The sequence below is a fragment of the Salvelinus sp. IW2-2015 genome, linkage group LG31 (assembly GCF_002910315.2).
Source record: "Salvelinus sp. IW2-2015 linkage group LG31, ASM291031v2, whole genome shotgun sequence".
Taxonomy (NCBI): domain Eukaryota; kingdom Metazoa; phylum Chordata; class Actinopteri; order Salmoniformes; family Salmonidae; genus Salvelinus; species Salvelinus sp. IW2-2015.
Genome location: NC_036870.1, coordinates 16,296,475 through 16,368,563, shown reverse-complemented (window position 1 = coordinate 16,368,563; position 72,089 = coordinate 16,296,475). Strand labels below are relative to the sequence as shown.

The window sequence follows — 72,089 nt, the reverse complement described above, 5'->3', positions numbered from 1 at the left end:
GTCTGTTCATGGAGGAACATCTCTCCATTGTCCGTGAGAGAGGCTGCTCGGAAGCTACTCCTATTATGTCAAGACTCCTGTAGTTTGGCAGACTATGTGTCCGATTTCCGCACATTGGCCTTCGAGAGTGCCTGGAACCTGGAATCCCTGTTCGACACGTTTCTTCATGGATTATCGGAGGAGGTTAAATACGAGCTCGGGAGCTGCACATGGATCTCGACTCTCTCATCGCCTTGACCATACAGATCCTTTTAGTGACTACGGGAACGTAGGAGGGAGAGGAGGTCTGTTCCCAGTCATACTCTCTCGTCCAAGGATCCCACTTCGCCGCCGAGGAATCCCGGAAGTCCCCGGCATCTACATTACCGTGAGAATCCGAGGTTACCCGTTGCCGCCTGCACTGTGTGTGCTCAGAATAAGACTCCACGGCAAGCGCCGGCTGGCCTCCTTCAACCACTCCCTGTTCCTCACAACCCTGGTCCCATATATTCCTGGACTCCGTCACTGGTCTCCCTCCATCAGATGGCAACACCACTATTCTTACGATGGTGGATAGGTTTTCCAAAGCAGTCCATTTCATTCCCCTTCCCAAGTTACCCTCAGCCGAGGAATTGGCCCAGCTTATGTTGCAGCACGTCTTCCGGATCCATGGACTTCCGGTGGACATGGTCTCTGATCCTCAGGTCTCATCCCGGTTCTGGAAGGTATTTTGGACCATCATTGGGTCGTCGGCCAGCCTGTCCTCCGATTTTCACCCCAAGTCTAACGGCTAGTCGGAGCGGGCAAATCAGGACCTGGAGACGGCTCTTTGTTGCCTCGTCTCCAACAACCCCACCACCTGAAGCCAGCAACTCGTGTGGGTGGAATACGCCTGCAACACTCTTCCCTGCATGGCCACTGGTCGATCGCCCTTTGAGTGTTCCATGGGATATCAGCCACTGTTCTTCCCTGAGCAAGAGGTCAGCATTCCCTCAGCCCAGATGTTTCTCCGCTGCTGTCGCCGTACCTGGAAGAGAGCCCGGTCTGCTCTTCTCAAGACCGCCTCCAGGTATCGGTGACAGGCGGACCACCACCGGACCCCTGCTCCCCGCTATCGTCTCGGACAGAAGGTATGGCTGTCCACTCCGGATCTGCCCCTCCGGGTGGAGTCCCCTAAACTTTCCCCCCGTTATATCGGCCCTTTCCCCCTCTGTTGTTCATCTTCTGTTGCCCCGCACCCTACGTATACATTCCACTTTTCATCTGTCTAGGATTAAACCTATGTCTCACAGCCCTTTGAATCCTGATTTTAACTCTCTGCCTCCGGTGTCTGCATCTGGGTCTTATCCTGAGTCGTGTTAACCACCGCATTCTGCAGCGATATCCCATCTGGTTTGTGCTTAGTGGGACTATCATTTGTTTGTCAACAGGACAATGACCCTACACACCTCCAGGCTGTGTAAGGGCTATTTGACCAAGAAGGAGAGTGATGGAGTGCTGCATCAGATGACATGGCCTCCACAATCCCCTGACCTCAACCAAATTGAGATGGTTTGGGATGAGTTGGACCGCAGAGTGAAGGAAAAGCAGCCAACAAGTGCTCAGCATATGTGGGAACTCCTTCAAGACTGTTGGAAAAGCATTCCAGGTGAAGCTGGTTGAGAGAATGCCAAGAGTGCAAAGCTGTGGACAAAGGGTGGGTACTTTGAAGAATTTGTTTAACACTTTTTTGGTTACTACATGATTCCATATGTATTATTTATTAGTTTTGATGTCTTCACTATTATTCTACAATGTAGAAAATAGTACATATAAAGTAAAACCCTTGAATGAATAGGTGTGCCCAAACTTTTGACTGGTACTGTATCTCTCTCTATTATGCATAGGAATACTTTGGAACTGTTGTAGGTCAGGGTGTGACTAGGGGGGTGTTCTAGTTTTCCTATTTCTATGTTGGTGTACTTGGTATGGTTCCCAGCTGATTATCGTCGTCTCTAATTGGGGATCATACTTAAGTTCTCCATTGTTCCCACCTGGGTTGTGGGATATTGTTTTTTGAGTGAGTGCATGTAGCACTACGTTTGTTCACGGTCTGTGTTTGTATCTGGTTTTGTTTAAAGGTTTCACTAAAATAAAGATGTGGAACTCCAATCACGCTGCGCCTTGGTCCGTCTCTCCTCAGGAACAGATTTCAGATCACTTGGCGCTGATTTTCTGGTGTTTTTACAGTCTTATGTCCAACAATTAAAAAAAGTTTACTCGGGAGGCCAAATTCGGCCCGTGGGCCACCAGTTGAGGAACCCTGCCCTAGACCATCTCAGAGTCTCAGTGTCCCTAGATGACTGGGTGTGTGTCATCATCCCTATACAGGTGCAGAGTGTGTCATCTAAATAAGAGAGTGGAGCCCAGGATAGATGAATGAGGTCACAAACACAGTAGTAGCTATCCTACATTACTGGGATCTGCCTTCGTTGTCAAAACGGCCTGACAAGGGACTATGGGAAGGGACGGTGTGTATACTGTGCTAGCTGCTAGGGGAAATGATGTGTACAAAACCAACACAGCCATCTGAAGTTACTGTTTAATAAATTATGCTAGGGATTACTGCTTTCTCTATTTATAGTTTCCTCCTCATGCTCTTGATTATTGTTCCAGTGCCTCTTTTTCTTCCCTTTCTCCTCTCCTCCTCTCTGTGACTTATTATAAAGCTTAATGTGTTCTACTGGCTGCCATGGTAACTGCAGCGTTGCAATCAGCCTCTCCATATGATGGGAAGGTGGAAACACTAAGAGAAACAAAGAGGGAGAGAATGAGAGAGAGCGAGGGAAGGAAGGAGAGCGGGGGGAGAATGAAATATTGTCTGTTTGTTTACACTGACTGGTTGTCCATTGTTTCAGGGGATTCGTGCATGTCAGATTATTTTGACTGTCTGTTGGGTGAAGCCCAATCAATATTGCATCTTTCAAAAAAACAGTTTTCTCCAGTGCATTCACAGAAAGAGAGTTAGACAGATCCAGCGAGACAGCTCGATCACCCCCCCCAGGCTCACAAGTCCCAGTATACCTCTCTCTCTGTCTCCACTGATCCCCAGAACCTTTACACAGCAGCTCGCTCCTCTCATGTTTCATAAGCTAAGCGCTCAGACAAAGACACATCAGAGAAGACTTTCATTTGGTGGATCTCTCACCCGGGAGATCTTAAAAGCTGAACGTGACTGTTCTTCCAGCTACCTGGTTGTGAGCCACCTCTAGCTACAAGTTAACAAGTCAAATCAAAGTTTATTTGTCACGTGCGCCAAATACAACAGGTTTAGACCTTACAGTGAAATGCTTACTTACAGGCTCTAACCAATAGTGCAAAAAAGGTATGAGGTGAACAATAGGTAAGTAAAGAAATAAAACAACCGTAAAAAGACAGGCTATATACAGTAGCAAGGCTATAAAAGTAGCGAGGCTACATACAGACACCGGTTAGTCAGGCTGATTGAGGTAGTATGTAGATATGGTTAAAGTGACTATGCATATATGATGAACAGAGAGTAGCAATAGCGTAAAAGAGGGGTTGGCGAGTGGTGGGTGGCGGGACACAATGCAGATAGCCCGGTTAGCCAATGTGCGGGAGCACTGGTTGGTCGGCCCAATTGAGGTAGTATGTACATGAATGTATAGTTAAAGTGACTATGCATATACGATAAACATAGAATAGCATCAGCGTAAAAGAGGAGTTAGGGGGGGCACACAATGCAAATAGTCCGGGTAGCCATTTAATTACCTGTTCAGGAGTCTTATGGCTTGGGGTAAAAACTGTTGAGAAGCCTTTTTGTCCTAGACTTGGCACTCCGGTACCGCTTGCCATGCGGTAGTAGAGAGAACAGTCTATGACTGGGGTGGCTGGGGTCTTTGACAATTTTTAGGTCCTTCCTCTGACACTGCCTGGTGTAGAGGTCCTGGATGGCAGGCAGTTTAGCCCCAGTAATGCACTGGGCCGTACGCACTACCCTCTGTAGTGCCTTGCGGTCAGAGGCCGAGCAATTGCCGTACCAGGCAGTGATGTATCCAGTCAGGATGCTCTTGATGTTTCAGCTGTAGAACCTTTTGAGGGTCTGAGGACCCATGCCAAATCTTTCCTGAGGGGGAATAGGCGTTGTCATGCCCTCTTCACGACTGTCTTGGTGTGTTTGGACCATTCTAGTTTGTTGTTGATGTGGACACCAAGAAACTTGAAGCTCTCAACCTGCTCCACTTACAGCCCCGTCGATGAGAATGGGGGCATGCTCGGTCCTCCTTTTCCTGTAGTCCACAATCATCTCCTTAGTCTTGTTTACGTTGAGGGATCAGTTGTTATTTTGGCACCACATGGTCAGGTCTCTGACCTCCTCCCTATAGGCTGTTTCGTCGTTGGTGGTGATTAGGCCTAACACTGTTGTGTCGTCTGCAAACTTAATAATGGTGTTGGAGTCGTGCCTGGCAATGCAGTCGTGGGTGAACAGGCAGTACAGGAGGGAACAGAGCACGCACCCCTGGGGAGCTCCAGTGTTTAGGATCAGCGTGGCAGATGTGTTGCTACCTACCCTCACCACCTGGGGGCGGCCCGTCAGGAAGTCCAGGATCCAGTTGCAGAGGGAGGTGTTTAGTCCCAGGATCCTTAGCTTCGTGATGAGCTTTGAGGGTACTATGGTGTTGAACACTGAGCTGTAGTCAATGAATATCATTCTCACATAAGTGTTCCTTTTGTCCAGGTGTGAAAGGACAGTGTGGAGTGCAATAGAGATTGCATCATCTGTGGATCTGTTGGGGCAGTATGCAAATTGGAGTGGGTCTAGGGTTTCTGGGATAATGGTGTTGATGTGAGCCATGACAACCTTTCAAAGCACTTCATGGCTATGGACGTGAGTGCTATGGGTCTGTAGTCATTTAGGCAGGTTGCCTTTGTGTTATTGGGCACAGGGACTACGGTGGTCTGCTTGAAACATGTTGGTATTACAGAATCAATCAGGGACATGTTGAAAATGTCAGTGAAGACACCTGCCAGTTGGTCAGCGCATGCCCGGAGCACACGTCCTGGTAATCCGTCTGGCCCCGCAGCCTTGTGTATGTTGACCTGTTTAAAGGTCTTACTCACGTCGGCTACGGAGAGCGTGATCACACAGTCGTCCGGAACAGCTGATGCTCTCATGCATGCCTCGGTGTTGCTTGCCTCGAAGCGAGCATAGAAGTGATTTAGCTCGTCTGGTAGGCTCGTGTCACTGGGCAGCTCGCGGCTGTGCTTCCCTTTGTAGTCTGTAATAGTTTGCAAGCCCTGCCACATGAGACGAGCATCGGAGCCGGTGTAGTATGATTCAATCTTAGCCCTGTATCGACGCTTTGCCTGTTTGATGGTTCTTCGCAGGGCATAGCAGGATTTCTTGTAAGCTTCCGGGTTAGAGTCCCGCACTTTGAAAGCAGCAGCTCTACTCTTTAGCTCAGTGCGAATGTTGCCTGTAATCCATGGCTTCTGGTTGAGGTATGTACGTACAGTCACTGTGGGGACGATGTCCTCGATGCACTTATTGATAAAGCCAGTGACTGATGTGGTGTACTCCTCAATGCCATCGGAAGAATCCCGGAACACGTTCCAGTCTGTGATAGCAAAACAGTCCTGTAGTTTAGCATCTGCTTCATCTGACCACTTTTTTATAGACATCGTCACTGGTGTTTCCTGCTTTAATTTTTGCTTGTAAGCAGGAATCAGGAGTATAGAGTAGTGGTCGGATTTACCAAATGGAGGGTGAGCGAGAGCTTTGTACGCGTCTCTGTGTGTGGAGTACAAGTGATCTAGAATTTTTTCCCCTCTGGTTGCACATTTAACATGTTGATAGAAATTTGGTAGAACTAATTTAAGTTTCCCTGCATTAAAATCTCCGGCCACTACGAGCGCCGCCTCTGGGTGAGTGGTTTCCTGTTTGCTTATTTCCTTATACAGCTGACTGAGTGCGGTCTTAGCGCCAGCATCTGTCTGTGGTGGTAAATAAACAGCCACAAAAAGTATAGCTGAAAACTCTAGGCAAGTAGTGTGGCCTGCAATTTATCACAATATGCTCTACTTCAGGCGAGCAGAACCTAGAGACTTCCTTAGATTTCGTGCACCAGCTGTTGTTTACAAATATACACAGAACGCACCCCCTCGTCTTACCGGAGTGTGCTGTTCTATCTTGCCGGTGCAGCGTATATCCCGCTAGCTGAATATCCATGTCATCATTCAGCCACGATTCCGTGAAACATAGGATATTACAGTTTTTGATGTCCCTTTGGTAGGATATTAGTGATCGCACCTTGTCTAGTTTATTGTCCAATGATGCACGTTGGCGAGCAGTATTGACGGTAATGGCAGCTTTCCCACTCGCCTTCTCCGGGTCCTCACGAGGCATCCGGCTCTTTGTCCTCTGTACGTGCGTCGCTTCCTCTTGCAAATAACAGGGATGTCGGCCCTATCGGGTGTTTGGAGAATGTCCTGTGCGTCCTCCTTGTTGTAGAAAAAATCTTTGTCTAACCCGAGGTGAGTGATCGCTGTCCTGATATCCAGAAGCTGTTTTTTTGCCGTAAGATATGGTTGCAGAAACATTATGTACAAAATAAGTTACAAATAACCCAATTGGTTGGGCGCCTGTAAAACTGCTGCCATTTCTTCCGGCACCATTTTAGTGTGCCCTCAGAAAGGCGCTAAACTAAAGTGTCCACAATAAGAACAAGTAGTTTGGAGCGACAGAATCAATCTGCTACTCCTGTTCTTTATCCCACAATATCCAGGAGGAAAGACTGGTCATGAAACGTCATAATGACATAATTGTCAGGTTGTAACCTAATTTTTCTGGTTGAAGAGAAGTCAGACACCAGATAACAACCAGGTAAAGATGTAGTTTTGCATTGGACAGACCAGAGGTCTGTTATCTGGCAATCATCCCATGAACAACAGATGTTCTTGTAAACTCTGGTGATCAGCTTCAAAGAGGCACTTCTCATCTGAAATCATAACTTCTGACAGCTCTAAGAAGAAAGACTTTAACAATGATTAACTCTGGGGTCCAAAGTGTGTTCTAACCCATAAAAATAAACTGTCAAAAACATGAGTGAAGCAGAAAGAGAGAGGGTGTGTGTGCGTGGGAGCAGAGTGCCCTCTGTGTTTCATTGAGCGACTTCCTCGACGATGTGGCAAAGGTTGACATGGCTCACAGCCTCTTGTAAGAGTGGGTACAAGACAAGGCTGTCCCCTCCTCCACATTCCCCCATCTAAACAGACATGTTAACAGCGCTGCGCTGCGCTGTGCTGTGGGTCACATCTCTTCTCTCTGCTTAGCCTGCACGTGCTTCTCTCTCTCCTACTGGACAGGGCCATGCGCGCACGCACGCACGCACGCACGCACGCACGCACGCACGCACCACGCAGCGCACGCACGCACGCACGCACGCACGCACGCACGCACCCACGCAACGCACGGCACGCACGCACGCACGCACGCACGCACGCACGCACGCACCACGCACGACCACCACGCACGCACGCACGCACGCACGCACGCACGCACGCACGCACGCACGCACGCACGCAACGCACGCCAGCGCACGCACGCACGCACGCACGCACGCACGACCACCCACGCACTCACGCACGCACGCACGCGCACGCACGCACGCACGCACGCACGCACGCACGCACGCACGCACGCACGCACGCCGCACGCACGCACGACGCACGCACGCACGCACGCACGCACGCACGCACGCACAGCACGCACGCACGCACGCACGCACGCACGGCACGCACGCACCACGCACGCACGCACGCACGCACGCACGCCGCACGCACAGCACGCACGCACACGCACACACACACACACACACACACACACACACACAGAGAAGAAGAAATGGCCAGCGAGAGTGCTGGCAAGCATGATGGGCAGCAGGCACAAGTGTCAGCATATAAGTGCGCAGAACAGGCACCCACCACCTCTCTCCTCATTCTGATGGTATAACTACACCTGATCAGCACACTCGCAACTCTGCCCCGGCTGATGGTACTAAACTTACACTTAGACACACACAGCTCTTCCTCATCCTAATGGTAATACTACACTGTAGACACACACACCTCTTCTGTATCCTGATGGTATAACTACACTGTTAGACAATACACCTCTCATCTCTGCTGGTATAACTACACTGTAGACACACACACTCTTCCCTCATCCTGATGGTATAATACACTGTAGACACAAACACCTCTTCCCTATCGATGGTATTAACACACTGAACACACACACACCTCTTCCTCATCCTGATGGTATAACTACACTGTAGACACACACACCTCTTCCCTCATCATGATGGTAAACTACACTGTAACACAACACCTATTTGTATCCTGATGGTATTACACTACACTGTAGACACACACCTCTTCCTCACCTGATGTATAACTACCCACTTAGTCACTTATCACACATACCTCTTCCTTTGTCATCCATGATGTTATAACTACAACTGTAGACAACAACACCTTTCCCTCATCCTGATGTACTACACTACTACTGTAGACACACCACCTCTTCCCTCATCATGATGTATGGAACAACTTGTAACAACACACTCTTCTGTATCATTCCTGATGTATAATTACTACACTGTAGAAATACATACCCTCTTCCTCATCCTGATGGCTAAATAATACACTGTTAGACACACACACACCTCTTCTCTCATCCGATTGTATAACTATGCTAGACACACAACCCTTCCTCATCTGATGGTAGAACCACTGTACACACCGACACCTCTTCCCTCATCATGATGGTATATACCTAGACTGTGAGAAACACACACTCGTCCTCATCCTATTGTAGACTACACTGTCAGACACACACACCTCTTCTTCATCCTGATGTTTAACTACACGCTACACGTACACACACACACACACACACACACACCTCTTCCCTCATCCTGATGGTATAACTACACTGTAGACACACACACACACACACACACACACACACAACAATATCGCCGCACTCACCCTCTTACAGGACTATTACAAACATCACAGACAATTATATTGTTGTCCTGTTTTTGTCAGAGATTCAAGAGGGATCTTCAGTTCACTCAACGCGAGCCCTTATGAATAAAAGCCTAATTCATAGGAGCAATTGAAATCCAACTGAACCCATCATTGTGCCAGGGAGACCCTCTTTACAGACCCTCCATTAACCAATCTATGAAACGATCTCTTTAGAATAGATTATTGCTGCCTAGTAAACATAAACAATATATCTGTCTGACAAACTGTTCAGGAGAGTTACAGTACAGGTTACCACTGATCTAATAAGATCAGCTGTCGAGTCTCCATCCTTATAATGATCCTGGGAGATGGAGTACAAGGATTGTTCCAAATGGCACCCTACTCCCTAAATAGTGCGCTACTTTTATCAGAGCCCTATGGGCCCTGGTCAAAAGTAAAGGACTACATTGGGAATAGGGTGTTCATTTGACATGCATGGGTCTGAACATTCAGAATGTTAAAAGGATGAGTCTTATTGATCTGTGGATCATAGTACTTAGTGAATTTAAAAAAACTTTTGTCTTTCGAGGGAAGGACTCTCCTCTCATCCCGATGGTGTAACTACACTGTAGACACATACAGGAGACGGCTGCAGCAGGGGGATTGACATTGAGCAATCTCAGAGTGACAGGTGAGTCTGGAAGCCCTTCATTTGGAATTCCACGTAGGGAGTAATGAGTGTGTGTGCTTGTGTTTGTGCAGCCTGCTGTAAGTGGCGGCCTAGCGAGTTACAGCTGTGTGTGCAGCTGCTGTCTGTGCCCATCATCAGAGGCCTCACACACGCACACACACACACACACACGCACACACACGCTGGGGAGTGAAGGTCAGGGCAGCCTGCCACAGAGAGGAAAGCAGCCAACTCATCTTCTCCTCCGTGCTGTGGAGAGGCAGAGGACTCATGTTTTCTATAATCACTGTGTCCTCTACAGTGTACCCATCAAATAGAGGATAAATATTGGTCTGATGTGCTTGTGTGTGTGTGTGTGTGTGTGTGTGTGTGTGTGTGTGTGTGTGTGTGTGTGTGTGTGTGTGTGTGGTGTCGTGGTTGCGTTGGTTTGTTATACTCTCAGTGAAATCACAGGTTCCCTCGGGAGAATCTTTGATGACCATTTACCAGCGGGGAATGAAAACACTCCATTCTGAAACTCCATCCCTGCACATAGGTCACTGTAAAGGTCAACACCTTCAGCTTCAGCAATCACTGACTGGGTTGCCATTCTTAGGTCACTGGCCTGGTCAAATAAAAACAGAGGGTAATGAAATACTAGAATGTTTTTATCTGCTCACAGACACGAATATGCAACACACACACACACACACACACACACCACACACACACACACACACACACCACCACACACACACACCACACACACAACACACACACACACACACACAACACACACACCTGACAGTGGTATAGCAACCCAAGCTGACAAGCCGAGGGTCTCACATCAGTGTGAATTGAAATCACTGTACGGTGTTAACTACATAGTGACATCTGAACAACAGCATGTCATCTTGTTACAAGGACACTCCAAAACCTGTCTACCCCTCCATCCCTTCACATAGGCCTACATACAGTATCATCTTCCACTACAGCAACTATTGGTCTTCATAACCACCTCATATCAGACAACAGGAGGGTATAGGCATTAGGGATCATGTTGATGGAATGAGAGCTACAGCTCTCTCCCTCTCCTTTTCTCACACACACACACACACACACACACACACACACACACACACCACACACACCACACACCACACACACACACACACACACACACACACACACACACACACACACACACACACACACACACACAAAGTATCTTCCCGGCTGGCACTGCTGAGGCGAGGTAAGCAAACAGCTGAGGTAGAAAATAGGGAATCACACAGCGTGGGCATCTGCCTCCCTACATCAGCCTCCATCACATTACACAGGAGCTCACTGAGTTGTGTGTGTGTGTGTGTGTGTGTGTGTGGCCTCCATCACATTACACAGGAGCTCACTTAGTGGTGGAAACATCAGCTTGTTTTTTATAAAACCAGTCGACCACCACCGCAATGAAATCAGTTAGACGATCGAAAACCTTCGCTACCACTACCATTCTATCTACAGTGCAGTCGGAAAGTATTCACACCCCTTGACTTTTCCACATTTTGTTATGTTACAGCTTTATTAAAAAATGTATTCAACTTTTACCCTTAATCAATCTACACACAATACCCCATAATGACAAAGCAAAAACAGGTTTTTACACATTTTTCCATCTCTCTCTACAGGACCACCCACCTAGGGCCTAGGCAGAGTGAGAGGGGGAGGCGGTAACCCATTGCCAGTCTCTTTTATAAGGGACACTCTCTGTTAAAGGCTCAGTGCAGTCAACATTTTGTATCATATTCTACAACAGCTGATGAAACTAACACTGTAAAAGTGTCAAAACATTTGATCAGTGTTATTTCCTGATAGTTGCTGGTTGAAAAGAGAATCTACAGAGGACCGTCTAATCAGGAGTTTTGCATGGGCGTGAGTTTTGGCTTTCCATGGTGACATCAATATATGGTAAATTGGTTAATAGACCAATTTCAGATGTCCCCTCCCCACTCAGACCACTCACAGACAGTCCTAGCAAAACTATTATTGCTTGAGAAATAGTTTTTTTGCCAAAAAGCTATTTTTGCTAATTTTATGGAAATCTATTAGAGTAAGGTACTTAAATGTTACCCAGAAATGTTTAATATTGATAGAAAAACGGCAGCATTGGGCCTTTAAATGGAAGAAGACCTCCAGACGTGTTAAGAGGGCCAGATAGGCAGAGGGCTGGTGATACAGAGGAGGAGGAAGAAACGGGAGAGAGAAAGAAAGTGAGAAAGAGAGGAAGGAGGAGTTTAAGTGGTTGACAATAATAGCCTCTGTTCCGTTCTCTGAGATCCACAGAAGAGAAAAGATATATCTCAAGCTTTATCTTGCAACTGAAATGTCACCTGAGCCTGGATTGTCCTGAGAGGAGTGAGTGAGCGGTACTGTAACTGGTCAGAGGTCACTGATGAAGTAAGACAGTCAATCAGCCACTTCACTGATAAAGAACCAGCCAGAGTCATTTCACAAAGTGTGTCGCCTACTGTCCACATCTTTCATTCTATGTATATTATTCCAGTTGACCAGCTGGCCGTAATCGAACTGTTTACCAGGTGAGACATAGTGGTTGTTGAAAGGGCTACGCCTAAAAAAAAAAGGAATTTCAATGTTAGTCACTTCACTTCCTGTACTACAGGAGAGAGGTCATGTCACTATGGGGGAGATGGGGCTCTCTGTCATTGTCTGACAAACCCACTCACTAGACTGACAGCAGACTACGCAGACACAGTGACGTTGGTCTCCTGATTCATTGTCCCTCTAGTTCCAAGATCTCTTTTGTGATGGATAGAGGAACAGATGATGAAAGCACTCCAGATACAACCACATATGTAAACAGACTTAGAGAAGCACGCACACACACAGCCACACAGCAGAGGAACAGTAAATTGCTGTCTGGTCTCATTCCAAGCCAACAGCTTTACACAGAGCATGCTTATTTCCACCCTTCATAAGTGGAATTTTTATATTTTGTCACATGTTCATTTTCCCCTGCTGTCTGATGTTTGTCTGTCCCCAGCCTTGGGTATGTAGACCCCCTTTACTTTTGTGTTTCTGTTGCAATTCCGTGTTACAATTTAGCCAACTGGTGTCAGATTATGTCTATGTTGTCTGCTTCATTCCAAGCCATTGGCTTCAGACAGAGCAGGCTTGTATACAGATTACGTTTTTGATCCAGTTTTCTTTGTCAGACTTCAAGACATCAATTTGTTCAAGACATCAATTTGTCTGGCAGTTGTCTATCCCCAGCTTTGGGGGGGATTGAACTTTATAAAACCCCTATTTGTATTCCTTTGCATTTCTGTGTTACAGACATTGTCTAGGCCTTCTGTTAGAGCTATATGGGGAACTGAACTTGCTGAGCTGCTCAATTAAGCCATCATGGTGCCCCAGGCTAACTTTTCCTATCTTGACATTTGTGTCTCCCAGGTTGACGCGATAAACAAACAAGAGAGATCTGAGGCAGGCTAAACTCTAATAATTATGGGGCCCCACCGCAAAAATCCCTGCTCATAGCCCCCATGGAGATAGATGTCACAGAATGTTTTACATTCTGCCTTCTCGCTCTGAAATCCCGACAGAGAACCATGGAGAAGCGGACGCAAACCCGTTTGGAGTGCCTGAGGGAGCAAGTATTTAAGAAAACTACCAACTGGGTCTAAATATGTATAATTCTGTTGGAGGATATCAACAATTATAGAGCATTAGAATAGTCAGTTAGGCACAGTATGGTAGAACCCTGAGGCCAGTCCTGAGGTTGTTGGGACAATTGCACATCAGCCTGGTCTCATAAACTAGACGTAACATAGTAAACAAAGATCTGGTACATTAAAATTATACTGAACAAAAATATAAACGTAACATGCAACAATTTCAATGATTTTACTGAGTTACAGTTCATATAAAGGAAATCAGTCATTTGACATAAATTCATTAGTCCCTAATCTATGGATTTCACATGATGGGCAGAGGCACAGCCATGGTTGGGCCTGGAAGGGCATAGGCCCACCCAATTAGGAGCCAGGCCCGCCGACTGGGGAGCCAGGCCCAGCCAATCAGAATTCGTTTTTCCCCACAAAAGGGCTTTAATAAAGACAGAAATACTCCTCAGTTTCATTAGCTGGCTGGTCTCAAACGATCCCGCAGGTGAAGTAGCCAGATGTGTATGTCCTGGGCTGGTGTGGTTACACCTTTCAGGTGGATGGATTATCTTGGAAAATGAGAAATGCTCACTAAAAGGGATGTCAACAAATTTGTGCACAAACTTTGAGAGAAATAAGGTTTGTATGCCAATGGAAATTTATCGGATCTTTTATTTCAGCATTATGAAACATGGAACTAACACTTTACATGTTGCGTTTAAATTTTTGTTCAGTATAGTATGACATGTTACGTTTGGTATGGTTACATAACACAGAGGGTTACTTAAGGCAAAAACTAAAGGGGGGTGGGTGGGTGGGTGGATGGGCATATAACGCGAATGTCTAGCAACACAAAGGTTCCGTGTTCGAATCTCATCACAGACAACTTTAGCATTTTATTAACTTTTCAACTGCTTAGCTTGTTAGCTGACCCTTCCCCTAACCTTAATCGTTTTAGCTAACCCTTCCTCTAACCTTACCCTTTAACCGAACACTTAACCCCTAACTTCTACCCTAGCTAATGTTAGCAAGCTAGCTGACATTAGCATTAGCCACCTAGTCAAAGTTAGCCACAACAAATTGGAATTTGTAGCATATTGTACGTTTTTCAAATTCAGTGTACATTTTGCCATTTGGTAACATATCATACAAAATGTAATCATAACATATCATACACAATGGATGATGGACATCCACAAAGGAATGCATATGAAACAAAATGTAACATATCATACTAAATGGCGCCGAAGGAGATGGCTGCTGCTTTACGATCCTGGAACCAATTGTGCTATTGTGTATGTTTTTTCGCATTATTTGTATCTTATTTTGTACATAATGTTTCTGCCACCGTGTCTTATGACCAAAAAGAGCTTCTAGATATCAGGACAGCGATTACTCACCACGTACTGGAGGAATACTTTTTCTTCAACGAGACGGACGGGAAGGATTTACTTCAGACGCCCGACAAGGTCCTCATCCCCGCCATTTGCAGGAGAAAGAGAAGGAGTTTGCAGGAGAAAGAGAAGGAGATATCAAGGAAGAAGGTCCAGGTGCCTTGTAAGGATCCGTTGCCGAGAGGGTAATCTACCTTTACCATCGGTCCTATTAGCCAACGAACAATCAATCAATAACAAAATAGACAAACTACGATCACGTATATCCTACCAACGGGAAATAAAAAACTGTAATATCTTACTGTGCCTTGCAAAAGTAGTCATCCCCCTTGGCATTTTTCCTATTTCATTGCATTACAACCTGTAATTTAAATTGATTTTTATTTGGATTTCATGTAATGGACATACACAAAATAGTCCAAATTGGTAAAGTAAAATGAAAAAAATAACTTGTTTCAAAAAATTCTCTAAAATAAAAACAGAAAAGTGGTGCATGCATATGTATTGCTATGAAGCCCCTAAATAAGATCTGGTGCAACCTTCAGAAGTCACATAATTAGTTAAATAAAGTCCACCTGTGTGCAATCTAAGTGTCACATGATCTGTCACATGATCTCAGTATATATACAGTACACCTGTTCTGAAAGGCCCCAGAGTCTGCAACACCACTAAGCAAGGGGCACCACCAAGCAAGTGGCACCATGAAGACCAAGGAGCTCTCCATACACGTCAAGAACAAAGTTGTGGAGAAGTACAGGTCAGGGATTGGTTATAAAAAAATATCAGAAACTTTGAAAATCCCACGGAGCACCATTAAATCCATTATTAAAAAATGGAAAGAATATGGCACCACAACAAACCTGCCAAGAGAGGGCCGCCCACCAAAACTCACGGACCAGGCAAGGAGGGCATTAATCAGAGAGGCAACAAGGACAACATAACCCTGAAGGAGCTGCAAAGCTCCACAGCGGAGATTGGAGTAACTGTCCATATGACCATTTTAAGCCATACACTCCACAGAGCTGGGCTTTACGGAACAGTGGCCAGAAAAAAAGCCATTGCTTAAAGAAAAAAATAAGCAAATACATTTGGTGTTTGCCAAAAGGCATGTGGGAGACTCCCCAAACATATGGAAGAAGGTACTCTGGTCAGATGAGACTAAAATGTTGCTATATGGCCATCAAGGAAAACACTATGTCTGGCGCAAACCCAACACCTCTCATCACCCCGAGAACACCATCATGCTGTGGGGATGTTTTTCATCTGCAGGGACTTGGAAACTGGTCAGAATTGAAGGAATGATGGATGGCGCTAAATACAGGGAAATTCTTGAGGGAAACCTGTTTCAGTCTTCCAGAAATTTGAGACTGGGATGGAGTTTCACCATCCAGCAGGACAATGACCCTAAGCATATTGCTAAAGCAACACTCGAGTGGTTTAAGGGGAAACATTAAAATGTCTTGGAATGGCCTAGTCAAAGCCCAGACCTCAATCCAATTGAGAATCTGTATGACTTAAAGATTGCTGTACACCAGCGGAACCCAACCAACTTGAAGGAGCTGGAGCAGTTTTGCCTTGAAGAATGGGCAAAAACCCAGTGTCTAGATGTGCCAAGCTTATAGAGACATACCCCAAGAGACTTGCAGCTGTAGTTCTGTTTTTTTGTCTTATTTCTTGTTTGTTTCACAATAAAAAATATTTTGCATCTTCAAAGTGGTAGGAATGTGGTGTAAATCAAATGATACAAACCCCCCAAAAATCTATTTTAATTCCAGGTTGTAAGGCAACAAAATAGGAAAAATGCCAAGGGGGTGAATACTTTCGCAAGCCACTGTATGTTTCACCGAGTCGTGGCTGAATGACGACATGAATAACATACAGCTGGTTGTTTTTAAGCTTTCCTCCTGATTCCTGCTTACAAGCAAAAACTAAAGCAGGAAGCACCAGTGACTCAGGACTGTTTTGCTAGCACAGACTGGAATATGTTCTGGGATTCTTCCGATGGCATTGAAGAGTACACCACATCAGTCACTGGCTTCATCAATAATTGCATTGATGACGTCGTCCCCACAGTGACTGTACGTACATACCTCAACCAGGAGCCATGGATTACAGTCAACATCCTCACTGAGCTAAAGGCTAGAGCTGCCGCTTTCAAGGAGTGGGATTCTAGCCCGGAAGCTTGTAAGAAATCCCGCTATGTCCTCCGACGAACCATCAAACAAGCAAAGCTTCAATACAGGATTAAGATTGAATTGTACTACACTGGCTCTGACGCGCGTCGGATGTGGCAGGGCTTGCAAACTATTACAGACTACAAAGGGAAGCACAGCCGCAAGCTGCCCAGTGACATGAGCCTACCAGACAAGCTAAATTACTTCTATGCTCACCTCGAGGCAAATAACACTGAAGTATGAATGAGAGCATCAGCTGTTCTGGACGACTGTGTGATTACGCTCTACCTAGCCAATGTGAGTAAGACCTTTAAACAGGTCAACATTCACAAGGTCGCTGGGCCAGACGGATTATTAGGACGTGTACTTCAAGCATGCGCTGACCAACTGGCAAGTGTCTTCACTGACATTTTCAACCTGTCCCTGACTGAGTCTGTAATACCAACATGTTTCAAGCAGACCACCATAGTCCCTGTGCCCAAGAACACTAAGGAACCTGCCTAAATGACTACTGACCCGTAGCACTCACGTCTTTAGCCATGAAGTGCTTTGAAAGGCATGGCTCACATCAACACCATTATACCAGAAATCCTAGACTCAATTTGCATACCACCCCAACAGATCCACAGACGATGCAATCTCTATTGCACACAACACTGCCCTTTCCCACCTGGAGAAAAGGAACACTTATGTGAGAATGATATTCATTGACTACAGCTCAGTGTTCAACACCATAGTGCCCTCAAAGCTCATCACTAAGCTAAGGACCCTGGGACTAAACACCTCCCTCTGCAACTGGATCCTGGACTTCCTGACGGGCCGCCCCCAGGGGGTGAGGGTGGGTAACAACACATCCGCCACGCTCATCCTCAACACGGGGCCCCTCAGGGGTGCGTGCTCAGTCCCCTCCCTGTTCACTCATGGCTGCATGGCCAGGCATGACTCCAACACCATCATCAAGTTTGCCGATGACACAACAGTGTTAGGCCTGATCACCAACAACGATGAGACAGCCTACAGGGAGGAGGTCAGAGACCTGTCCGTGTGGTGCCAGGACAACAACCTCTCCCTCAACGTGATCAAGAAAAAGGAGATGATTGTACCGGTACCCCCTGTGTCACGTTCTGACCTTAGTTCCTTTTTTATGTCTTTATTTTAGGTTGGTCAGGGCGTGAGTTGGGGTGGGCATTCTATGTTTTTCTATGTTTTGTTCTGTACGTTATATTTCTATGTGTTTGGCCTAGTATGGTTCTCAATCAGAGGCAGGTGTCGATCGTTGTCTCTGATTGAGAATCCTACTTAGGTAGCCTGTTTTCCCACTATGGGTTGTGGGTAGTTGTTTTCCGTTTCAGTGTTTGCACCATTCGGGACTGTGTCGGTTTTCATTTGATTCTCTTGTTCTTTTTGTATTTTGTATTCATTCTCATTAAAAGTTATTATGGATACATTTACATTTACATTTAAGTCATTTAGCAGACGCTCTTATCCAGAGCGACTTACAAATTGGATACGTACCACGCTGCACATTGGTCCGATGTTTCCTACTCCTCCTCAGACGAAGAGGACGAAAGCCGTTACAGAACTACCCACCAACAAAGGACCAAGCAGCGTGGGAACACGGACTCCTGGACATGGGAGGAAATTCTGGATGGCAAAGGACCCTGGGCACAGCCGGGGGAGTATCGCCGTCCGAAAGAGGAGCTGGAGGCAGCTAGAGCGGAGCGGCGCCACTACGAGGAATTGGCGCGAGGTAACGGGCACGAGAGGCAGCCCCAGATTTTTTTGGGGGGGGGGACACGGGTAGATTGGCGGACTCAGGTAGGAGACCTGAGCCAACTTCCCGTGCTTACCGTGGTGAGAGAGTGACTGGGCAGGCACCGTGTTATGCAGAGAAGCGCAAGGTGTCCCCAGTGCGCACGCATAGCCCGGTGCGCTACATAGCAGCTCCTCGAATCGGCCGGGCTAGAGTGGCATCGAGCCAGGAGGGATGATGCCGGCTCAGCGCATCTAGTCTCCAGTGCGTCTCCTCGGCCCGGGGTATACTGCACCAGCCCTATGCACGGTGTCTCCAGTTCGTCAGCACAGCCCAGTGCGGCCTGTTCCAACTCCCCGCACTTGCCAGGCTGCAGGGGGATCCAGCCAGGACGAGTGGTGCTAGCTCTGCACTCGAGACCGCCAGTGCGCCTCCACGGTCCAGTGCATCCGGTGCCTCGGCCAAGGACAAGGCCTCCTGCATTCTCCCCAATCTGGTGAGTTCTGTGCCTGTGCTAAGCACTAACCCTCCTGCATGTCTCCCCAGCCTGGTGAGTCCTGTGCCTTCTCCCAGAGCGAAGCCTCCAGTGATGATCAATGGCAAGAAGCCTCCATCGATGATCCATGGCACGAAGCCTCCAGTGATGATCCATGGCACGAAGCCTCCAGTGAGGATCCATGGCACGAAGCGCTCCAGTGAGGAGTTATGGCACGAGGCTCCAACGAGGGACGTTAGTCCGGAACCTCCAGCAACGCCTTCTAGTCCGGAGGCCTCCAGCGTCTCCATCTAGTCCGGAAGCCTCCAGCGACGCCCTTCTAGTCCGGAGCCTCCAGCGACGCCTTCTAGTCCGGAGCTCCAGCGTCGCCCTCTAGTCCGGAGCCTCCAGCGTCGCCCTCTAGTCCGGAGCCTCCAGCGTCGCCTTCATAGCCGGAGCCTCCAGCGACACCCTCTAGTCCGGAGCTCCAGAGCCGCCCGTCTGTCCTGAGCTGCCGAAGGCCGCCCGCTCTGTCCTGAGCTGCCAGATTCGCCGTCCCGACGCAGAGCCCCGTCTGTCCTGAGCTGCCAGAGCCGCCCGTCTGTCCTGAGCTGCCAGAGCCGCCCGTCTGTCCTGAGCTGCCAGAGCCGCCCGTCTGTCCTGAGCCCCGCCCTGAACTGCCAGAGCCGCCCGTCAGTCAGGAGCTGCCAGAGCCGCCCGTCAGCCAGGAGCTGCCAGAGCCGCCGTTCAGTCAGGAGCTGCCCAGAGCCGTCGTCCAGTCAGGAGCTGCCAGAGCCGTCCGTCAGTCAGGAGCTGCCAGAGCCGTCCGTCAGTCAGGAGCTGCCAGAAGCCGCCGTCAGTCAGGAGCTGCCAGAGTCGCGCCCTCCTGTCCGGAGCTGCCAGAGTCGCCCTCCTGTCCGGAGCTGCCAGAGTCGCCCATCAGTCCGGAGGCGCCAGAGCCACAGCCCCTCAGTCCAGAGGTGCTCCTCAGTCCAGAGGCGCCCCTCAGTCCAGTGGTGCCCTCTACTAGGGTCTCCAATCCGGGGTCGGTGGCGAGGGTCGTCGCTCCTAAGGTGCCACATAAGTGGGCCGAGACTATGGTGGAGTGGGGTCCACGTCCCGCTCCAGAGCCGCCACCGCGGTAAATGCCCACCCAGACCCTCCCCTATAGGTTCAGGTTTTGCGGCCGGAGTCCGCACCTTTAGGGGGGGGTACTGTCACGTTCTGACCTTAGTTCCTTTTTTATGTCTTTATTTTAGCTTGGTCAGGGCGTGAGTTGGGGTGGGCATTCTATGTTTTTCTATGTTTTGTTCTGTACGTTATATTTCTATGTGTTTGGCCTAGTATGGTTCTCAATCAGAGGCAGGTGTCGATCGTTGTCTCTGATTGAGAATCCTACTTAGGTAGCCTGTTTTCCCACTATGGGTTGTGGGTAGTTGTTTTCCGTTTTAGTGTTTGCACCATTCGGGAGCGTGTCGGTTTTCATTTGATTCGCTTGTTCTTTTTGTATTTTGTATTCATTCTCATTAAAAGTTATTATGGATACGTACCACGCTGCACATTGGTCCGATGTTTCCTACTCTTCCTCAGACGAAGAGGACGAAAGCCTTTACACCCTGAATATAGCCTCGCTATTGTTATTTTACTGCTGCTGTTTAATTATTTGTTAATTTTATTTTTCAATTTTTTACTTATCTATTTTTTTCTTAACTTTTTAAAGCATTGTTAGTTAAGGGCTTGTAAGTAAGCATTTCACTGTTGTATTTGGCGCATGTGACAAATAACATTTGATTTGATTTGACATGTTTTAAAAATCGGACTTACATACGTAAAATTACAAAATGCTCTGAGACCAGGTTGTATACATTGGAAAAACGCTGAAAGCGTTGCTTCATCAGCCCTAAAGAAGGCTCTCCATGTGCTCATCTAAAAGTGATAGACTTGTAGGCCACAGTCTCAAACAATAAATAATCATTAAATATATATATTTTTTAAACGATAGGCCTAACCTACCTGCACATTCTCAGTCATTCCATTCTAAATGATTGTATTGCCATAGAAATCCAACGGTAGAAACCACAGCTGGCTCGGCCTATAGGTGTCCAATGGACTTATTATTGCGCATATTTTTGACAATTGCTGTTTAGAAACGAATCAATTTTGCCGATATCTGACCTAGGCTAATTCAGAGCTACAATGTATAGGTAAAAAGCATATAACTTGCTGTTGACACATTATTCCATAGCCTATATTGGATTTAGATTTTTTTAAACGTATGACAGTGTGCCATTGTAGCCTACAACTATTCCTCCCACATCCCATACAGGTGGTTATGATGTGCAACAATATAACAACAATGTAGCCTATCATTCTCCATCTCCAGTAGGCTACTAGAAGCACTCACCCTCACCAACTGGATCAGTGCGCGTGCCAAGGAAAAGCAACGAGTCTAAAGTTATGACAACCCAGACACCATCCTCCTCTCCGCGGGGCAAAAATGAAATTATGCCGCAGTGTGGTGTTTCCTTTTCTTACAACAGAATAACCAGATCAATTAACACCGACATCGGTCCGCGGCATCTTATTTGGAGCGGGTTTCACGTTCTTCTTGTGGCTCAATGTACGCTTGCAGCGCAATTGAAAAGACCGTACCAATTTTTCTGAAAGCAGGGGCGCACAATGCGTACAGGTTTTCTAAACGTTAACAAAGGTGATATCCTAATTATTTTGTGTATTAGATAAAACATATTCCGTTGAAAATAATATGTCTTATTTTGATTATACAAAGTTATGGCCAATAATAAATATGATCATCCCCCCAAAATGGTACTGGCGCAATTTTGTCCAATAGCGGAACTGAGAGAATGTCGTTTGTGTTTCGGGAACTATCCGGGGTCCTTATCGGATGGTGCTTGACCATGATAACCAACAGGTCTGATTATGGCGTACTAAACGATCTGTTTACGCAGGTCTTCAAGTTTTGTTGATAAGGGGGGTAATGAATGGGCTAATAATCATGTAATTAATAAAGGATGAATTAGGCCTAATGAGCACCTTCTTTAGAGGGCATAGTGTGAGATGTTATTATGTCAGTATAACATTGTTAACGTACATGTTATTCAGTATGTCACTCAGACTGTGCATTCTACTTACTTCAATAAATGATTTATATTATCAAGCATGCAAACACTAATTAGGCTAGTATGAATTTGCTAGGTTGATTAGCCAACAAAAATGCCCAAGCAATCCCACCCATGTCATATATGTTTTACATGACAGTTGACTTTATTATCTGTCTGATAACCTTGCAACCCAGAACCAATGAAAGCAATCTGTCACCAGAGACTAGATCTGCATCCCACATTGCACCTCATTCATTAGTGTACTACTTTTGACCTGAGGCCGTTGGGCCCTGATCAAAAGTAGTGGACTATATAGGGAATCAAATCAAATCAGATTGTAGTCACATGTGCTGAATACAACAGGTGTAGACCTTACAGTGAAATGCTTACTTACAAGCCCCTAACCAACAGTGCAGTTTAAAAAATATAAATAAGAATAAGAAATAAAAGTAGTTAAAGAGCAGCAGTAAAATAACAATTGCGAGACTATATACAGGGGGTACTGGTACAGAGTCAATGTGCGGGGGCACCGGTTAGTCAAGGTAATTGAGGTAATATGTACATGTACAGTTGAAGTCGGAAGTTTACATACACCTTAGCCAAATACATTTAAACTCAGTTTTTCACAATTGCTGACATTTAATCCTAGTAACAATTCCCACCACTTTATTTTAAGAATGTAATAATAGTAGAGAGAATAATTTATTTCAGCTTTTATTTCTTTCATCACATTCTCAGTGGGTCAGAAGTTTACATACTGTCACGATCGTGTGGTTGAGAGACGGACCAAAACGCAGCATTTGGAAAATAAGCCATCTTCCTTTTATTAACACCACGAAGATGAACACGACACAAAACACTATACAAACTAACAAAACAACAAAACGATCGTGAAGCTAAATAACGTTGTGCACACATACACACAGGCTACAAACGTTCTACATAGACAATTTCCCACAAATACCTAAAGCCTATGGCTCCCTTAAATATGGCTCCCAATCAGAGACAACTATGACCAGCTGTCTCTGATTGAGAACCAAATCAGGCAGCCATAGACTTTTCTAAACACCTACACTCAACCATAGACTATACTAGACACATACACTAAACCATAGACTATTCTAGACACATCCACTCAACACAAACCCATACACTCTAACAAATCCCCCTAGACACTCCAAACCACCCAAGACAATACAAAAACACAAACCTAACCCCATGTCACACCCTGACCTAACTAAAATAATAAAGAAAACAAAGAATACTAAGGCCAGGGCGTGACACATACACTCAATTAGTATTTGGTAGCATTGCTTTAAATTGTTTAACTTGGGTCAAATGTTTCGGATAGCCTTCCACAAGCTTCCCACAAATAAGTTGGGTGAATTTTGGCCCTATCTCCCTGACAGAGCTGGTGTAAATGAGTCAGGTTGTAGGCCTCCTTACTCACACATGCTTTTTCAGTTCTGCCCACACATTTTCTATAGGATTGGGGTCAGGGCTTTGTGATGGCAACTCCATACCTTGACTTTGTTGTCCTTAAGCCATTTTGCCACAACTTTGGAAGCATGCTTGGGTTCATTGACCATTTGGAAGACCCTTTGCGACCAAGCTTTAACTTCCTGACTGATGTCTTGCGATGTTGCTTCAATATATCCACATCATTTTCCATCTTCATGATGCCATCTATTTTGTGAAGTGCACCAGTCCCTCCTGCAAGCAAAGCAACCCACAACAGGATCCTGCACCCCCGTGCTTCACGGTTGGGATGGTGTTCTTCTGCTTGCAAGCCTCCCATTTTGCCTCCAAACAAAAATGATGGACATTATGGCCAAACAGTTCTATTTTTGTTTCATCAGACCAGAGGACATTTCTCCAAAAGTACGATCTTTGTCCCATGTGCAGTTGCAAACCGTAGTCTGGCTTTTTTTATGGTGGTTTTGGAGCAGTGGTTTCTTCCTTGCTGAGCGGCCTTTCAGGTTATGTTGATATAGGACTCGTTTTACTGTGGATATAGATACTTTTGTACCCGTTTCCTCCTGCATCTTCACAATGTCCTTTGCTGTTGTTCTGGGATTGATTTGCACTTTCGTACCAAAGTACGTTCATCTCTAGGAGACAGAACGCGTCTTCATCCTGAGCGGTATGCCAGATGTGTGGTCTCAATGGTGTTTATACTTGCGTACTATTGTTTGTAAACGATGGCATTTGGAATTTGTTCCCAGGGATGAACCAGACTTGTGGAGGTCTACAATTTTTTTCTGTGTTCCTGGCTAATTTTTCTTTTGATTTTCCCATGATGTCAAGCAAAGAGGCACTGAGTTTAAAGGTATGCCTTGAAATACATCCACATGACACCTCCAATTGACTCAAATTATGTCAATTAGACTATCAGAAGCTTCAAAGCCTAACATCATTTTGTGGAATTTTCCAAGCCGTTTAAAGGCACAGTCAACTTAGTGTATGCAAACTTCTGACCCTGGAATTGTGATACAGTGAATTATAAGTGAAATAATCTGTCTGTACAATTGTTGAAAAATTACTTGTGTCATGCACAAAGTAGTTGTCATAAACGACTTGCCAAAACTATAGTTTGTTAACAAGAACTTTGTGGAGTGGTTGAAAAATGAATTTTGAATTGACTCAAGTGTATGTAAACTTCCGACTTCAACTGTAGGTAGAGTTATTAAAGTGACTATGCATAGATGACAACAGAGAGTAGCAGCAGTGTAAAAGAGGAGGGGGGGGGGGAGGCAATGCAAATAGTCTGGGTAGCCATTTGATTAGATGTTCAGGAGTCTTATGGCTTGGGGGTAGAAGCTGTCTGGAAGCCTCTTGGACCTAGATTTGGCGCTCCGGTACTGCTTGCCATGCGGTAGCAGAGAGAGCAGTCTATGACTGGGGTGGCTGGAGTCTTTGACAATTTTTAGGGCCTTCCTCTAACACTGCCTGGTATAGAGATCCTGGATGGCAGGAAGCTTGGCCCCAGTGATGTACTGGGCCGTCCGCACTACCCTCTGTAGTACCTTGCGGTCGGAGGCCGGGCAGTTGCCATACCAGGCAGTGATGCAACCAGTCAGGATGCTCTCAATGGTGCAGCTGTCTCCTGAGGGGGAATATGTTTTGTCGTGCCCTCTTCACAACTGTCTTGGTGTGTTTGGACCATGTTAGTTTGTTGGTGATGCGGACACCAAGGAACTTGAAACTCTGAAACCTGCTCCACTACAGCCCCGTCGATGAGAATGGGGGCGTGCTCGGTCCTCCTTTTCCTGTATTCCAATCATCTCCTTTGTCTTGATCACGTTGATGGAGAGGTTGTTGTCCTGGCACCACATGGCCAGGTCTTTGACCTCTCCTCCCTATAGGCTGTCTCGCGTTGTCAGTGATCAGGCCTACCACTGTTGTGTCGTCTGCAAACTTAATGATGGTGTTGGAATCGTGCCTGGCCATGCAGTCATGAGTGAACAGGGAGTACAGGACGGGACTGAGCACGCACCCCTGAGGTTCCCCGTGTTGAGGATCAGCGTTGCGGATGTGTTGTTACCTACGCTTACCATCTTGGGGCGGCCCATTAGGAAGTCCAGGATCCAGTTGCAGAGGTAGGTGTTTAGTCCCAGGTTCCTCAGCTAAATGATGAGCTTTGAGGGCACCATGGTGTTGTAGTCAATGAATAGCATTCTCACATAGGTGTTCCTTTTGTCCAGGTGGGAAAGGGCAGTGTTGTGTGCAATACAGATTGCATCATCCGTGGATCTGTTAGGGCGGTATGCAAATTGGAGTGGGTCTAGGGTTTCTGGGATAATTGTGTTGATGTGAGCCATGACCAGCCTTTCAAAGCACTTCATGGCTAAAGACATGAGTGCTACGATTTGGTAGTCATTTAGGCAGGTTACCTTAGTGTTCTTTGGCACAGGGACTGTGGTGGTCTGCTTAAAACATGTTGGTATTACAGACTTGGACAGGGAGAGGTTGAAAATGTCAGTGAAACACTTGCCAGTTGGTCAGCGCATGCTCGGAGGACACGTCCTGGTACTCCGTCTGGCCCTGCGGCCTTGTGAACGTTGACCTGTTTAAAGGTCTTACTCACATCGGCTGCGGAGAGCATGATCACACAGTTGTCACAGCTGGTGCTCTCATGCATGTTTCAGTGTTATTTGCCTCGAAGCGAGCATAGAAGTAGTTTAGCTTGTCTGCTAGGCTCGTGTCACTGGGCAGCTCTCGGCTGTGCTTCCCTTTGTAGTCTGCAATGGTTTGCAAGCCCTGCCACATCCGACAAGCGTCAAAGCCAGTGTAGTACAATTCGATCTTAGTCCTGTATTGACACTTTACCTTGTTGATGGTTCGTCGGAGGGCATAGCAGGATTTCTTATAAGCTTCCGGGTTAGAGTCCCGCTCCTTGAAAGTGGCAGCTCTTGCCTTTAGCTCAGTGCGGATGTTGCCTGTAATCCATGGCTTCTGGATGGGGTATGTACGTACAGTCACTGTGGGGATGGCTTCATCGATGCACTTATTGATGAAGCCAATGACTGATGTGGTGTACTTCTCAATGCCATCGGAAGAATCCCGGAACATATTCCAGTCTGTGCTAGCAAAACAGTCCTGTAGCTTAGCATCTGATTCATCTGACCAATTTTTATTGACAGTGTCACTGGTGCTTCCTGCTTTAATTTGAGCTTGTAAGCAGGAATCAGGAGGATAGAATTATGGTCAGATTTGCCAAATGGAGGGCGAAGGAGAGCTTTGTACCCATCTCTGTGTGCCATTTTAAATGCACACTACTGAGTTAGCGTAAGAAGGAATGATGCACAACAGTGCAGTGATATTAGCATCATTTTAGCGTGATATCAAACTGAGATAAGAAAAACAGATTCAGACGTTTCTTCAGAAGTCTAATGCGCTTTTGCATCTTGCAGAAAAAAAGTTGTGTTATCTATTGATTCCTGGATGAAGCAGGTCTGTCACCTTTGCCTGCAAAGCTCTGGTGCAACGTTCAATGAACTCCTCTCTCTCTCCCCCCTCTCTCTCTCACTCTCCCGTCGCTCTCTCGCTTACTCTCGCTCTCTCTGACGAGGATGCTATTGTGCCAGATGGAGGTACAAGACCCTAACTGTTTAGCACTTGGAGTCTGACCTTCAATCTACAGATAACAGTTCTTCTCATACATCTTTTCACTCCTTAGTCAACTGTCTGTATCTTTGTGAAAAGGGAAGGTTAAAGGCCCAGTGCAGTAAAAAATGAGATATAGTAGAAAAATATAGTAAAAACAGGTCAGTGTGAGGTTGGAATGATACTGTGAAATTGTGAAAATAATGATAATGGCCTTTTAGTGTAAGAGCTGTTTGAAAAGACCTGCCTGAAATGTCAGCCTGTTTTGGTGGGATGGAGTTTTGGCCTGCATAAATTAGTTAATAAGAAAGAGAGTTCCTGACTTCTTTGCCAATAACATCTAGGTTTATTTAAAAATGTACCATTTTAATTTAAAACAATCACAGTAAGGTACTTAATTGTTAACCAGAAGTTATTTGATATTGAGGTAAAAACTGATACATTGGACCTTCAAAATCTCTCTCTGTGTCCCCAACTTTCTCTCCCCTCTCTCTCTCTCTCTCTCGCTCTCTCTCTCTCTTCCTCACAGCATGAAAATTGACTGCAGATATGCAGATTTTAAAGACAAGCAAGCAACATGGATTTTTCAGTTGAGTAAGGAATCTGGAACTAAAAGGTTGTTAATGTCCTGTGGTTGTTTATCAGTTCCAAAGTCTTGGAGACGTGCCCTTCATAATCAACCATCTTCGATTAAGTCTCTGCAGTGTTTGGCTATAACAAATCTGTCAAACATGGAGACAATGTTCAAGGTGTTGATACTGTTTGGGGCTTACTTTAGGCGGTGTAAGTCATATCATGACAAGAAAAAAACTTTTGTTTAATTTCTAGCTGTGGTGAAAATGTCCCTGTCTATTAATTTGCCTGCCCAATTTGTCACATCTGCTCCTGCTACGCCCTCTGGTGGTCGCCCGGTGTCTCCTTGACCTACAGTTCTTTCCCTGTACTCTCCCTCTCCCTCTCTGTTTAATTGTGTGGTTGGAGACAGGTGTGCTGGAGTCAGAGCAGATCCCTACCAGCTGCAACTCATCCATAAATCAAGACCTCTACACATACCCATTCCTGCCACTTCCACTCTGACAGATTGTAATCTCTGCTCAGTCAGTTTTTATTCCAGCCTTTTATCTTTTCTCAAGATCCTGTTGCTCTGCTGTGCTTGTTTCCCTGCCTTACACCATTTTTTGTCCTCTCCTTGCAGTACTGCTCTGTCTCCTGTTCCACGTCTCACCACCAACCACCTTGCTCTGGATTTCACTCCCCACCACTACCTTGGATTCCCTTCAGGACCTGTTTCCCTGTTCTGCTCAGTCAACTCCAACCTCACTCTACAATCCTGTTTTTTTGCAACTCATCTGAGCTACCCCGGTTCTGCACTTCATATTTCTCTGTGTTCAATTAACATTTTGGTGCATTCATCCCGGCTTCCTCTTCTGAGTCCGCTCTTGGGTTCCCCCCCCTTCGCTCCTCGTAACACAATTAGATTGATTTTTCAGTTGAGTAAGGAATCTGAAACTAGCTGCTACAGAGGACTTAATTACTCTAACAACATAACATTTATTTGTCAAGTGCAAACAAGTCCAACTGTGGTAAATGGACTGTGGTTTACTACTGATGCTGCTCCCTAGTGATGTTGAATAATCAGGGAAAGAGGTGACTTTCAAATTTGACTAACTGGACAAGATTGAACAATAAGCTTGAAGATGAATTATATTATGCACAAATATTTATGTTTGGTCAGAATGTGAGCCTGCTTCAGTATTCAATTATTCAACGCATTAGCAGCTGATTACTCCAGAAGTTGGATCACAGACATCCATGGACCAATTACAAAAGGCTGTTCTTGATTTTTTTTCCGACACGCCCTATTGTTGCTTGCATCGCGTCGGAGGAAATTAAATTGTTACACAACGTCTTTACTTTTTGGTAGTAATGGGAAACCGACGTTTTCTGAAGCCTTCGTGGCTTTCACCAAATTTTGCAGAAAAACGGTTCATTACTCTAAGCTTTAAACACAATGCACATTAGTGACATCTGTTGGTCAGGTATAAACATGTTTGATGTTTATAATATACGTTTCTCCCCCTACATTCATCAAAACTTAGTGAAGCAATGGATAAGTGTGAATTTTAAAAACTGAACTTAGTTCGAATGTGGGCTTCCCGTCCAGTGGCGGAACTAGAGTTTTATACATGGGGTGGCCAAGGCTACTTCAGGGGGTCCATAGACCATGACAGAAAATTAGTGTGTAACCCTAACCCGGCATCTAAGGAGCATGAATGAATCCTATGATTGCTGATTAGAGGTAGAAGTGATAATGCAATTAACCTGGAGTTCTTCAATGTGGCAGATAGTGTGGTACAAAAGGGTTTCTTCACTAGAATTCTTTAACATACTATGAATAGTCTCTACCTCGGAACTGCAGCTCAATTTCTTTCTCTCTCTCTCACACACACAGTACTACACACACACACACACACACTGTACTCACATTCTGGAGAGACTTGGATCACTCTGTTTTCATGAATATATAATCTGGGTCTGTAAGTGTTGAACATAAAGCTCAAGCACCAAGGAAATAAGACAGCATTTGTGTGCTACATAAATTGCATAGTTTATTTACAAAAAAGTACATTTACAAAAGAAAACACACTGCAATTTGACATACCAGGTATCAAGCAGAAATGGACTTGAAAAATAAAAATAAGTTTGGTGCCCATTGATATTACAAACTTACAATATCATATTTATGCTACATATATATATATATATATATATATATATATATATATATTTTACGTTATCTAATAGCAAAGAAAAGTTTTGGAATTGGCCTAATCAAGACCAAATTATATCTGTGTGACATGATACCCTTTGGATTTATGATTTTAGAATGTCAGTGTACTAGCTAGTACATAGTGCAGGTTTTAATCATGACCAGAGGGACTGCCTAAGCACCAAATTATCCTAGGTAGATTTAAAACAGCATAATTCTGAGGTTCTGGTGAGAACTGGCAAAATGTTTCACAAACTCATCCATGTTGAGGGAGCATGCCCTCCTTGACTCAACACCGAGAATTCCCGAGGTGACTTAACCTGTCATCAACCATTGTTGTCCTAAGGTGGGTTTTAATCCGTTTTAAAGCTGAGAAGCTTCTCTCGCAAGAAGCACTGCTGACTGGTGTAACAACAGAAATCTTACAAAGTCGAAATAGCTCATGGAAGACCTCTTTATAAGGTTCTAGAAACACAACAAAGTCAAGGAGAGTAGAAGGTCTGTCCCTTCCACTTTTCTCTCTCCTATCAAGAAGCCGCTTGGTTTGATTAACCTCATGTTTGAGGTCCTCTAAATCTGACTCAAAGGTCTGAGCAAAGACAAACAGAGGCTCCTCATTCAGGAATGTTGTACTCTTTGGGTTGAGAGACTGGACCCCTTGCATTATCTCGTAATTCTTCTTTGACAAACGCCTCACAGCTCAGCTGTGAGACTGTCAAGCACCTGATAAAAGATAGCTCTTTGGAAGCTCTCACCATCGCTTTGGTCACTATTTTTCAGTCCTACAGTGCTCATCATCAATGAGTCATGAAATCTTAAGCTTGTTTTAGGCTGTCTTTTACATACTGTTTGTACACTTATTTTGCAGTGCTCTGCAATCGCTTCAACCTCTTTCCATAGTTCTCCAAAGTAACCCTCACTTCTGTAGTCCTGTAATGTGTCTGTAAGGGCACCTACTAGATCCACAGCCCTTGCTAGGTCAAGAGAGCTTGATTGGAGCATGTCAGAAAGACATTTGGCATCACCAAGCACTTTACAAAAGGTAACCAAAAGTCCTATGAAATGTAAATCTATCTGAGAAAGAAAGCCCCTTGCCTCCACTAATCTATCACCACTACTTTCAAGTATGATATCCTGTAGCACTCTCAGAACTGCTGGAAGCCTGTCCCTCAAATTACGGCATGCAGATATGCCCACCTTAGAGCCGTAAGTCAATCAATCAATCAATCGTATTTATAAAGCCCTTTTTACATCAGCCGATGTCAAAAAGTGCTATACAGAAACCCAGCCTAAAACCCCAAACAGCAAGCAATGCAGATGTAGAAGCACGGTGGCTAGGAAAAACTCCCTAGAAAGGCGGAAACTAGGAAGAAACCTAGAGAGGAACCAGGCTCTGAGGGGTGGCCAGTCCTCTTCTGGCCGTGCCGGGTGGAGATTATAACAGTACATGGCCAAGGTATTCAAATGTTCATAGATGACCAGCAGGGTCAAACAATAATAACCACAGTGGTTGTAGAGGGTGCAACAGGTCAGCACCTCAGGAGTAAATATCAGTTGCTTTTCATAGCCGATCATTCAGAGTTAGAGACAGCAGTAGAGAGAGAGTGCCGAAAACAGCAGGTCCGGGACAAGGCAGCTCGTCCGGTGAACAGGTCAGGGTTCCATAGCCGCAGGCAGAACAGTCTCTGTAGTTCCCTGGGCTGCTGCTGTGGATACAGCTCTTTCTGAACTGCCAGCTACTTGAGATGAACATACGAGCCAGATACAAAGTTATAAAGCTTCTGCAGGAGAGCAAAAAAGTTAACTGCCTCAGGCACTGATTTTACAGCATCGACAAGAACCAAATTCAAACAATGTGAATTACAGTGCACATAAAATGCAAATCTTACACTGTTTTTAATCCGTGCAGACACACCAGAATGCTTTCCGCTCATGACGGCTGCACCGTCAAAGCCTTGCCCCACAAGATTATTTCTGTAGTCCAGACCATGTTTTTCAAGGCAATCAATTATCATTTGTGTGAGATCTGCTGCATCTATGCTTTCAGCTGACTGAAAGTGTAAAAAAGCTTTTGTGGATGTCCCCGTTGTAATAGTACCTCACAACTAAAGACATTTGTTATTATTTTTTAAAATCTTTGGTTTCATCTGCAATTACACTAAAAACGTCACTTTCTTTTACTTCTCTTATTATTTCACGTTGTACCATCTCAGGTCAGCCCTCAAGAACTTTGTTCTGGATTTGGTGGCTTGTGTACTTAGCATTGCCACATGCATTCATCCTTTTCTCTATGAGAGGGTCCTGCTTTGCTATTTCTTCCAAGATTGTCAAAATATTACCCTTGTTGTGAGAGTCATCAGACTCACAATGACCTCTCTGCACTATATTTTGAGTGGCAGTTAATAGTAGTATCAAATCAAATCAAATGTACCCCAAACAGTAAGCAATGCAGGTGTAGAAGCACGGTGGCTAGGAAAAACTCCCTAGAAAGGCCAAAACCTAGGAAGAAACCTAGAGAGGCACCAGGCTATGAGAGGTGGCCAGTCCTCTTCTGGCTGTGCCGGGTGTATATTATAACAGAACATGGCCAAGATGTTCAAATGTTCATAAATGACCAGCATGGTCAAATAATAATAATCACAGTAGTTGTCGAGGGTGCCAGCCAGCAGACACCATCAGAGGAGTAAATGTCAGTTGGCTTTTCATAGCCGATCATTAAGAGTATGTCTACCGCTCCTGCTGTCTCTAGAGAGTTGAAAACAGCAGGTCTGGGACAGGTAGCACGTCCGGTGAACAGGTCAGGGTTCCATAGCGCAGGCAGAACAGTTGAAACTGGAGCAGCAGCACGGCCAGGTGGTCTGGGGACAGCAAGGAGTCATCATGCCAGGTAGTCCTGAGGCATGGTCCTAGGGCTCAGGTCTCCGAAGAGAAGAAAGAAAGAGAGAAGAGAGAATTAGGGAAGCATAGCTTAAATTCACACAGGACACCGGATAAGACAGGAGAAGTACTCCAGATATAACAAACTGACCCTAGCCCCCCGACACATAAACTACTGCAGCATAAATACTGGAGGCTGAGACAGGAGGGGTCAGGAGACACTGTGGCCCCATCCGATGATACCCCCGGACAGGGCCAAACAGGAAGGATATAACCCTGTGCAATGTGCAATTGTTTTAATGTAAGAACAGTTTTCCTCCACTCTCATTTATGACATCTAACATTTATGAGTTGCTGTCAATAGCCCTTTTATGCTGATTCCAAGCATACATAGCATTGATATGATGCTCTGCCTTCGAATGGAGGTTCAAACCAGAATATTTTTCCAGTTACAAAACCCTGACTGAGATGTGAAGGCAGATTTAGGTGTATTGGGCAGAGAAAAATGCCTACAGGCGAAACAATAAGTCGAATCTTGACTTACAGAATATTCAAGCCATGAATTGTCCTTATACCAGGAACTGTTGAAAGCCCTTTTCCTAGTACCATGCTGAGTTCTGGAAATGTTTTCTAACACGGCTGTACAGGACCATCTTCTCTGGATCTTGAAATGTCTGAAATACACATTAAATAATGTGTCATATCTCTATGGAAATGTATAATTAAGGGATCCACAAGATTCGAAACTAACAGCTGCTAACTAAAATGTGTAGTTTAAAGTATAGGCCTGGCCTACCATTGTGTCCTTTTGGAACAGAAGTCTGATATCTCTCCCTTTCTTTTCATGTTTAGTTGACCCTATGCAAAAACAAGACAGTCTATGGTTACATCTAAGCATCCAATTACCCACATTTTAGTCCAATCTCAATCTTAATTACAAATCCCCATTATCATAACTGTACCTTAAAATCAACTACCAGTCTAAGTTACTAGTTAGATCATGGCTAGCCCTACTCTGCAGTAAGTAATTTAACTAGTTATGATTTCTTACACCTTTACGATAGCAAACAGGCTATCTGCAAATTGTGGTAAAGTTTTGAGTAACGTTAACAGATTGATAATAACAATTGTTCGTTTTGAGGTCAAGTACGAAAATCTAACTGAGTTAATGGATTTCAAATTGATGAATGTTAACTTGCTGAACACTGACAGCTGTAGCCTACTACCGGTAGTTACCCCACATTAGCTAAACATTTGTATACTGTAAGTTACGACACTGCACTGCCTATGCGTGTATTACTAGCACAGATGTAAACATAATGTTAGGCTAAATTGGGAACCGATCTCTCTTATCTGATTAACTGTCTGTTAATGGAGTCAAAGGTCTAACGTTAACTTACACAGTGACTCAACTTTCATAAAAGTTGTTCAGGAAACCTAAACCTAATGCTAAACCTTAAAACTTCCTTAAAATATGATGTTTTCGCCAATCAACTCATGGAGCTGTGGAAATATTCACTCTTCTTCTTCTTCTTCTGTATCTCGCAAACAACATTAATATTCTCTCTTCCTCTTCCTCGATTTGAAAACCGCCGAGAGTCAAAATAAATGCTTCTTTCAACAAGAGGTGAAAGAGGATGTCAATCAGCATCAAACTGCCAGTAGCAAATGAAATTTTGGGGTGGCACCTGGGGTGGCCAATCAGATGTCAGGGGTGTCTACCCCTCTGGCTCGGTCCCTGTTCCTATCCCATCCCATCCCACATGCTGCATACCCTTTTGCCTCCCGGTTCACAATTTTTTAAACTGTGCATCTGGGGTAATATTTAGGATGCTGAAGACAAGGCATAGGCAACACTAAATAAAACGAATTATTTGAACATTAATGTGCAGAACTGCAGACAGTGTGGTTTCACAGATTTTTTTTTCTCCGAACATAGCCAGTACTCGATCCTGTGCCTATGGTATCTGTTTATTTCCTAATTCCTACCTGCTGCGCAACCGTTCAGGTATTATGAAAAGGACATTCGTCAATAAGGTGACGAGTAGAGTTCGGGATTTGAAAGCAACTTGGCATCAAAGAAAGCAATATTAATGATTTGTCGGCACATATGGTTTGTTTACATAGCAGGTTCGAATAATTAACGTGGCAGGTTACACCGAACCCAAACCGGCTGCGCGTGTGCGCCACCTTGCGCTATCGTGCATACATTTATTTTGCCTCCCCACACCAGACACGATCACGACACGCAGGTTAAAATATCAAAACAAACTGAACCAATGACATTAATTTGGGGACAGGTCGAAAGGCATTAAACATTTATGGCAATTTAGCTAGTTAGCTTGCACTTGCTAGCTAACGTTAATTTGTCCTATTTAGCTAGCTTGCTGTTGCTAGCTAATTTGTCCTGGGATATAAACATTGAGTTGTTATTTTACCTGAAATGCACAAGGACCTCTACTCCGACAATTAATCCACACAAAACAGCCAACCAAATCGTTTCTAGTCATCTCTCCTCCTTCCAGGCTTTTTCATCTTTGAATTTATATGGTGATGGCATCTAAACTGTCATAGTATTATCACGACAACCGGCAACTAAGTTGCCGGTTTTATTTAGTGTTGCCTATGCCTTGTCTTCAGCATCCTAAATATTACCCCAGATGCACAGTTTAAAAAATTGTGAACCGGGTCTTTCAATCACCCACGTGGGTATAACCAATGAGGAGATGGCACGTGGGTACCTGCTTCTAATAACCAATGAGGAGATGGGAGAGGCAGGACTTTCAGCATGAATAGGAATGACTGCATAAATAGGGATGACTGCATCATAAATAGGCATGACTTCTATTTTAGCCCTTGGTAACGCAGACGCTCGTTGGCGGCGCACGGGAGCAGTGTGGGTGCAATAATTGAATAACATGGATATCTAAATTTATTTTGTGACGCTCGCGCACGCGACGTGTCCGGTCAGGTCAGCATGTTAGAAGAACTATCGCAGCAGATTAGGTGAATTGATGTAGCAGGTTAGGAAAATTAGGTTACAGTTAGGAAAAGGATTACGCTTCGAACACACCGACTGCGTCATTGCGTTTCGATACACCAGAAGTACATTCATTTCCAATGGAACGCTGCATTTGCCTTGCAGCATTGCGTTGCAGAGACAGTTGCAGTGCGTTCTGTGTGGTGCATATGTTCGATAAATCGAACGTATGCATCAAATTGTATGAGTGGACTTGACAGAAAGTAGCAAAATATGAATGTAGATTTTTTTTTGCACACACATTCAGTAAAAATGTGTGATTACATAAAAACAGTTTGATTGCATAATTTCTTTACATTTTTTATAAATTTATTTGCCAAGTATATTATTTATTCGATGACATCCTCAAATTAATTGTGAGAGCCTATAATATATTTTCCCTCCAAAATGCAGTTTTGGAGCGAAATGCAATAATAAATAGTAAAGATAGGCAGAGTAGGCTCTTTCAACAATGAGACCAACGACCACCTCATTGGCTAGGTTAGCAAGCTAGGTTAGCTAGCTAGCTAACGCTAACTAGCCACATCTAGCACAAGCTCACTACTAAACTGACCTGGCAATCCTACTATCGTGGACACTTGTCTCCAAGCAGCATTTTTTTGTGTTTATGTCCCTGTAGCTGTCAGCAGTTGTGTCAAAAAGACACGGTTTTGAGGATACTGCGAAAATTATTCTCTCTTCCATGTGTCCAACCGCATGCGACCATTTGCAAAAGGTACCTGCATCAGTATAGTTGCCTAGCTGCGCAAAATGTTATGCAGCAGTGATGCAATGACGCAGCCGGTGTGTTCGAAGCGTTAGGTTTAGCTACAATGCTACAGTTGTCAACAACTGTTGTCCCCGACAAGACCCATAGATAGAGCTTTAGGCCTACTCCATCTAGCCACAATGGTAGAAATGTAAACAAACTATCTGTGGTGACAAATCATCAATATAGCACGGGTCATCTTTATTGCAGTCGTGTTGCACAGCTCAGAAGATTGATGTATCATATGGATGTGGTTCCTGAGAACACGTAGAGCACATTCCTCTGCCCAGGCGTTACTGACGCATGTCAGATCTTATAACGCCTGGATAGGTATTTTACCTATCATCTAAACACACCGTATGTTATAGCCAACTGGTGCCGAAACGGCACAGTCGATAACGTGTTAGCAACCATTGGTTGATACAGGCAATGTTTGAGCGCGACCTCAGCCAATCTGGAACATCACAGATAGCTTCCAACGCACCGACAGTGTTAGCACAAAACACTACGCAGCATCATCTGGATATGTATGCAACAAAAGTTCAACATTCACCTTCTGTTACCATTTCTGTCAAGCTGTCTATTCATACAGTGTCTCTGCAACGCAATGCTGCAAGGCAAACGCAGCGTTTCATTGGAAATTAATGTAATTCTCGTGTAACAAAATGCAGAAACACTGTTGGTGGGATCGAAGCGTAATGGTAGCCTTCCCCTGCTCAGAAGTTGCATGCATCCATCCAATGGTTGCGTGACGTGTCATCAATGGTGCCATCGACTGACAGATTTCTATAACATATGATGTGTTAGCTGATACGTGAAATACCTATCCAGGCTTTGTAAGTTCTGGTATGAGTCAATTTGGCAGAGGAACGCGCCGAATATGCATGCAAATAGTTTGACTAATCAGATGCAAAGCCCAATTAGGCCGTAATCTAGCCCAGGTTTGCAGCCTGGAAGGTGGTTTAAAGCTACCTCAGTTTCATCAATTGTAGCATAGCAGAGGCACATTGCGCTCTAATTTACAGGTTCACTTTAGTTGTTGGCATGGGACTCATAATGGCAAACAAGCTCTGGCTATTTCCAAAGCAACTAGTTTTGTTTTTACTGGTGGAAAACTTAATCTCTCCTGCTTTTTCACTTACTTACAGCACTGGCACATGGCAACATCTTCCAAGCCGAATGCCACAATTTGGCGATCGTCTGCCTTTTAAACAGCTTCAACTTCACCAACAAACAGTTTCCAGACCAGTTCGAGTAGAAACGGTCGATGTGAAGTGCCATTCAGACTACATGGAGATAGTTGTTAAGGCTGATCTGTTTAAACTCGGTATTCTTATTGACATGGATGACCTGCGACTTGGAGTTGAACAAGACAAAGAGACCTGCAGGGCTTCAGCAGCCGGAGATGAGTACAGAATATTGGCAGCGCTATCGGACTGTGGAACCAAGCGTTTGGTAATTATGGTTAATGTTGTTTCAGTAGCTGACTTCTTAAAACAACCTTCTGTTTAAATTCTACTTTGTGAATCCACAGATGAACAAAGACTCCATGATCTATACAAACCACCTCAGATATACACCCAGAGCCACACCAGATGGGGTTATTCGAATGGATGGTGCTGTAATCCCAATTGCTTGTCATTATGAAAGGTGAGTTTAGGATATACTGTTAAATGATCATGACTGTGTCCCTATTGGTTTGCTTGCCAGACTACTTTTTGTTTCAGGAAGTACAGTTCAGACAGTGGCCCCCTCCAGCCGACCTGGATCCCCTTCAGCGCCACAGTGTCTGCTGAAGACACCCTGCAGTTCTCCTTGAAGTTTATGACAAGTGGGTATATACATTCTGGGCTGCATTGAGCAAGACACAACCTTGTTGAAAGTTCAGATAATTAGGAGACCATCGTGCTCTCCCAGATGTTTGGTTGGTGTAGCACAATTGATCCTTAGACAAGCTAAATACAGAATCTCATCAGACATCACTTTAATTATTGATCTTTCTATCTGCAACGTTAAACAATTAGCCTACTAACTATGGACCTGTTTACAAACTCCTTCATGGACCTTTTAACCCATTCATAGATGCTAACTATTAGCGCCTCTTGACTATAATATTCTGGCCAGGGCAGTTTTTTTAAGTGCCTTGATGCTCGTTAACTTTAACTCATTGCTTGCGGTCCGGTTTTGTCGGAACTAGAAGCACAAGCATTTCGCTACACTCGCATTAACATCTGCTAACCATGTGTATGTGACTAATAAAATTTGATTTGATTTGGTTTGGGAACATAAGGAATATTTTTCAAAACAGACATATTACTATTTTATAGGATTAGGTTTCCCACACTGACATTTTCATGTTACTGCGCTTATTAATGGAAAATGTATAGGAATTAGCACAGGTACACCTCTGGCTATCTGCATCTCTGAACACCTGTTAACGGAAGACTGACTCCACAAATGTGTTGTCACTGAAATGCTGTCAGCTACAACTGTTAAAAAGGTGTGCAGTAATTATTTTTTTTGTGAAATGAGTAGGGCGTAACTTTTCTTGAACACATTTTGACTTGATTCACATTTAGATCAAGTTTATGGCTGCCAGAGCCTCTTTTAGAGGCAAATGACATTTAATGGCCTTGGACTATAAGGAATAATGTTAAATTCCTTTAGTCAATTGGGATAACCTTCTGTCATTTCTGCCCAGGTGACTGGCTCTATGAGCGGGGTTCTGGAGTCTACTTCCTCGGTGATCCCATCAACATTGAGGCGTCTGTCAGGGTTGCTCACCACTCCAGGCTCAGGGTCTTTGTTAGCAGCTGCGTGGCCACACTAGACCCTGATAGCAACTCTGTCCCCAGATACGTCTTCATTGAGCATGATGGGTAAGCAAGAGGGAACTGCCTAAACTAAATCAGCTACCTAGAATGAATATTCTCTGGCTGGCCCATGGAGAATGATACAGGTTTCTTGAGGTCATGGGCAGTGCCATTGAGGGCTTCCACCATGATGGTGGCATTTTAAAGTAGTCAACTGGGTGGGGACTTCTACGGGTTGTAGCCTCAATGCCGCTGCCCATGCTGTCAGACGCTGTAATGGCACAGATAAACAGATGAGTCTGCTCTATGGGCTGTTTATATATCTCCCCTACAGGTGCTTGGTGGATTCCCAGCTGACTGGCTCCAACTCTGGGTTCATGCATAGAACCCAGGATGACAAGCTCCAGTTCCACATTGATGCCTTTAGGTTCTATCAGGAGAACAGGGCAGAGGTGAGGGCAGTACCAGATGTTGTGGAGCATTATGGGTACTGTAGCTGGTACATGATGCTACAGTAACATAACTAACAGCTGTTATGTAGGCTACTGGGTTTCTGCATTTTGTTTCGCTCATCCTGTTGTGTTTCTACAGCTGTACATCACATGCCACCTTATGGCAGTCCCTGTCATGGACCATGCAGAGCCTAGCAACAAGGCATGCTCCTTCATTGATGGCAGGTGTGAGATCTGACTAATTTCCTTAGGTCACAGCCCAGTAAGAGTAGCTATCTACTGGAATAACCATAGGATTTGTTCAAATGTGGTGGTCTTGGTCCATGAGTATCTTCTACACATTTCAGATGGAGGTCTGCCGACTCGAATGATTTGCAATGTGGCCGTTGTCCAAGCCTGAATAGCCAGAAGGGGGTTGATCACGATCCAGCACGACATCCCCTCAGTCCAAGACAAGGCGGTAGCCAACCTGAACCTCGTGGCTACCACATCAAACCTCAAGCCACTGGCGACCATTGGAGGAATGGGATGAAGTCCAAGAAAGGTGCAGTGTATCTTACTTCCTCTTGCCTTCTCAAAATGCACTGCAGAAGTGTCTAAGGGGAGGTACTTTGGACCTTTCCTTCAATATGGGTGAAGGAGATGGGATTTGAAGAAAGACTAAGTAAAATTGTCTTGACTGCAAATGTGTTAGTGACAAGGTAACCCTGCCAGTGATTAATGAAAATGGTTTATTTAGTATGGAGCCAGGATGCTACTTTGGGCCCCATAATGGTTACAACCAAACGGAGTACATCTTTATCTCCAACGATGAGGGAAGGTATCGATATAAATGGCTTCCCTTCTCCAACTGAGGACAGGAGGCCTGTATCACCTGGCAGTCTTTGGAAGAGGGGAATGGACTTCAAGAAAGGTAATTTGACTGTCTGAAATTGCATGCCCTTAATCCTTGTAGTGCATCTAGGCAAGAGCATTGACTAGGGTCTGGGTTCAATGACATTCTTTAAGGGGGGGTCCTTCAAGCAGAACACTCTCCCAACAAATCATGAGGCAGACATGCCAGAATTAAAAATGACCTCTGCTCCATCTTGCTAGCTACTATTTTCTATTTTAGTCAACTGGGTAAGGTGGTGACTTAGTTCCTCTGTTGCCTCCCAACAGGATGCCTTGACCATGAGGCGCTGGTCAAAGGTAGTGCACTAATGGGAAAAGGGTGCCATTTCAGACACTTGTCTTTTCATATCCATACACGCTAGCAATTCTGCCAACACTGGCTATGTTAAATTTAATTTCAGGACCTTTTGCCCAATCCCGAAATGTGGGTGGGCCTGAGGGTCAGGCCCAACAAGCACGGGTTCGTTAGCTCTGAAATATATACTGGGTTCATCAGGCAGGAACTAATCGCCCAAAGAGGTCATGTTTCTTTACTGGTTTACATGTGATAATTGCATGTAGGTTCTGTGCTAAATGGTCTGTTCTCAGATCTAGAGCCCAACCCAGACTCTGAGTTGAATCCTACACCTGAGCCCATTGGAGACCTTGGATATGACAAGGATCTCTATACAATTGGAACTCATTGAAATGGTATGTCTGGGATCGTGGTACACTGCACTATGGCAAGCAGGTCAGCATTTATTGGCACAGTCTATCTAACCTTAACCACACCTAATAACCTTAAAATATGAACAGTTGGTACAAACTTCCTTTTGACTTTACAGCTGGCACACCTAGCTGGAATCATTCAGTTCTGCCTCCAGGACAAGACTCATCCCAATAAATGTTGACCTGCACACTGTAATTGCCAGTATCACTTGTACATATCAGCCTTTGACTTTGTCAGATGTTGTGGTTTCATATAGCAGTTATGGCCCTTTACTATCCACTAACTCTTCTGTTGATAGAATACTGTGGGGGCCCCATTTTTCACTCCAAGCAGCACTCACTCCTGATGACCCTACAACCAAGTGACCTCGGCACCACAACTGCTCCTGGTGAGGCGAACAATGCTGAAAAGAGGCACTCAAACAGTGAAGGGACTACCACTGTACCACAACACCAAGGAGACATGCTCTCATCAGAACTCCAAAAACAATGAACATGAGATGACTGAACCTCAGAATAAATTATTTAAAGATACCGTTACAATGAATTTCTGTCTTTACTCCAGCATGTAGTGCATAATTGTAAACTGAAACATTACATTATTTAAGTGAATGCCCACTTAAGTATTTCAGATGTTTTTGGGGGTTAAAGTGCAGCTGGTTCAGACCCCTTGACTTTTTCCCTCTTTTTTTTTTTTCTTTTTTTACATTACAGCTTTATCTAAAATGAGATTTCCCCCCTCAATCTACACAATAACCCATGACCAAGCAAATGTAATCACATTAACAACTTCAGACCCATTACTTTGTTGCACCTTTGGCAGCAATTCCAGCTTAAGTTGTCTTGGGAAACACTACAAGCTTGGCACACCTAAAATCAGCAAAAAGAAACATCCTCTTTTCAGGACCCTGGAAGAGTAGGGTAACATCTATCAGCAAATCTGGTGCAGTCTGAGGCGCTGCAGTACTTTATGCAGCTAATGGCCACACCATATACTGACTTCTGATTTTTGACCCCCTCCCCCCTGGTCAGGGACACATTCCATTTCTGTTAGTCACATGTCTGGAACTTCAGATTGTCTGAATTTATATTCATACATATTTACACTTAAGTTTGCTAAAAATAAACAGTTGACAGGATGTTGCTTTGAGTTTATATTTGGGGAGTTTCCACTTCTCTGCAGATCCTCAACCTCTCAGGTTGGCTGGGGAGTGTCACTGAACATCTCCAGAGATGTTTGCTTGTGCTCTGGCTGGACCACTCAATGACAGACTTGTCACTCCTGCGTTGGCTGTGTGAAGATCATTGTCCTGTTGGAAGGCAAATCCTTGCCCCAATCTGAGCAGGTTTTAGTCAAGGATCTCTACTTTGCTCTGTTCATCTTTGCCTTGATCCTGACTAGTCTCCCTGTTGCTGAAAAACATCCCCACAGCATGATGCTACCAACATACTTCACTGTAGGGATGGTGCCAGAATTCCTCCAGAGGTGACGCTTAGCATTCAGGCCAGCAAGTTCAATCTTGGTTTCATCAGACCAGGGAATCTTGTTACTCATGTTCAGAGTCCTTTAGGTGCTTCTTAGCGGGGTGGCGTCTGTCTGGCCACTACCATAAAGACCTGATTGGAGTTCTGCAGAGGAGGTTGTCCTTTTGGAGGTTTCTCCCATCTCCACAGAGGAGCTCTGCCAGAGTGACCATCGGGTTGGTCATCTCCCTGACCAAGGCCCTTCTCCCCCAATTGCTCAGTTTTGCTGCGTGGACAGCTCTAGGAAGTCTTGGTGGTTCCAAAATTCTTCCATTTAAGAATGATAGAGGCCTCTGTTCTTGGGGACCTTCAATGCAAAGGGTTTGCGTACTTATGTAAATACGGCTGTAACGTAAAAGAATGTGGCGGAAGGGGTCTGAATACTTTCCAAATGTACAAATACACATCAATTATTTTGATGAAGCTGACAAGATGGTAGGCCAGATTTTCAAATGTATCATGATTTGTTAAATATTTCAGCAATGTAGAAGGGCAACACTATCAGGGGGCATGTTCAGAAGTAGGTTCAGCTATTGCCTTACCACCCTTATCCTACCTCATTTGCACACACTGTATATAGATAAACCGTTTCTATTGTATTATTGACTGCATGTTTGTTTATTCCATGTGTAACTCTGTGTCGCTTTGCTTTCTTGGCCAGGTCGCAGTTGAAAATGAGAACTTGTTCTCAATTAGCCTACCTGGTGAAATAAAAACCAACAATGTTGCACATGGTATGGAACCCCTCTGCAGCAACAGTGAAAACGCTGACATTTCCTAGATTTATCTTTGGTCTTTTGGTTTCCTGAGTTTGCATAGACGGGCCCATCACTAGTCCTGGATTAATGTGAATCTGGGTGTCCCAAGGTTCCTCATCAAGTTAGGCATTCCTGGGAAAATTGGGCTTTCATTATGAACACCTATAAATGGCCTTACTGGGGCGGACTGGAATCAGAAATGGGTGCCGATTTGTGCACACCGGCTCTTTCCTTCAAGCCCCCACCACCCTATTTAATCTATTTCTTGAGACTGCCATTATGAGTCATGATTTTGTGCAAAAACCCAAGTTACAGGTTCACTAGGCTAGAAATGGACCAGCCCATCTGACATTTGCCCAAAATGCCAGATGGCCAGTCCACCCCTGGGGTCTTATGTTGAACAGGGTCTTAGGCCTGGTTTCCGACCCCAGATTAATCCCAGTCCCTCCAATCATTCTCAATGGAGAATCATGTTTTTGTGAATCTCATGTATCAGCCGACTGGTGTAGGCCTATCCTCAAAGTCAAGAATGGAAAGGCTTTGGTCAAGTTCCTCCCTGACTACATTTGCAGACACATGCCAGATCTTACAATGCCTGGATACGTATTCAACAAATCAGCTAACAACATATAGCAATTGGATGCCCAACTGCACAGTCAAAGACATTGCAATGCTCAAGTCAGGCAGAAACTCAACCTTTGCTACTATCAGAAATGCACATGAGATCTGTTCTGATTTCAACAAGCCAGAGATGAGAAATTATCAGGTGCCAATTCACACTGTGAAACTTCTATGGCTAAATTTATACAGGCAGCCCAATTTTGATCCTTTCCACTAATTGGTCTTGACCAATCACAGATCTTTTCCAGAACTGATCTGATTGGTCAAAAGACAAAAAGACAATTCTCAGAATTAGGCTGCCTGTCTAAATGCAGCTAATATCCCTAGGGTTCTGGGCCCATATTCCCAAAGCATCTGAGTATGGAACTGCTGATCTAGGATCGGTTTTGCCTTTTAGATCAGTACACTTAAGCCTTGTTCACACTGCAGGCCTTAATGCGCATGTTTTTCAAATCAGTTTTCGAATACTGACTGTCCAAACAGCAAGGACAAGTGAGAAAATCGGATTTGTGTGTTCGGACAGCATTCATTTGCTGACATGGATATGCTAGTTGTCATAGTAACGACGGCTGTATGTGCAGTAGTGTGGGCTGATTGCTGGTGGATCAGGTTGTTGATTGTAGTCTGTGGAATATTGTCCCACTCCTCTTTAATGGCTGTGCGAAGTTGCTGGATATTGGTGGGAACTGGAACACACTGTCGTACACGTCGATCCAGAGCATCCCAAACATGGTCAATGGGTGACATGTTTGGTGAGTGTAGGCCGTGGAAAAACTGGGACATTTACTGCTTCCAGTTTTTGTGTACTGATCCTTGCAACATAGGGCCGTGCATTATCATGCTGAAACATGAGGTGATAGTGGCGGATGAATGGCATGACAATGGGCCTCAGGATCTTGTCAAAGTATCTCTGCATTGAAATTACCATCGAGAAAATGCAATTGTGTTCGTTGTCTGTACCTTATGTCTGCTCATACAGTACCATAACCCCACCGCCATCATGAGGCACAATGTTCACAACATTGACATCAGCAAACCACTCACCCACACGATGCCATACACATGGTCTGAGGGTTGGACGTACTGCCAAAATCTCTAAAATGAGGGAGGCGGCATATGGTATAGAAATTAACATTCAATTATCTGGCAACAGCTCTGGTGGACATTCCTGCAGTCAGCATGCCAATTGCACATCCCTCAAAACTTGAGACATATGTGGCATTGTGTTGTGTGACAAAACTGCACATTTTAGAGTGGCCTTTTATCGTCCCCATCACAAGATGCATCTGTGTTATCATCATGCTGTTTAATCAGCTTCTTGATATGCCACACCTGTCAGGTGGATGGATTATGTTGGCAAAGGAAAATGCTCACTAACAAGGATGTAAACAAACTTGTGCACAAAATTTGAGAGAAATAAGCTTTTTGTGTGTATGGAACATTTCTGAGATCAACACTACATTTCTTTGGTGGGTTTATATTTTTGTTCAGCTGTTCAGCTTTCTAGCACATTTACTCATTGGTTTGTAAACAGTTAACAAGCTAGTTAGCTACCAAATGTTATTGTAAAACTGATAAATGGTAATATGGTAAATGGTAATGATTAAAATATTCCACCCTGAAACCATATAATTGTATGAAATGTATTAGAATCATAAAACTATAATCTGATGATGTGTGTAGTTTTAGTCAGAATTAGAACAAGGACCTTTTGTTCCTTTTTAGTATGTAAGCAGGGTGCAAGTGGGAAACAAATGATAAGAGGAGCTATCGACAGACAAGTTGTACTACTGTGTTCCTTACAGGACATTCTGTCTCCACCCGTGGAGGGGAGAAACTGTTAGGCTTGCAGAAGATTATGAAACATGATGCAGATTAAAGAAATAATGTATCTGTGTAGTGGAAAAACACAGACTGTCTGAGCAAGGCGTAGCTTAAGATTTGAACTTGTTTGTGTGTGTTATAAAGACTGTGTTTGCATTTTTTATTTTAGACCGCTCTGGGACTCTTGTATGTTTAATTCAACCAGTATCTTACAAACTCTGGGTTACAGACTGAGTAGTTTAATTGAAGTTCAGTTTAAGAACATTGAGAACAAAATTCTCGTAACAAAAACTCAACAGAGTAGCTAGCAAGCAACAAGATCAAATCAAATTTTCTTTGTCACATGCGTCAAACACAGCAGGTGCAAATCATACCGTGAAATGCTTACTTACAAGCCCTTAACCAACGATGCAGTTCAAGAAATAGAGTTAAGAAAATATTTACTTAATAATAAAAGTACCGAGTCAATGTGTGGGGGTACAGGTTAATCGAGATAATTTGTACATGTATGTACGGGTAAAGTGACTATGCATAGATAATAAACAGTGAGTAGCAGCAGTGTAAAAACAAAGGGGGGGTCAATGTAAATAGTCTGGTTGGCCATTTGATTAATTGTTCAGCAGGCTTGGGGGTAGAAGCTGTTAAGGAGCCTTTTGGACCTAGACTTGGCACTCTGGTACTGCTTGCCGTGCGGTAGCAGAGAGAACAGTCTATGACTTGGGTTACTGGAGTCTTTGACAATTTTTAGGGCCTTCTTCTGACACCGCCTAGTATATAGGTCCTGGATGGCAGGAAGCTTGGCCCCAGCGATGTACTGAACCGTACACACTACCCTCTGTAGCGCCGTACGGTCAGATGCCGAGCAGTTGCCATACCAGGCAGTGATACAACCGGTCAGGATGCTGTTGATTGTGCAGCTGTAAAACTTTTTGAGGATCTAGGGGACCCATGCCAAATCTTTTCAGTCTCCTGAGGGGGAAAAGGTGTTGTCGTCTCAGCGTTGTCTGTGATCAGTCCTACCACTGTTGTGTCATCAGCAAACTTAATGATGGTGTTGTAGTCGTGCTTGGCCACGCAGTCGTGTGTGAACAGGGAGTACAGGAGGGGACTGACCACGCACCCCTGAGGGGCCCCAGTGTTGAGGATCAGTGTGTCAGAAGTGTTGTTGCCTACCCTTACCACCTGGGAGCGGCCCGTCAGGAAGTCAAATAGCAGTCTAAAGACCACAAAGGCAAATATATCAGATTTGACCGTTCAGTCAAGTCGCATGGCCGGCAATCAGATTTGTATCGGATTTTAAACCACCTACAAATGTGGTTTGAGATGTGGATTTAAATATCTGATTCCATGTGCTTTTTGGCTGTTCAGACTGCAGGAACAAGAACTGAAACAGATATGCAAAAAAATGGATTTGAGTCACTTCAAACTGAGAAGCTTTGTGAATCTGGGGCTGAACCCTAGGGACAGTGTAGGCAGATGAATACCAGTCAGCAACACACTGGATTCTATAAACCATAGTCTTCATCTAAGACTTGATTGGTTATCAGTTGTGTTACTGCTTACTGGAACAAAAGCCTTCACCCACATTGGCTTTGGTTTCATCAAACATTCAGCGTGGCAGGGTATCAGAATATTTTTTCCCCTCCTTAAATACAATTGGACTCTCGTTGTTCTTTGTTTGATTGGAGAGTTTATAGAAGTGGAGAGTGTTTCCTTGAAGAAACCACTGTCTAATTGTTCATCACTTTCTATTGTTTTCTTTTGACTATGTTGCTGTTGAAGAACAGTATAAGGATGTTTGAACTCGTCGTCTTTGAGGTGTTCATTTTGTCATTGGCATTTAGTGTAGCAAGCTGCATTTAGTGTAGCAAGCTGCATTTAGTGTAGCAAGCTGCATTCGCTTGTTGAAAATAGGGACCGCTGAAAGATGAGAGATTATAAAGTTACGCCACTGAAGCATTTTGAAGGTCAAGGAGTGCCGTCAATTGGAGTTTCCACCATCCGTGTAGAATGTACTGAGGCATCTATGATCATATCGATAAACGCTGACCTCTTCAACAATGGCCGATATTTGTTTCTGGATGAACTGAGATGCATTCATTAGTCGGATTCCGTTGCAAAACATTTTGTCTGTTGCTAAATGGTTTTCAACGGAAACAGTTTACCATTTACTCTAGTAACTAAATGGAACCAAACAGCGCAAACGAAACGGGGAGGGACATACCAGAATTTGTCCAATAAAAACTTGCCTTTAACGTTCAACGTTTGGAGTAAATGGTTTCTGTTGCAAGACGTTTTGCAACAGACATTTTGCAATGGAATCAGACTAATGAATACACCTCTGTTCTGAGGTCAAGGAAAATAACAAAACCCCTTTCATGAGCTTAATTCTCTCTATGGAACCCTCAGATTCTATGGTCTACTCAAACAAGTTGGTGTTCACACCAGATCCAGTTAATGTCATCACCAGGGTGGTTCATGTTGAATCAATTAATGTGTAAAATTATATTTCAGAATATAGCGATACTCCATATTTTAGAGCACACTATTAGGAGTATAATGATAATGTCTGTATTATGTACATTCCACAGGAGGTTGCTGAGGGGAGAACGGCTCATAATAATTGGTGGAACGGCGCGAATGGAATGGCATCAAATGCCTGGAAACCATGTGTTTGATGTATTTGTTACTATTCCACGGATTCCGCTCCAGTCAATAGAACGAGCCCGTTCACCCCAATTAAGATGCCACGAACCTCCTGTGGTCATTGGGTCTTACAGGGGGCATGTATAGGCCTAAAATTGCCACTTTCATCATGATTTTCTCAAAAATGGTTTGTGTTAAAACAAATGTGAAAAGCATATCAAACATTCTTCCTCCCATTAAGTTTCTATGAGAGAATTGCCAGAACAATCTGAGATACAAAAAATATTTTCAGGCCTTCCAGGAATCGCCCTTAAGTGTCTGCGGTGTCTGGCTATAAACTAACCTGCCTAACATGGAGACAATGTTCAAGGCATTGATACTGTTTGGGGGATACTGTAGGCAGTGTAGGTCATATGATGACAAGAAAAAAGTTGAATGTGATGACAAAGAAGAAAAAAGTTGAATGTGAATGTGCTCATTTTTGTTTAATTTCTAGCTGTGGTGAAAATATCCTTGTCTATTACTTTGCCTGCCCAATTAGATGTATTTTTCAGTTGAGTAAGGATCCTGGAACTAGCTGCTACAGATGACTTAACTACTCTAACAACATAACATTTGTCAAGTGCAAACAAGTCCAAGTGTGGTAAATGGACCGTGGTTTACTACTGATGCTGCTCCCTAGTGATATTGAATAATCAGGGAAAGAGGTGATTTACACATTTGACTCTACAGGATTTAATTTATCTATCAACAAGCATTAAGAGGATTTATATTATGTACACATGTACATTTCTCTCTGTGTGTGTGTGTGTGTGTCAACTATTTTTATTACAGAACACCTTTGTTTTTAATATAAAAAATGTAATTCAGTACTTTAAGTCGCACTCTAGCCTATTTTATATTATTCAATTATTCAACGCATCAGCAGCTGATTAGTCCAGAAGTTGGATGGAAGACACCTATGGACCTATCACCGTTGACGGTGTTGAGTTACCGATGAACAACAGGGTGTAAACTGATTCTTCAGACACGCCCTGTTGCTGCTTGGCTCGCGTCGGAGGAAACTACAAATTTTAGTAAACAACTTTTCCAAGTTTGAAGTCTTACACTTCTTGACTTTTGGGTGTTTTCTACGTTTACTTAAGACGGGGATTTTCGTTCTAAACTAAAATGGGAGCGTGTATGGCATTGTGTTCAATCGCCAGCTGTGTAAGTATCAATTATTTAACTTCTTTATTTGTCGTTACGACGCTTGTTTGTGGTTCCGTATGTAAATACACACATTTACTCTGTTTTCCCCGTAGGTATATTCTGTGTTTTATGTTGATCTACGTTTGGAAAACAGACACTTGTTTGCAGAAGTCAGCAGTTTCATATTGATTAATATTCTGTCTCAGTGCCTCACGCTCTTCACACCAAATTAGCTGCACGACTAAAATTATTCCCTTTCATATTTCATGCCGTGTTACGGGCAAGTTCAGTGATCATGTTAAATAAATATGATGTGATATACAAGGTTTTCTAGGCCTACTCGAGCCATTAGGTGCATTTCTTCAAATTTTGGACGTACACACCGCAAATGACCATGCATAGAGTGATATACCTATTGACCCTTTCTATTGAAGTTTGTCCCACATTCTCAGGTCAGCAAGAAAACGACAATTTAAACGGTTACACCTTCCAGAGGCAAGGCTTATGAGTACTGCATGTTGCATGGCCTGCTACCCTGGTGCATACAGCCGTCATAGCTTGCAATCCTTTAATGAAGGATGGCTGATCCTTCCCTGCTACTGCATCATAGCTCGACTAAACTATGCTTCATGTCTCTGGGCTGATCTAGCCTATGCCTCAGTAGTTCACACATCGTATCTTGACTTGACAATCTGCCTGACTCCTCAGAGGAGCAGTGAGGGATGCCTCCGTGGAGCACGAACCTTCTGTGATCGCATACAACACGTACCCAACACTGTCTCTTTCTCAATTCATCTGTCCCGATTCCTCCCATCCTATCCTCGGTTCTTCTCAAAACACATCTGAAAGGGACCGTGGATCTCCACCAATGCATATTTGAGGAGGTGGCAAGGAGAAGACCTGGAATCATGTAAAGCTATAGTTTGAGAAAGGGCACATCAGGCAGGGGGCTGTGTTCGTTGCTGTACTGTAACCGTATGACTGGCAGCCCTTGTCATTGTAACTGGCCTGACTGCCTTCAGTTGTCTGGGCTCGTTTGGCTGGAAAACACAAGAGTTGCGATGGTTGCCGTAACAATAACAGGCGGTAGCACACAGCACTTTTGTTGTGCACACACACCATGCATGCGTTTGCTTCATTAGCTTATCTGCCCCCTCATGCCTTCTCCCTCTGGCATACCAAAAACGACTCGTCTGTGCGGTCCTATTTCTTATCCCCTCTCTCCCTCATCCAGGCATCGTGTCTGTGTGGCTCTGCTCCCTGTCTGTTGTCAGGATGCTGTCCCTCCACCTATAACTCCACTGTGTCCCGGCTGGCCTTCTCCTTCCTGCTGCTGCTGGGGACCCTGGTCTCTGTCATCATGATCCTACCTGGCATGGAGACTCAGCTCAAGAAGGTAACACCACACAACCCTGGTCTTGGTTGCTTGATGAGTAGAGTTGCCTGAGACCTACATATTTGTGTTAGCTCCCTGAACTAATTCCAAGGCTTTAGCTCAGCGAGTTAACAGGATTGTGGTTCGCAGGAGACCCTGGTTCGAACCCAGTAGTTCACACATGCTGGTGTAGATGGCCCAGTGGTTGACGACAACTTTTGATGTTGTCGTCAATGTACATTGTTGGTTCTATTCTTACTGTTTCTTTACTGATCTATCAGATACCAGGGTTCTGTGTGGGCGGAACCTCCATACCCATGCCAGGCATCGAGAACAAGGTGAACTGTGATGTCATCGTGGGCTACAAGTCTGTGTATCGCATGTGCTTTGCCATGGCCTGCTTCTTTTTCCTGTTCTCCATCATCATGATCCGCGTTCGCAGCAGCAAGGACCCCCGAGCTTCCCTACAGAACGGGTATGTAGCTGACCTTTTTATAGTAGTGGATGGTGATCTTCAGGGATACAATGTTGCCCTCTGCTGGCCAGGGCAGTGCCACATTCCCCACACTCTTATTTGTTTACATACCAGCATAAAATATTAGGGCTAGGACGATACCAGTATCCCAATACTCGTTAGTGTCATGGCAAGGAAACAAAACACGAAGCGGCTTTAACTTTAGGAAAAAAGCACTAATGTTGGAAACAACCACATGTTGTAATCCAGAGTCACATTTATTTACTTTCCAAATTTTATTGGAACATTTTACACAATATTTTACATACAGAAGGTTTTTTAAAGGATGATACTGCCCAAAAATATTTATTTATTTATTTGTCCGTTATTTTACCAGGTAAGTTGACTGAGAACACGTTCTCATTTGCAGCAACGACCTGGGGAATAGTTACAGGGGAGAGGAGGGGGATGAATGAGCCAATTGTAAACTGGGGATTATTAGGTGACCGTGATGGTTGAGGGCCAGATTGGGAATTTAGCCAGGACACCGGGGTTAACACCCCTACTCTTACGATAAGTGCCATGGGATCTTTAATGACCTCAGAGAGTCCGGACACCCGTTTAACGTCCCATCCGAAAGACGGCACCCTACACAGAGCAGTGTCCCCAATCACCCAATCATGCCCTGGGGCATTGGGATCTTTGTTTAGACCTGAGGAAGGAGTGCCTCCTACTGGCCCTCCAACACCACTTCCAGCAGCATCTGGTCTCCCATCCAGGGACTGACCAGGACCAACCCTGCTTAGCTTCAGAAGCAAGCCTGCAGTGGTATGCAGGGTGGTATGCTGCTGGCATACTGCCCAAAAATATGACCAGTGTATTTGTTTATGGCGCACAGACACCGGACCTGTTTTTGTATGACGTGATTTTATTGAATGGAATGCTTGTGGCTTTGTCCTCTCAGATTCTGGTTCTTCAAGTTCCTCGTACTGGTGGGGATAACTGTAGGAGCCTTCTTCATTCCAGACGGGACATTCAACACAGGTATACACCATTACTACGATATTACATATTTTCTTCACCCTGAAGAAGGCACAGTGATGCTGCAACATTGGTTGTTTTTTACCCAATAAATTACTGGGAGATTATTCATATGGAGTGTACAACTCTCCTTTGTTTTTATAGCGTACACTTTATTCGCCGTTAATCAGCACCTCTACACTAAATCATCTTCTCTGGGTGTGAGCCACATTCAATGTGTAACAGTATTGCTTCCGTCCCTGGGCTCAAACCAGGGACCCTCTGCACACATCGACAATAGCTACCCTCGAAGCATCGTTACCCATCGCGCCACAAAAGCCGCGGACCGTGCAGAGCAAGGGGAACAACTACTTCAAGGTCTCAGAGCGAGTGACGTCACCGATTGAAACGCTATTAGCGCGCACCCCGCAAACTAGCTAGCCATTACACATCGGTTACAAATACACTAATAACCAATCCCAGATCGGAGTTTTGAGCCACACACAAACGCTATAACATTTGGTTTATGATTTGGTTTACGGCTACTTCCCATATCTTTAGGTCATATTGCACGGAAGACCAAGGTAGTCGAGTAAACTAGCTAGTAATTGGTCTGCAATATCGCGACTCCGGCTGCCTGTTACAAATGGTGCCCGGCTAACAATATGCAACGTTATAACACTATTCCCTTGCTTCATCTATTGCACCTTTACAGTTCCATCAGAGGTATTTAAACTAACCCTTCTTGTACATGTCGTTCCATGAGTATTAGTCTGCCATCAGACATCAACAATAAGACATGTAGCCTATAGGGTATTATAGTTAACCAACCTCAAAAGTGATGTTAGCCACTGCTTCATGATCCACCACCAACCACTCCATTTGAATCTTCTTTTCCAGCTTGCTTTATTTTAATGGATGGACATATTTTAAAGTTTAGGTGGCTAATGGGCACCGAGACATTTTATCTCTACATTTCTTTCATAATGTTAAGTTTTAAAATAATTTACTAGGAGATAGCGAAGGTAGTCGACATGTTTCAGCTAGCTAAGCTACCTAGCTTGAAGACGTGGTAAACAACTAGCTAACGTTAGCTATGAAGTTGACACATCAGTTCAATCAAAGTTACCGGGCATAAGACTGTGGCCAATGACAATGAGCCTTCTTGGGCGGGCACGGCTACTGTAAATCAATGGAGCACCGATTAGGGGCTTTTGCTGGCTAGCTCAGCAGGTGCTGCGGTGACGCATCCTCAGCCAATCACGCGCAACCAGAGAAGATTAACGACGTCTGTGCTCTGTACTTTCCGTCTGCCCTCCACCACAGAAATCACCAAGCTGCCTTACTCAACGAAAATGAACCAAAACAACAATAGAATGGGAAAGCGACCAAATCAAAGTTTATTTGTCACGTGCGCCAAATACAACCGGTGTAGACCTTACAGTGAAATGCTTACATAACCAACAGTGACATTTTAAAAAGTGTTAGGTGAACAATAGGTAAGTAAAGAAATAAAAATACCAGTAGTGAGGCTATCTACGGGCACCGGTTAGTCGGGCTGATTTGAGGTAGTATATGTATGTATGGTTAAAGTGACTGCATATATGATAAACTGCGAGTATCAAATCAAAGTTTATTTGTCACGTGCGCCAAATACAACCGGTGTAGACCTTACAGTGAAATGCTTACATACAGGCTCTAACCAACAGTGCAATTTAAAAAAGTGTTAGGTGAACAATAGGTAAGTAAAGAAATAAAACAACAGTGAATTGACAGGCTATATACAGTAGTGAGGCTATAAAAGTACGGAGGCTACATACAGACACCGGTTAGTCGGGCTGATTGAGGTAGTATGTAGATATGGTTGAAGTGACTATGCATATATGATGAACAGAGAGTAGCAGTAGCGTAAAAGAGGGGTTGGCGGGGCACAATGCAGATAGTCCGGGTAGCCATTTGATTACCTGTTCAGGAGTCTTATGGCTTGGGGGTAAAAACTGTTGAGAATCCTTTTTGTCCTAGACTTGGCACTCCGGTACCGCTTGCCATGCGGTAGTAGAGAGAACAGTCTATGACTGGGGTGGCTGGGGTCTTTGACAATTTTTAGGGCCTTCCTCTGACACTGCCTGGTGTAGAGGTCCTGGATGGCAGGCAGCTTAGCCCCAGTGATGTACTGGGCCGTACGCACTACCCTCTGTAGTGCCTTGCGGTCGGAGGCCGAGCAGTTGCCGTACCAGGCAGTGATGCAACCAGTGAGGATGCTCTCGATGTTGCAGCTGTAGAACCTTTTGAGGATCTGAGGACCATTGCAAAATCTTTTTAGTTTCCTCAGGGGGAATAGGCTTTGTTGTGCCCTCTTCACGGCTGTCATGGTGTGTTTGGACCATTTCTAGTTTGTTGGTGACGTGGACACCAAGGAACTTGAAGCTCTCAACCTAACACGGAACCCAAACCGGCTGCGCGTGTGCGCCATTGTGCGTAAATGTATTTTGTGCCCCTACACCAAACACGATCACGACACGCAGGTTAAAATATCAAAACAAACTCTGAACCAATGACATTAATTTGGGTACAGGTCGAAAAGCATTAAACATGTATGTCTAGTTAGCTTGCACTTGCTAGCTAATTTGTCCTATTTAGCTAGCTTGCTGTTGCTAGCTAATTTGTCCTGGGATATAAACATGGAGTTGTTATTTTACCTGAACTGCACAAGGTCCTCTACTCCGACAAATTAATCCACACAAAACGGCCAACCGAATCGTTTCTAGTCATCTCTCCTCCTTCCAGGCTTTTTCATCGTTGAACTTATTGTGTGATCGCATCTAAACTTTCATAGTATTACCACGACAACCGGCAACAAAGTTCGTCTTTCAATCACCCACGTGGGTATAACCAATGAGGAGATGGCACGTGGGTACCTGCTTCTAATAACCAATGAGGAGATGGGAGAGGCAGGACTTTCAGTGCGATCTGCGTCAGAAATAGGAATTACTTATAGTTTAGCCCTTGGTAACGCAGACGCAGTAATTGAATAACATGGATTTCTAAATTTATTTTGCGACGCACGCGATGTGTCTGGTCTGGTCAGCATGTCAACCTGCTCCACTACAGCCTCGTCGATGAAAATGGGGGTCTCTGACCTCTCCTCCCTATAGGCTGTCTCAACGTTGTCGGTGATCAGGCCTACCACTGTTGACGTCTGCAAACTTAATGATGGTGTTGGAATCGTGCCTGGCCATGCAGTCGTGGGTGAACAGGGAGTACAGGAGGGGACTGAGCATTCACCCCTGAGGTGCTCCAGTGTTGAGGATCAGCGTGCAGATGTGTTGCTACCTACACTCACCACCTGGGGGCGGCCCGTCAGGAAGTCCAAGATCCAGTTGCAGAAGGTGTTTAGTCCCAGGATCCTTAGCTTAGTGATGAGCTTTGACGGCACTATAGTGTTGAACGCTGAGCTGTAGTCAATGAATAGCATTCTCACATAGGTGTTCCTTTTGTCCAGGTGGGAAAGGGCAGTGTGGAGTGCAATAGAGATAGCATCTGTGGATCTGTTTGGGCGGTATGCAAATTGGAGTGGGTCTAGGGTTTCTGAGATAATGGTGTTGTGAGCCATGACCAGCCTTTCAAAGCACTTCATGGCTACGGACTTGAGTGCTACGGGTCTGTAGTCATTTTGACAGGTTGCCTTCGTGTTCTTGGGCACAGGGACTATGGTGGTCTGCTTGAAACATGTTGGTATTACAGACTCAAGGGACGTGTTGAAAATGTCAGTGAAAACAAGTGCCAGTTGGTCAGCACATATGCTTTCTTAGATCAAGCAATTTGTTTTATACCATTAAAATGTTTGCTAACTGATATTGTTGTGACATTAAATAACAGAATGGCCCACGTGACGCATTGCCACTGCCAAGAACTTGTAGTCAATTAAACACACCGTGCACATTTTGTCTTTTAACAAACTCGCTGTGTGTGTGTGTTCCAGTGTGGTTCTACTGTGGCATGGTGGGTTCCTTCTTCTTTATCATCATCCAGCTGATCCTGCTTGTGGACTTTGCTCACACCTGGAACCAGTCCTGGCTGGAGAACGCTGAGGAGGGAAATGGCAAGTGCTGGTTCTCAGGTACTGATCGTTAATACAGTCTACTGATTTAAAACGTTGTAGTCTAACTCATTTATTCAGTCTTTTCCGGAAGTAAACTGAAATTTCCGGAAGAAAATAGGAATTTCAGTGTAATTTAATGAATTGACCCTTATCCTGGTTTTCTCCTAGTGGTAATGGAAGGATGTTTCCTGACATCCGTAATGGGATGTATTCTTCTGTTTCCCCTCCCACAGCTCTCCTGTCCTTCACGGTGCTGCACTATGTCCTGGCCTTCTCTGCTGTGGTGGTGTTCTATGTCTATTACACCACAGGAGACGACTGCACTGAACACAAGGTCTTCATCAGCCTCAACTTCATCTTCTGCATCATCGTCTCCATAGTTGCCATCCTGCCCAAAGTTCAGGTGAGGTTGCAAGTTCCTGCAGTTTTTTTGAGTACAGTGTTTCTTTGCAGGCTGTTTCAGTCTTGTTCCTCTTTCTTTGAAATGCATACACATCCTGAAGTTCATTCAGGGGTGAAAATATTAGCAATGTTTGCAATTTTGAAGATCATCAAAATGTTAAACAATGACACTGAACTATTTGTTCATGTGAATGTAGTTGAACAAAAGTTAGACACTGATGTTTTGTGTTAATTTATGTATTGTCCCCCAGGAGTCCCAGCCCAGCTCAGGCCTGCTCCAAGCGTCCTTCATCTCCCTCTACACCATGTATGTCACATGGTCCGCCATGACCAACAACCCCAGTAAGTCTCCTCATGACCCTGCTGATGCCCCTGTTCAGTCATTGGTTAAGAGTCATGGTCCAGGTCGTACATTAAAGATGACATGATGTAACTATGACTCGCATGGCTGCATACCGACTCATGGAAATCACTTGATGGGAAGTCTGGAACAACAAATGTATATGTGACGAAGCATATTTTACCCAAAAGATCAACTGATCAGTGATCACTTCATCCAATATGAGATGAGTTGCAGCCAAGAATCACAAGAGAAGAAGTAAATCAAATAGATGTCACTAGCTCATAATTAAAAGCTGATAATTTGTAGTTTTCTTTATGTTAAAAGCATAACATTTTGTCTTTCAATGGCCTTCATCAGAATGACAATATTCTACCTCTTTCCCTACAGACCGTAAGTGTAACCCCAGCCTGCTGAGTCTGGTACACAACACCTCCACCCCTATACCTACACCTGCCCCAGGGCAAGGGGTCCAGTGGTGGGATGCACAGGGCATCATAGGACTGGTCATCTTCCTCTTCTGCACTCTCTACGCCAGGTATGAAGTTGCAACCTAGAGTAGGGTTCATGCCAATCCTGGGGACCCACAGGACCGGGCACTCTTTGTAGCAGACCAGAGACAAATCAAATTTTATTGGTCACCTATACATGTTTAGCAGATGTTATTGTGGGTAGAGAAATGCTTGTGTTTCTAGCTCCAACAGTGCAATAATATCTAACAATTTCACAACAATACACACATCTAAAGTAAAGGAATTAAGAATATATAAATATTTGGACCAGCAATGTAGGCACGGCATAGACTAAAATACAGTAGAATAGACACCTGATCGAAGTACTGGGCTAGAGTAAACTTGCAAGCCTGTGGGTCCTCAGGACTGGATTTGAGACACTGGTTCAGAGCTATGTTTCAAATGAAATCCTGACTATTCGAGCCTGTCCACATCATCACTTCCCCTTTTTTCTGGTGGGTTTCCTGCTCTTTCCCTCCTTGCCTGCAGCATCCGTTCGTCCAACAACACCCAGGTGAACAGGCTGATGCAGACAGAGGAGGGCCAGGGTCTGGCTGCAGAAGACCACGAGGCGGCCACGGGGGAGGACGGGGTCAGACGGGCCGTGGACAACGAGGAAGAGGGGGTCACCTACTCTTACGCCTTCTTCCACTTCAGCCTGTGCCTGGCCTCCCTCTACATCATGATGACACTCACAAACTGGTACCAGTAAGTAGTTCTGTTTTCTTTATGTCTGAGGGGATAGAGGAGTAGGGATGTGTACAGGTATAACTGAGGTGATTGATGTTGTTCTAGACCTTGCGTCAGCTCCCCAAGCTAATGCCTGGGCTTTAGGTCAACAGGATAACAGTCTTATGGTACTCCGAAGACCCAATTTTCAAACCATCGCCCATGGTCTACTATGCGTTTTTGTGATGGTAAACAAAATGTGATTGATTGGGTTGGTCCTGATCTCTCCTCTCCCCAGACCTGATGCAGACTACCAGGCCATGCAGAGCTGTATGCCAGCTGTGTGGGTGAAGATTGTCTCTAGCTGGATAGGCCTGGCTCTCTACCTCTGGACCCTGGTAGCTCCTCTCATCCTCTCTAACCGAGACTTCAACTAAAGACATACATTCCATCCAGGGCTAAGTCCCAAATGGCACCCCTGGTCCCAAGTAGAAAGAGGGTGGGTGTCTTTTCAGAGTTGCTGAGGGACTTAACTGTTTGGCATGTTTTGATTTATACTATTTGGAACGTTTTTTTGAATTGTGCTGCTTGAAGGAAGGGACCATTGTCATGTCTTATTTTTATTTCAGGCTGGATGTAACATAGTAAAAGAAAATCAGGGACACTTAAATTAGTATATGTTATGTTTGGTATTGTTACTTAATTAGCTCATTTGCAACTACTTAGCATGCTAGCTAACCTTAACACCAACCTTAATCCTTAAGGGTCTAAGCCTGCGGAGGGGTTCTATTAAGCTGACATATGGAATTTTTTCAAAGATGTTCATACCGAGGATCATTAATCGACTTGAATATTAGGACCCCTTTTAGGTATTATATAAATATATCACACGCACATTATTTGATGAAACATTGAATTGGGCCTTAGTGCTATTAGCCCATAGAAATGGTTGAATAACAGATTCATAAGGTGGTAATAAATAGATAGGAAGTTTGTTTTTTAAAGTGTCTGTCCTATGTCTGAGAGACATAAATATAACAAAATATATATATATATATTTATATATATTTAAAGATGCAGAAATTGTACTGCCATTTTCTGGTTGCTAAAATACGAATAGTTCGCCTAATTTCAGTTTGTGACAGCAAGCAAGTATAGTGTAGCGAATCATTGTACTATCTAAACCACTGTGAAATATATTTTTCATAACCAAAAATATTGTATTTTCCGCTGTTTGAAGCTGGTGTCCAAAACCGAAGCTAAGACGCAAAAACAAAACTTAAGAACAGGAAGCATAGAACAGGTATACTGCTTCTTAGACTTGCTTTAAATGAGTTACAGATCTATAACACATTTCTATGTGAATTTGGTCGGGTCGCCCACAAAATGACATATTGCAGCTTTAACCAAAAATGTTTTGGCACTAAACTACTTCCATATGTCCATATTATTATTATTATTATTATTTTTAAATGTACTGGTACCGGGCTACTTTCAGACGAGGCTTCTAAGCGCACTAGAGCAAAACAAACGACGTGTGCGAGAGTCACCTTTCCATCGAGGAGTCGTATTAGAGTGTAGCCCAATCTGTTTGGACGCTACAGACAGAAGTTGGCAGTACCGACTTCAGACGAGTCCCGTGATGCTTGTTGGAGTCGTGTTCATGTGATTCCTCTTCCCATAGTGGTCATATTAGTTTTGTAGGCCACAGTGTTCGGATGCTACTGACGTTTTCGTGAGTACCGATTTTCGGGGTGTCTCATGGTCTGACAAACACGCTGTAGCTCAGCTACCTTCCACCGCAGATGTGGAAGGCTATCATTGACGGATGCGGTGGATTGAGATGCAGCCTGTGCAAAACAATGTATATCTCTAGCACTCGAGGATCCCGAGTCTAAGGCACTGCATCTCAGTGCTAGAGGTGTCACTACAGACACCCTGGTTTGAATCCAGGCTGTATCACAACCGGCCGTGATTGGGAGTCCCATAGTGCGGCGCACAATTGGCCCAGTGTCGTCCGGGTTTGAGAATTTGTTCTTAACTGACTTGCTTAGTTAAATAAAGAAATAAACAGACTGCTTTTGACGCGGATTTTTATTATTATTATGCTAATTATTTTTCGGCAGAGGTGTTGACATCGACCCCTAGCCTAGCTAAGATTAGCCCTAGCTAGCATTAGCCACCTAGATAGTCAACAAATTGTGGACAGACACAAATTAATACATACTATACCAATCGTAACGTATGAAACTAATTTGAGTTTTCTGGAGATTAATTTACTGTTAAGTATCCCCGATTCCAGGTTTAATTTGCATTTAGCCATACTTGAGGTTGGTCTTATTTACTTTTTTGTTGTTGATCTTGTTAAAAAAATGGGATTGGTTTCATGCTTTCATAATATCTTCTGTTCACTGAATCTACTAAAATGACTTCATAAGTCCTCAAATCGTATGAACACGATCAATATGTTAAACCAGCCAAATAAACTCCACTCAGGTGTTAATGTTTTACTTGTTCCACCTGTTTGCATACATTTAGATCCTCTCTCCACAATATACCTTGCGCAGTCCATCCACGACATGTTCGGCAGGATGCCATCGCTACAAATGAGCATAGTCTCGAGGATGTTGTGTACATATCAGTACAAATTATGTTCATCCAATGCACTTTCTCCTTGTTTTTAGTTTATTTGTTTTATACATTTCAGTGTGTCTTTGATTACAACGTACATGTACATTCTTTTTTTTATAGCTAAGATTTGTAAAAGTGCCTTTAAACCTATAGATTTGCTACACAATACCTATTCAGTCAGACCATAGTCTAGCTTTGTATTCCAATTTGTATATGGTTTGTCATATATCTGTCAAGGTATCTCTAGTGCCTCCTTGTCATGATGAAAGTAATACATCTGATCATCTCTGAAATGTCTTTCAGTGTTCTATTGTGAGATTGTTATTTTAAGAGTTCATGGGGTCCTGTAGGTGGGACTATTGCCCCTCAAATGACTGTATATTGCTGCTAGGTTTTATTTGCGATGATTAGTTCTACATACCTCTTCAGATAAGTAGAAAGTGCCCGTGGCACTTCTTTTGTCTCTGCCATTCTGCCTCAAAGTGAAACATGTTAGCTCAATTCATATCAGGACAGCCAATGCCTACTACTAGTTAAATAGCTTTGTCCATGTAATAGCTGCAGCAACCTTGGAATCAAGTGCTTTATTCTGTTCAACACTAGTCTTACTTCATTTTGTCAGTAGGACATTCCAGCACCTGAGAAGTTGAGGAAACAGGCCAAAGACATGTCATCACATGATGTCATCAGTCCGAGCCAACAGGGATTCCAGAACCTCCCATCCCCTCTGGCTTCATTCATCACCCTGATCACATGACCATGATCACACTCCAACAGGATTATTCTTATTTCCTTGTGACGCAGGATTACCCATGCAGCCACACCACACGCTCTCTCGATGAGGGAATGTGATTTCCCCATCACAAGATTGGCATGAGGAGGGGTTGAACACAAGACCAACATTATTCATTGAGGACCAAATGGGTTCAGCTGGGGTAGAGAAGGAGCACAGAGAGATGGGTCTGTAGTTAGTCCATGAATTCAGCCTCAAATCAAATCACCGCAATCAGAACGTTTGAGTTTACGCAGAGCAGAATTACGCCCGGACACACACTGAAGTAATGTATACCTAGTGGGAAATAAAGTGAGTGCTATGCCATATTAATTTCAGCTGACTGCTTTATGGTAGTCAATGTTAGTTGAATTAACATGCTTTCTTTCATTCAATCACTTTGAGACCCTTCCTTTTGCTCTTTTACAGAAAATAATCTACTGTATATATCTGAGTATTTTTCAATCCTGTACACTAGTAGTTCTGATCTTGGTGAGTGGGTGACCTTGTTAGTGTGATGACCCTGGGTCTCTGTGACAGACCGTTCGATAGTGGTGGAGTCCCCTTCACAGCAGGCATTTAGACCTAGTCTACATAATGCTGTTATATAACGGCCTGGTTGGGGGAACCCATCATGCTATGACTCTGTCTGGGGCCTCCACTGTGGTGCGGTAGAGGAGAGAATACGGAAAAGATTGGCTGCATTAGCCGGTTTGGATCATGCTCTCACTGGGGATGAGGACTGCCACTGTGCATCTGGATACCTCTGTAGGTTGAGGTGAACACACAGGTAGAGGGAAAATGTATGTTCTAGAGCAGGGCTCTCCAACCCTGTTCCTGGAGAGCTACCTTCCTGTAGGTTTTCACTCCAACCCTGTTCCTGGAGAGCTATCTTCCTGTAGGTTTTCACTCCAACCCTGTTCCTGGAGAGCTACCTTCCTGTAGGTTTTCGCTCCAACCCTGTTCCTGTAGAGCTACCTTCCTGTAGATTTTACCTCCAACCCTGTTCCTGGAGAGCTACCTTCCTGTAGGTTTTCGCCTCAACCCTGTTCCTGTAGAGCTACCTTCCTGTAGGTTTTCGCTCCAACCCTGTTCCTGGAGAGCTACCTTCCTGTAGGTTTTACCTCCAACCCTAATCTAGCACACCTGATTCTAATTATTAGCAGGTTGATAAACTGAATCAGGTTAGTTACAACTGGCATTGGAGCGAAAACCTACAGGAGGGTAGCTCTCCAGGAACAGGGTTGGAGACTCCATTTCTGGAGAGCTACTGGCCTTGCAGGGTTTTTTTCCCAGCCCTGCTCTATCATGAATCTATTACTATAGATTAGAATCAAGTGTGTAGTAGGGTCAGACCAGATTCCTGTGGGTGGGAGGATAGCTAATAGCACCCCAGGAGGAGGGTTGCTTGGCAACTCTGGTATAGAATATAACCTGGCAACTCTCTGGTATAAAATATAACCTGGCAACTCTCTGGTATAGAATATAACCTGGCAACTCTCTGGTATAGAATGTAACCTGGCAACTCTCTGATACAGACAATAACAACCTGTGTGGAAAAACAAGCTAAATTTAGAGCAGCTAGCTACTGAAGGTTTTAATGAGAGGTCTCAGAGGTCTTCAAAAAATAAAGTTCTCACCCATATACACACTACCCCATACTGACAAAGTGAAAACATGTTTTTAAACATTTTTGCCCATTTATTGAAAATGAAATACAGAAATACTTAATTTAAATAAGTATCCATACTTTGTAGAAGCCCCTTTGGTAGCAATTACAGCTGTGAGTCTTGCTGGGTATGTCTCCAAGAGCTTTCCACACCTGGATTGTACAATATTTGTCCATTATTCTTTAAAAATGTCTTCAAGCTCTGTCAAATTGGTCGTTGAACATTACTAGACAAACCTTTCAGGTCTTGCCATAGATTTTCAAGTAGATTTAAGTCAAAACTGTGACTCAGCCACTCAGGAACATTCACTGTCTTCTTGGTAAGCAACTCCAGTGTAGATGTGGCCTTGTGTTTTAGGTTATTGTCCCGCTGAAAGGTGAATTCATCTCCCAGTGTCTGGTGGAAAGCAGACTGAACCAGGTTTTCCTCTAGGATTTTGTCTGTGTTTAGCACCATTACAATATTTATTTTATCCTGAAAAACTTCCCAGTCCTTAACAATTACAAGCATACCCATAACATGATGCAGCCACCACTATGCATAACACTTTGTATTGAGGACAAATAGTTAATTGCTTGGCAGTATTACTTTAGTGCCTTGTTGCAAACAGGATCTATGTTTTGGAATATTTTTATTCTGTACAGGTTCACTCTGTCAATTAGGTTAGTATTGTGGAGTAACTACAATGTTGTTGATCCATCCTACCTTATCTCCTATCCTTGGCTCTGTAACTGTTTTAAAGTCACCATTGGCCTCATGTTAAAATCCCTGAGCGGTTTCCTTCCTCTCCGGCATTGAGTTAGGAAGAACGCCTGTATCTTTGTAGTGACTGGGTGTATTGATTCCCCATCCAAAGTGTAATTAATTACTTCACCATCCTCAAAGGGATATTCAATTATTCTTTGCAAGGCATTGGAAAACTTCCCTGATCTTTGTGGCTGAATCTGTGTTTGAAATTCACTTTTGACTGAGGGAACTTACAGAAAATGTTATGTGTGGGGTACAGAGATGAGTTGGCCATTAAGAAACCATGTTAAACACTTATGCACTTATGCAACTTATTATGGGACTTGTTAAGCACATTTTGGCTTGCCATAACAAACATAATTCCACTTTGACATTATGGTGTATTGTGTGTAGGCCAGTGACAAAAATATCTAAATGTAATCAATTTTCAATTCAGGCTGTAACACAATACTTGCTGAAGGCACTGTAAGATATTACTTTTGGTTTGGGTTTATATATTTGATTTAGACAATGCAATAATATAATATTGAACCTCTTCACATTCTGATGTATGCTCATCATGTAATTAGGGGTTCAAGCATCAAAGCTGTGAGAAACCCTAATGTATTTGTTGGCAGTCATTATTAATATTACATAGTCATTATTTATTGAATTAGGCTACAGAAAAGTTATTACGCAACATGTATTACATTGTCTATTGTGTTACACTGTTAGTCATTTTAGGTATTATCAACAGTAAAAAAAAAAAAATGAAACATTTAACTGCAGCATACTGTAAATGATGGTGCATTGTGGGAAATTGCTGTATTTCAATTGGTACTATAATTCCACCCCACAGTATACAGTACCATACTGTATCTTTGGAGCGCCCAAAACCTTGACCACTAGTGGGTGCATGGTATTGTTGTTTCTGGCTCATTAACATATTTTGAGGCTTGCACTGTAAGAGGATATTTGTTGCAGTCGTGAATGAGAATGCTGTATCAATTTAACTCCTATGTGGTTATAGTGCCCCATCAATTTAAAATATATAGGGGACACATTGGAGTGGGAGCAAGTCTTAAACCTTAAATGGTTGAGTATTTTGCCATGTCTTTTTGGTCTGTTTTGCCTTGTGGTCGCTGCCAGTTTGGAATTCTTTGTTAAGACCTCTAGTGCAAGTGATATAAAATACCAAATATTTATTAACATGCTGTAGTGTGTAAACACTTTACCAACCAGCCAACCTGCTTGCACCAATTCCTTGTAATTATAGGGAAATACTGTGAAATACAAACCCCTCCCCTCAATAAATGTAATTCATTCATCCATTCAATCTGATGAAGTTAGAATTGAATTATTTACAGTATAATGCAGTAAATTTTACGGTATTGTACTGTGTGTCATTACACAGTACTTGCTTTCATACCACATTTATATTACAATAGCTATAGGCCCTACTGTAATATGAAAGGCAGCATTTTACTTGCCACAGCGCTGCCTGTAAATTACTGTCAAATTCATGGCAACCCCTTTACAGTGTACTATTATCCATTGTCCCAGTCCCCCACCAGGATTTGTTCAAACTGAGATATCAAATATATAATATCATAGGCCTACTAAAAAATAAATGTAAGGCTAATACCATAGTAGAAGCTTTGCAGAGCAACAAAAGGCATAGGCCTGTGTTGTCCATTGTAGTGACTACAGTATGCCACTGACAGTTGTTAAAGTGGGCGGGGTATTTCTCTGGAACTGCGTGGATCGAAGCAGCGTGTTCTGTCGCGAGGACCAGCTGTGTGTGTGTGGGACACTGGCGCGCGCTGCTGTGTGAAATCGCAGCATCAGTTTGAAAAGGGATAAGGAGGACCCTCCATCCCTATCCCGCCACCGCCAGAAGAAAAATAACACTTCTCAACCTGGGGCAGTCCGTTTACATGGTAGGCTCGATTATGAAAAAGTATATTCTGTTGCGGAATAACCTACATGGCTCAAACAGTGCAGCAATGTTGACAGGTATTCACATTTTAGCATCTGGCATTATTACCATAATTTTGCAGACCGGTATGCCCCTGGCTGATATGAGGGGTGATGATATGTGGCGGAGACACGGCAACTGCACTGCAACGAAGTGAAGTTCAGCGGCTCTGCAGGTACAGTAATGCTGGAGACAGTGTATCGTATCATTGTTTGGAACCTTCAAGAGCTCGGTAGCGACAGAGTAACTGTTCTTCACATGAGATGACGACAGGTTATTGTGCATTCTCGCGCTTTGCAGATCGCGTGCATAAAACCTTCTATCCAACAAAACGGCGACCTTTGGGAAATTTGCTGTTATGTTTTTGTGTGTGAAGCAGAATTCTAGACAGCATGCCTTGTGATGCACAAGGATTGCGTGTTGTGTGCATGTGTAGCCTATACCGGTTGCCTCTATTTTGTACAGTCTTGGGACAGTTCCAAGACTGGGGTTGTCATTGTTCAAGTGAAATAGGTAGACAAGAGAGAAGGAAGAGCGAAACCAGTGGTTCAGCTTGCCACACACACAGTCGCTAGGCTACATTATGCTGATAGGAAACGGAACAACATGCGATCAGAAGGCCATGTGTTTTTATCTTTTTACCAGCCATTATTTTACAGTAGCCTGGGCTATTGATTCATCACGGATATAATAATGTATCAATAACCAAACGCTCTCGTTGTGTTTTAATTTTTAAGACATCTTGATAAAAGATTATGCCACTATTTTTCGAATTATTTGTCGTGAGACTAGGTCTTACCAACGTGCATCTCACTGATGTGATTCGCTCTCGCAGGAATGCAAGAACCCACAATCCTACATCAGCATCCGTGGGACAGGGATGCCTCCTTTCCCCCTCCAATCTTCGAAAGCGAGAATAGGGAAATTCATTTACAACATAAAATGGAGGTCACATAATGTATGCCTATTTCATATCCATTTTAGAATAGCTGGAAATATAGTGGTCATCACAGCATGCACTTTGAATTGACATATTTTGTGAATGGAATTCTAACCTGCTAGAATTCAATGTGACTGACGACGGCAGAGAGAGCATCCCGTACAGTCCGCGAGATTGTCAGCCCCACGCGAAATCATATCATTATCAATAAATATTAGTCTAGAAAATCACAACTGCTCGGCTCAGATTAGGCTCGTGTGGGTTTAATATTATGTCACTGCGGTGGTAGAATATTTAGCTATACTATTGGATATATTGAAGCAATGCATTGTGAATAGTCTATATCTATACAGTCTCCTAACATTCTATATCTAACCGGTATTCACTGTGCCTGTCTGTCTGCACAGATCCGGACCCTGTTCTTTGAGGTGCATTGCATCCTTTCCCCGTCCACTGAAATTAGCCTGAAATCAGATTTTACTCAGAAAATGACAATGATAAGAATTAGATCGCCAGAGACTGGCCTATATTTGACTCTGACAGCGTTGGTTCCTCAGAATGAACGGTGTCGTAACGCTGCCGCATCGCAGTCAGTGACAATGTTGTGGACGACGCTGCGTCCATCCATGCATCCATGACGCTTTCTCCATTATCATCTAGCACGCACTTAGCCTTCTTCTCTGTGTTGCAAGTACCTCTTTCTTGGTGAAATACGGACACGTTATATTGTCCTGCGATGCATTAGTTAATAATAGTACACCATAAGAAGAATTACCCATGTGACAGTTGGAGTCCATCGACAGCTCAAGAGTGCTTCGATTTTCGATACCACGTGCCCCTTATATAGTATTAACTGTCATCTTGCGTGTAATCAAGAAGGTTGGAATGTCGTAAAGACATAGGGCATCTCAGGCCAAGCTGTTGAAATGACGGTTTTAGACACACAAGGAATTGTTTTTGCTGAGTTGAATTTATAGAGAGAACAAGACATATGTAGGACTTATCATCATTTCTTAATTTGCAAATATGATTTTCAATTTTCAATTACTTTATCCAAGCTGCTTTTTGGTTTTGGCATTTTCGACTAGCATTTTTGACTAGTTGGTTTAGCTTTTGTTGAATTAAACTCAACCTGGCTTTAAAAATTGTCGCGTAGGGCCAGGGATCTGGTGCCCTTAAAACGATCAGTCCTGACATCCCATTGCACATAATTCAGTGCTGGGTTATTGGGTGTCAGTTTGGCATGCAAAGAGAGGAGAGGGCACACTGTCTCACACCCTAGCTGTGGAGAGGTGGGATGTTTGGCATTATTCTGACAGATTGTGTGTGTGTGTGTGTGTGTGTGTGTGTGTGTGTNGTGTGTGTGTGTGTGTGTGTGTGTGTGTGTGTGTGTGTGTGTGTGACTGCATAGAGAGAAAATCTTCCTCGTGGCTTCATGGAGAGTCCAGTGGCAACATTATGATTTATTTCCTCCAAGGCGTCCCTCCTCCTTACTCTTAGACATATGACGGCAGGAATAGGCTTGTGTGTGATCATACAGTTGTGTGTTCTGATGGTCAATGTTGATTGTATGCCGTTGCATAAACCTCCACTCCGACCCAGTTATGGGTGATGATGTTGATGATGAAGAGGGTCACAAGGCTGCTGCTGTATTATTCTTTTCTTTGAGGATGATGTCATATTTGGGTTGAATATTTTGTGACCTCGTATTCAACTAGCCTCTAACAACACTAGTAGACGTCTGGCCCAGATTCGATGTGTGTGGTAGAATAGAAATGCCCCTGTCTCAGCTGTGGGGGTGACTGTGGAGAGGAGAGACCAAGGACATCAGGACAATCACTCTAGATGCTATTGAGGAAAAACACATCCCGTACCAAATGACCTTAAAGCCTAAGGGATGGATGTAAAACAATAACAACATGAACATTCACACAGGTACAATACCTTTATATAATACTGCAATAGCCACTGAGGTAGCACTGAGTTTAACTTTCCACTGTGAACTATAGTGTTTAGCCAATGCAGGAGCATAATGCTGTGATTGTGACACTGATAGGCCCAGGGCCCAAATGGAGCTTACCGTGTTTGCCAATAGGGTCAGAATGGGGCACGGTTTATTCTTGATACTGAACATGAGCACACTTTGAGAACCAATACAGTCTCACAATCCATTCCTGCTCGAGTCAAAACACATACAGTGCTTTCAGAAAGTATTCAGACCCCTTGACTTTTTCCAGATTTTGTTATGTTACAGCCTTATTCTAAAATTGATTAAATAGTTTTTTTCCCTCATCAATCTACACATAATACACCATAATGACAAAGCAAGAACAGTTTTTTAGACATTTTTGCAAATTTATATATATATATGTATATGTAAAAAAAAGTTTAAAAAAAAGAAGGAAATATCACATTTACATAAGTATTCAGACCCTTTACTCAGTACTTTGGCATCGATTACAGCATCAAGGATCTCTCTTGTACTCCGTTCATCTTTGCCTCGATCCTGACTAGTCTCCCAGTTCCTGCCGCTGAAAAACATCCCCACAGCATGATGCTGCCACCACCATGATTCACCTTAGGGATGGTGCCAGGTTTCCTCCAGATGTGACACTTGACATTCAGGCCACTCATGTGCCTTTTACTGAGGAGTGGCTTCTGTCTGGCCACCACCATAAAGGCCTGATTGGTGGGGTCCTGAAAGTGTGGGTGTTTTGTGAGTGTGGGTCTGTTCAGGCAAGATTAGTCTAGCCTGGTGAGGACAACATTGATATTCATCCTACACTTGCTTCTGGAAGTCCTGTCAGCTTCCTCATCCCTCAGGTGTCAGTAACTAGTGTGTGTGTGGTGTCAGTCATCAAGCCAACCTTTTATTTTATTTAACCCTTATTTTACCAGGGAAGTTGACTGAGAACACGTTCTAATTTACAGCAACAACATGGGGAAGAGTTACAGGGGAGAGGGGATGAATGAGCCAATTGGAAGCTAGGGATGAGTAGGTAGCCATGATGGTATGAGGGCCAGATTGGTAATTTAGCTAGGACACCGGGGTTAACACCCCTACTCTTACGATAAGTGCCATGGGCTCTTTAGTGACCACAGAGTCAGGACACCTGTTTAACATCCCAGCCGAAAGACGGCAACTAACACAGGGCAATGTCCCCAATCACTGACCTGGGGAATTTGCATATTTTTTTAGACCAGAGGAAAGAGTGCCTCCTACTGGCCCTCCAACACCACTTCCAGCAGCATCTGGTCTCCTATCCAGGGACCAAGCAAGCCAGCAGTGGGATGCAGGTTGGAACTTGGGAGGTGAATGAGAGGAACCATTCTCTGCAGTGTCAGCCTCCCTCTCTCTCTCTCTCTCTCTGTTTCTCTCTCTCTCTCACACACACAAAAATCCCAAAATCCACAAAAAGTCCTAGACATAAGAGTACACAGTAGCAGCACGTTGACAAATCCTTCATCTAGAGAGCTCAGTGCATTGGGCCTACTTAATGCTGATAATCATCGACAGGAAATGACTTTCAGTTCAGTCCACTATTGATCTATATATGATCCAGTAGGATACATTATGTCCAGAACTCATTACTCTACTAGCTTGGACATCCGATTGGAACAACTGTTTTTTTCCATTTGACCGTATCTTCAAATTCCTGCCCACTGTCCTAACCAACCAGCACACTCACACACTCCACTGCTATCGAAACAAAACAGTCACGAGGAAATCGTGAGTTCTATAAATGTTTGTGTGTGTGTGACAGAGAGAAAGAGAGTGTATTGTTACTGTATCAATGTTATTCTCTTAAACAAGTGACAATATGTAGACACTCTGGCATCTCTACTATGCCAGTTATTGAAGCAGACAGAAGCCACAGTGAGGTTGAGGAGGACCTGTTCTGAGAGGGGATTTGTCTTGTCTTGGCCATTCATCAGGAGGACTTCCCTGGGTCACCACGGCGACAGCGGAAATGTTCAAATAGCTCTAAGTGAACATACTTCCTCCCTGTTGGCACCGGCTTACAAGACGTTAGGAGTGGAAATTACCCCCTCTATCTTTCTCTCTATATCATCCTCATTAATGTAAGGACACACTCGCTTATGTGTGTTTTTGCTCGCCCACGCATGTGTGTACATACAAATGTATAGACGGTTTGTATTTGTGTGTGCGTTCATGTGGACACACCACACCGTATGCTCATGTGTTTACAGTATGTATGGGAATGAGCTCACATGTTGACTGGGTGCT

General features: G+C 44.0%; 3 protein-coding genes and 1 long non-coding RNA gene across 7 annotated transcripts in view; 2 read left to right on the top strand and 2 right to left on the bottom strand.

The window, feature by feature from the left end:
- The window catches only part of LOC111955571 (cAMP-dependent protein kinase inhibitor alpha-like), a 35,344-nt gene extending 13,576 nt beyond the window's left edge, over positions 1-21,768 (bottom strand). The window contains exons 1-2 of one of the 3 annotated variants that reach the window (XM_070436497.1): positions 21,560-21,768; positions 14,760-14,961 (exon numbers count right to left, since the gene is read on the bottom strand). The gene's annotated coding sequence lies outside the window, so the exon portion shown is untranslated. Of the gene's footprint in view, positions 1-14,759; positions 15,368-21,559 lie in introns of those variants that run through there. The other 2 variants (XM_023975780.1, XM_070436498.1) reach the window with 2 other exon arrangements.
- An 11,358-nt stretch (positions 21,769-33,126) lies between these two features.
- Positions 33,127-36,866, bottom strand: LOC139023351 (uncharacterized). The gene is made up of 3 exons (XR_011474486.1): positions 36,624-36,866; positions 33,827-33,888; positions 33,127-33,704 (listed from the first exon to the last, which is right to left on the bottom strand). It is a non-coding gene; the product is annotated as an uncharacterized lncRNA (long non-coding RNA).
- An 883-nt stretch (positions 36,867-37,749) lies between these two features.
- On the top strand, positions 37,750-42,228 carry LOC111955582 (zona pellucida sperm-binding protein 3-like). The gene is made up of 10 exons (XM_023975790.2): positions 37,750-38,273; positions 38,353-38,468; positions 38,546-38,649; positions 39,520-39,697; positions 39,966-40,083; positions 40,223-40,308; positions 40,431-40,627; positions 40,823-40,996; positions 41,566-41,667; positions 41,985-42,228. The coding sequence occupies exons 1-9, from the start codon at positions 37,863-37,865 to the stop codon at positions 41,661-41,663; spliced, it is 1,482 nt and encodes a 493-aa protein (XP_023831558.1). The 5' UTR covers positions 37,750-37,862; the 3' UTR covers positions 41,664-41,667; positions 41,985-42,228.
- Positions 42,229-50,088: 7,860 nt separating this feature from the next.
- Positions 50,089-66,258, top strand: LOC111955976 (serine incorporator 1). Of its 2 annotated transcripts, XR_002876179.2 has the most exons (11): positions 50,089-50,267; positions 51,484-51,645; positions 51,906-52,099; positions 53,043-53,122; positions 57,081-57,218; positions 57,434-57,603; positions 57,854-57,944; positions 58,333-58,480; positions 58,944-59,162; positions 59,422-59,622; positions 62,380-66,258. XR_002876179.2 is itself a non-coding variant. In XM_023976371.2 (10 exons), the coding sequence occupies exons 1-10, from the start codon at positions 50,229-50,231 to the stop codon at positions 59,558-59,560; spliced, it is 1,380 nt and encodes a 459-aa protein (XP_023832139.1). In that variant the 5' UTR covers positions 50,089-50,228; the 3' UTR covers positions 59,561-62,051. The 2 variants fall into 2 exon arrangements, 1 of the variants encoding a protein (XP_023832139.1); XM_023976371.2 differs by lacking the exon at positions 62,380-66,258 and having other exon boundaries at positions 59,422-62,051.
- Positions 66,259-72,089: the final 5,831 nt, after the last annotated feature.

Coding starts and splice junctions, on each gene's coding strand:
- LOC111955582 (XM_023975790.2), top strand. CDS start 37,863: ATGGGACTCATAATGGCAAACAAGCTCTGGCTATTTCCAAAGCAACTA. Junction 38,274..38,352: donor ACTGTGGAACCAAGCGTTTG/GTAATTATGGTT, acceptor GTGAATCCACAG/ATGAACAAAGACTCCATGAT. Junction 38,650..39,519: donor CTCCTTGAAGTTTATGACAA/GTGGGTATATAC, acceptor ATTTCTGCCCAG/GTGACTGGCTCTATGAGCGG.
- LOC111955976 (XM_023976371.2), top strand. CDS start 50,229: ATGGGAGCGTGTATGGCATTGTGTTCAATCGCCAGCTGT. Junction 51,646..51,905: donor TGGAGACTCAGCTCAAGAAG/GTAACACCACAC, acceptor CTGATCTATCAG/ATACCAGGGTTCTGTGTGGG. Junction 58,481..58,943: donor TTCTGCACTCTCTACGCCAG/GTATGAAGTTGC, acceptor CCTTGCCTGCAG/CATCCGTTCGTCCAACAACA.